Genomic DNA, 60,948 nt, shown 5'->3' on the forward strand with positions numbered 1-60,948 from the left:
ACTCATTCTCCCGACCCCAATCTCACCATATCTTTTCAGTTAACCCTCTCTGGACCAAATACAATTTTGCAGAAAGAAAAATCGGATGATACTCCAGACTTAACATTTTTGATTATAGTAAACCTGTTGCAACTTTGCAACCCCTGCGCGGAAAGGGTTAAAGGCGCTTGAGCGATGGATCAAAGCAGAGGTTCAGGATTACTTGGACAGCCATATGAGGAATGTGGGGAAGACGGCAGCTGAGACCGCCAGCCCTTGGACCGTAAGCCGGTCCGTCGTCAATCTCATAGACCTTGTAACGAGCAGCGTTCGGAGCCTGTCGCATGCGGAATCTGTGGTTCCACACATCACTCGACACATGCACATTACAGACTTTACAGATTGTTCCTTAACTGCTTCAATCCAGGTCATGTAAGGCTTGAGCATCCCAGTCCGCTGCCAATGCTGATTTAAACCAGCCCGCCCGTGTTTCAAGAGGGGTAACACGGTCTGCGCAAGTGACACCCTCACTGACGAGCAAGACCTGCAGTCCACTTATGTTACGTGCTGCGATAATCTTCCTGATGACAAAACCATAATCGTTGTAGGCTCTCAGAGAGTGGGAGGAGCTTGTGACTTGTTTTATGCTCCAGTGTCCATTATGGGTCAGTCTACTTTGACAGGAATGCTTGACTCAGGGAGCATGTCATGCACACTTAGTGTGGAGGCGGAGTCTAAGATGAGGACGGCTGGTGTCCTTTCGAACCCCCAGCCAGTTTCTGAAAATGTGGTCCTAATTATAAAATGTGGTTATCTAATTAAAGCAGGGGTGTCCAAACTTTTTGCAAAGAGGGCCAGATTTGGTAAGGTGAAAATGTGTGGGGGCCGACTATTTAGCCTGACATTCTTTGAACCATTAACATTAAATACAAATTAACTTTTTGGGATTTTTTTTAATTTAATTACAAATGGCATACTTTTACTTTTACATTTTTTTTTACATTTAGGTTTTTACCGAAATCACAAACCACAAAAAATTAAGAAAACTATAAAGGATATCTAAGTTCATGTGAAACATTACATATTATTCACTATTATATGCTCACTATAGGAAAAGTGCTGAAAACGAAACAATGATCACTGCATATTCAAACTGTGATTTTGACCATCACAAAAAAATTAATTAACTGAGATTTAAGAATTTATTCAACTCAGAGGACTTAACAAAGGTCTTGCCTGCACTAATGTGAAGGGTGATACTGGGATCTTGACTGCAGTATGTAGTCCATGTCTGGCTCAAGAGCAGTGGTTTTGATGCGCAAGACGTCACGCAGGTGAGAGTCACTCAGTCTCGTCCTCATGCGGCTCTTGTTAATGTTCATAACGGAGAATGTCTTCTCGCACATGTATGTGAAGCCAAACAAGCTCAGCATTTTCTTAGCAAATGTACGAATTGCTTGGAACCTGCCTTCATCCAGCTGGCGGTAGAAGTTGACAAGAGGGAGCTGTTGGTGCCGACTGCGATGCTCGGCGTCACACTGCAGCTCAATGAGCTCCAGTTGCAGGTGGTCTGGAGCGTCATCAGGGTCCACGGAGAAAGGAGAGGAAAAAAGCGTGATCTCCTTTTCAATAGCTACAAAGTCCCGAAAGCGCTGCTGAAACTCCTCAACCAGAGATGAGATGTCTGCTGCATACTTTGTCATTTGCGCACTGATATTGATCTGTGGGAAACTGGTCACAATTTCCTGCAGCGACGGGAAATGTGCGGTATTGGGCTGCGCCTGTGACAGGTGTCTTTGGAAAAGTAGCAGCTTGGTCCGAAAGGCTTTGATGTGTGAATACAGTTGGCTTACCACTGCATTTTGCCCTTGAAGGCTTGTGTTCAGCGCATTCAGATGTCGCGTTAAGTCAACTAAAAATCCCAAATCAGCCAGCCAAACAGGATCATTTAATTGTGGCATGGGTTGTCCCTTTTTAGTCAAGAATTGTCCAATTTCCTCCCTGAGAGAGAAGAAGCGCTGCAGCGCAGACCCCCGACTGAGCCACCTTACGTCGGTGTGATACAAAACATCTCCGTATTCAGCCTGGATGTCGAGAAGAAACTGTTGAAACTGGCGGTGGCACAGCGCTTTGGAGCGAATATAATTAATAGTCTTTATCACCGGTTTCATAACATTATCATATTTCATATATTTGGCACAGAGAACTTCTTGATGAATAATACAGTGGAGTTTAATAGCGCTGCCTCCTTCTTCGCTGACTTTGTTACAGACAAGGCTTGATAATCCACTCCGCTCGCCAGCCATGGCAGGTGCGCCGTCCTTAATAATCCCGGTGACTTTATTCCACTGTAGTTTCATGTCATCTACGGTGGAACAAACGGAAACAAATAAATCCGTTCCTCTTGTTTGGCCCTTCAGACTCTGGAGGTCCAGAAGCTCTTCACTCACGTTCATGTCATTGTCCACTCCTCTTAAAAAGATCAGTAACTGAGCGGTGTCGGACGCATCCGTGCTTTCATCGCACGCTAACGAGAAAAAGTCAAACTCAGTTCCTTTTGCCTCTAACTGTCTCTTAATATCTAATGAAACGTCTTCAATTCTCCGTACCACAGTATTACGAGCCAGGCAAATATTGGCAAACTCTTGCTTCTTCGCGGGACAAATTTTCTCAACCATTTTCATTACACAGTCTTTAATAAATTCACCCTCAGTGAAAGGTTTGCAGTGCTTTGCAATCAGCGTTGCCACTTCGTAGCTTGCCTTTGTGGCATTTTCATTTGACTCACGGACTCTTGTGAAAAAGCTTTGCTGTGCCGTTAAAACAGCTTCCAGTTGCTTCACTTTTTCACCGCGTTTGTTCCCAGTTAGCTTGTCGTAGCTAGCATGTTTCGTCTGGTAGTGCCTCTTGATGTTGAATTCCATGAAAACAGCCACAGTCTCTTGGCAAATTAGGCAGACACAGTTGTTTCGTATTTCAGTGAAAAAATACTCAAATTTCCACTTGTCCTGGAAGCGGCGGCCCTCGCGGTCAACTTTCCTTTTTTTGTTTACAGACGCCATGTTAGAAATGGGCTGGGCTGAAACGATCACGCAAGGTCAAGGGTCACGGCGGCCAGAGTGCGGCCACAGGGCTACTGCCATCTTCTGGTGAAATGAAAAATATGAAAAATAGCTTTTTGTACACATGTATTTTATACTGTGGTCAACAGTGCTGGCGGGCCGCATATTATTGATTTCATGATAGAGGCCGCGGGCCGGTAAAAATTTGTCCACGGGCCGCAATTGGCCCGGGGGCAGGACTTTGGACATGTCTGAATTAAAGGCTTAAGACGAACAGTTTCTTCAAAGCTTTTTATTTACAGAATATTGTGGACACCGATGAGTTACAGACAATGGCTGTAGGAGATCATAAGTGCAAAGGTACAGAGAGAGCACACATCTTGAATCTTGTCAGAAGCGTGGCCCATGGGCGGTATCGAACCTGTGGTACTTTCCACTAGACAGAGTTTCTGTCCAAACTGGTTCTCGCTGGTATCAACTGCTGCATTTCTATGCCCAATGTATTACTACAAAGCTTCCAATATACAGTTCAGCAAAGTTAGCCTACATGCAGAGATGCGCAGTAGAACTCAAGGACACACCTGACTACAGAACAAAGCCCCATTGAGGACATGAAGAAATTACGCAGCCATGACTTAATATGGGCAGGAGAAACACTTCATTCCCCCTTTTGGACTCTTTCAAGTCCGACACCTGGAATGAGCAAAATTAAGGAAAGTTGCCAGCGACGTTATTTTCCAGAATGTGTGGTACATCCAGCATGGGGCCTTTTCCTCTGGGATGAGTCGAGCTGGGGCGCAGTTGGCTTCCATGTCAAATGATTTCATCAACAGGTGCCAGCCGGCACTGGAGAAGACGTGGTTTTCCGGTTGTCGTCGGGTGGAGGGAGTGCTGAGCCTGAGGCAGATCACGCGGGTCGTGTAGACTCGATGTGGAAACACGTGTCCCCCTTTCCTGCAAGGCATACTGCTGTGGCCATCTGCTCCGACACCTGTGTGTGGGGGCTTGTCCTGTGAACAAGACTCTTCAAAGCAAGGATAATACTTTATCTGACTGCATTCCTGATCATTCTAACATTTCCCTCCTGTTTATTATGTATTTGCACAAATTCTTATATCATCTAGCAACTTCTTCTAACGAAATTTTTTTATGAAAACAAGTACACGCACACTCGGAGAATGTTTTTATTTTTATTTTTACTCATAATCTGGATCTGGAAAGAAGTCAGGCAAAATTAATGGAAATCCATCATCATCACTGTCATTCTTCATCATTAAAAGATACATCTTCGCCACCTGTTCGTTTGTGGGTGACACAAGAGTGTTAATAAGTTTCACAATGACAGCACACAGACAAGGAATGCAACATTCGCACAAAGTCAAAATTGCTGCAAAAACAGCAACTGATTTAAATTTGAGGACAACAGGGCTTTGCATCTACCAAACGCATTCATCCAAGTCTCACACACACGGAGGTGTCAATACCAGTATGACCAGTCCAGGTTTCAAAAGCCCCTCGGTGGCATGACTCCGTAGCTGTGTTGGCTTCACTGCGCAGCATTGTTCTCCAAACATAGCACAGATTTCTCTCAGCTAACCTGTCAACAGCGACTCCGCTTTAGATTGCCATAAATGAGAAGATAACTGTTCACGCACAGTTTCAAACGCTCTCTGTGTTCGATTGTCCAATTCTTGCACGTTGTAATGAATGGAGTTGATGCTGTCTACATTTTTGTTGATTGTACACCAACAACCTGAGGACTCAAATCTTGCTATGAATTGATCAGTCAATTTATATTCACTTGAACAGCAGTGACGTTGATGTAAGTTAAAACACTTTTGTAGATCCCGTACTGCTTCTCTTTCATCTATGCCAGTGCTCAGGTAAAACTGCATGTACAGTAGATGTTCATTCATAAACAAACGGGATGAACAGGCAAATGGTAATAATTAAGTTAATGAATGTTTTTTTCCAGAGCACAGTAACCTGTTACATTTTTTTCAAAAAGACTTCCCTCTGCACCACAACCAGATGTCTCTACGTGACAATGAATTAAATAAATTATTAATTATTAAAATTGTTTAACACATCAATGCCAACAACTTTCCCAACTAGCTTCCAGTTCCAATAAATTTGATACGCATCATTAGAAAACTCGTGTTTTTTTTTTGTTTTTTCAAAAGAAGTTAGTGTATACACAGAATCCTTTTTTTTTTTTACCTTCAAAAGTAGTTGATAACAAACAAAAGTACTCGAACCTTAATTTAGTAGAAGTGCTTAACCTCTTTTTTTTTACTAAAAGTACTTGAAAATAGTCAAAGAAAAGTACTTGAACCTTAATTTAGCAAAAACATTCTAACCTTTTTTTTCCCCAAAAGTACTTGATAACAGTCAAAGAAAAGTACTCGAAACTTAATTTATCAGAAGTGCTCGAACTTCTTATTTTTTCTCAAAAGTACTTGATACTATTCAACCAAAAGTACTCAAACCATTATTTAGCAAAAGCACTCGAACCTCTTTATTTTAACGAAAAATAAACCCTAAAATAAAATTACTTTTGCACATTTCACTGTTTATCCAGCCACAATTTATCTTTTCAGAATACCAATTAAAGGCGTAATTCCTACCTCGATCTCAGCCAACAAACAGAAGATCAATTTGGAGGATAAATGTCCTCTTACCTTACCAATTTGTTGGGTGCCAAATGTTCTATCTGTTGACCATCATTACGGTCCCAAATCACATCAGGGTCACCAATTGTTGGAAGACGCCTTTTTCCTTTGCGTGTTCGTTTAATTTTATCTTGGGACCATGGGCGGTATTGAACGTGTGGCACCTTCCACTATACAGAGTTTCTGTCTAAACTGGTTCTAGCTGGTATGAACTGGTGCATTTCTATGCCCAATGTATTCCTACAAAGTTTCCAGTATACAGTTCAGCAAGGTTAGCCTACATGCAGAGACGTGCAATATCACTCAAGGACACATCTGACTACAGAACAGAGCCCCACTGAGGACATGAGAAAATTATGCAGTCATGACTAAATATGGGCAGGAGACACACTTCAGCTCCAATGAAAATTTTAAACCCCACAAAAAGTCTCCAGGATTCCCGCTACCCTCGTGAGGATAAGAGCCGAAGAAAATGGATGGATGGATGGATCGATGGATATATAAACAGTAACTGATGGTATTGTGGTGCACATGACTTATTTTGGTGCTTGCAGCGTGGGATCGATTCCCGTTCAGTGATGGTGTTGATATCTGCCATGACTGACAAGCGATCAGTTCAGGGTGTAGTCTGCCTTGCGTCCGAAGACAGTTGGGATAGGCTCCAGCTCTTCTGTAACCCGTGACCCACTTGAGTAAAAGTAGCTATGAAAATGGATGGATGGATGGATATATATATATATATATATATATATATATATATATATATATATATGTGTGTGTGTGCGTGTGTGTCCGTGTGTGTGTGAGCCCGGTGGACTTCTGCGTCGTGTAGTACTTGTGTAGTAGTACAAAAAGTCCAGTAATACTACACTGTAATGCAGAGGTGGCAGATGTTTATCTATGTGTTGCTGTGGAGGATCTGCCCATATCTCAGGGTGTGGCCGGGACACAATTTGGTCAGACTGCTGACACTATCTCTGAGTCAGGTTCCACAACCAATCCCTTTCAACAGCTGAGAGAGTGCGGACTGGGAGCTATAAACCTTGACGTTTGTGAAGTGTCAGAGGATTGGAGTCAGAGACTAGCTAAACTTGTGCTGACTTACAAAGACATTTTCCCCATGGATAAGATGGACTGCGGGATCCAAAGGGCTTTGTTCATCCTATACACTGATGACCGTCCCTTCCGGTTGCCTTATTGACGAGTTCCCCCAGCGCATTAACACAAATTGAGGGAAGTGCTGTCTGAAATGGAGTTGAAAGGCATCATCAGTAAGTCACTCAGTGAGTATGGCTCCTCGCTGGTCTTGGCCTGGAAGAAGTCAGGTTACCCGAGGATCTGTACTGACTTCCGTTGGCTCAGTGTAAAAAAAAGATGCCCACCCACTTCAGCCCCAGGCTGAATGCCTCGCTGCCCCTAGTGGAAGTGCCTTTTTCAGTCCAATGGATATCACATCTGGGTTCTACAACATCCCACTGACAGGCGATACATAGCCTTTAAAACCCCCTTGGGGCTGTATTAGTATAATGGGCTTCCCCAGGGCCTATGAAACAGCCCCCTTCATTTATGCAGATGATGATCAGTGTCTTTAGTGACTTGAATTTCTCCAATCTCCTTTGTTATCTAGATTACCTGCTTGTCTTTTCCCCTCTGAGGAAGAGGCCCTGAGAGGGCTAGACCTGGTCTTCTCACGCCTTACAGCCAACAACCTCAACCTGGCACAGAAGAAATGCCACTTCCTACGCAGGTCTGTGAGATTTCTTGGCCATATGATGGACAGCAGTCTCAGTCAATCAGGAGAAAGTGAATGTCATCACAGCTTTAAGTAAGAGGCATCTCATGAATGATGATGACTGTACTGTTTCTCAAGCTGGACAGCGGTGGTGTCTCAGTCGATCAGGAGAAAGTGAATGTCATCACAGCTTTAAGTAAGAGGGATCTCATGGATGATGATGACTGCACTCCTTCTCAAGCAGAAGGTCAAGTCTTTCCTTGGGATGGTGCTGTATTACCAATATTTTATCCCTGGCTGTTCTTCCATTGCAAAGCCACTTTACGCTTTGACTGCTGGACAGAAGAGGAGAGCAAGAGGTTCCCCTGGGCGGTGGCGTGCTGGGACCTTCCGAGAACTGACTCCTCGGGATTCGACTCCCATCTGTGAGAAAGCGTTTGAGGATCTTAAATCTGCACTCCTCAACTGTGTGGTGTTGACGCACCCGGACTTTGACAAGCCTTTCATCCTCTCCACCGATGCTTACCTTGATGGTCCGGGTGCTGTTTTGTCTCAAGTGTCTGATGGTGGAGAGAGAGCCAGACCCGTCGCATTTGCAACCAAATCCCTGACTCGCAGCCAAGCAAAGTATCCTGCTCAACGAGTTGAGTTTCTCGCTCTCAAGTGGCGGTTTGTGAGAAGGTCAATCACTGGCTTAAAGGTCAAAAGTTCACTGTTTGGTCAGACAACAAGCCTCTTAGATGCATCCTGACCAAGCCAAAACTTGATGCTTGCAAGCAGCGTTGTGTCTCAAAACTGGCTCCATATTCATTTCATATCAAACACATCCTCGGCAGGTTCGATGTTGTTGGCTTGGCTGCAACCTTGTATGCTGATGATGCTCTGGTGACCATGCCTGCCCCTAATGAGATTGATGACCCTCTTCCGCTTGACTGTGATGGCACTGAGATGTCGGGGTCGGACTCTGCAGCTGCAACAGCTAGCCCATCCCTAGCTGGTTCCCTTTCCACTGTTGATGCCGGGGATGGTGGCCGCACTTCCTCATGGGTTCATGGTCACTCCTCCATTGATGTACCCCCATGTCCTGACATCCATTCACTTTCACCTGTGGCAGCCCCTCCATCCCCACCGTGCCAAACACCTACCCGCTCAGACCGCAGCCTGTTATCCGATGTTGAGGGCCGGCTTACCTCATGCTTTGGCAGGGTCATTCGGTTGATTGAGTCCATGGCACAACTTGACTCTGTTCTGCGGGTTGAACCCAGTTCAAATGAAATAACGCATGTGTGAGATTTGGTTCTGAGGGGTGTATCTGGCTCCTGGGCGTGAAGATTTTTTGTTGTTGTTGTTCTTCCCTCCTTAATGTGTTCACGTCTATGGCCTGAATTTGTATGGTGTGTAAGGCACCTCATTTTCTCTATAGAGTATCATGGGAGTATGCTAGGCACCAAGAAGATCTCCTAATTCTCTTGTCCTTTAAATAGGAATGTTTTATCCTGATGCACTATGGTTGCTTTTTCAGAGCCTGTGTTTGTGGGTCTGGCCTGTAACATGACAGAATTTCGTGTAATTCTAGGGGGATTAATGCAACAGAGTTAAAAGTAAATATGTTTAGTTTATGTTGATAATCACACTAAATTTGTAAATAGTTGCCTGTCATATTAACCCCCAGTGGAATGTTGCAATTAAGTACTGCCATCATACCACCAATATACTTAGAGGGGACACATCCTCCCATAATGGATAGATTTCCAATTACACCATGTTGTGTGTCATAGAGGTCAGAGAACACAGGTGATCGGTGAAGCGCGAAGTTTTTTCCTTTCGTTAATTTATCCGATTGGTCTAAGGACATCACAACGTGGTCTTTAAAACTACACAACGCAGAAGTCCATCGGGCTTACACACACACGGACACACACACGGACACACATATATATATATATCCATCCATCCATCCATCCATTTTCATAGCTACTTTTATTCAAGTGGGTCACGGGTTACAGAAGAGCTGGAGCCTATCCCAACTGTCTTCGGACGCAAGGCAGACTACACCCTGAACTGATCGCCTGTCAGTCATGGCAGATATCAACACCATCACTGAGCGGGAATCGATTCCACGCTGCAAGCACCAAAATAAGTCATGTGTACCACTATACCATCAGTGACTGTTTATATATCCATCGATCGATCCATCCATCCATCCATTTTCTTAGGCTCTTATCCTCACGAGGGTAGCGGGAATGCTGGAGCATTTCCCAGCTGTCAACAGACAGAAGGCAGGTCTGAACTAGTTGCCACCCAATCGCAGGGCACATTGAGACAGTCACACTCACAATCACACCTAGGGGCAATTTAGAGTGTCTAATTAATGTTGCATGTTTTTGGGATGTGGGACGAAACCGCAGTGCCCGGAAGAAACCCACACGGCGAGAACATGCAAACTCCACACAGGTGGGTCCGGGATTGAACCCCAGACCTCAGAACTGAGAGGCCAACGCTTTCCAGCTGCTCCGCCGTGCCACCCTGTTCATATATATATATAGAAAATACATATATATACAAAAAAAAAAACGGTTTGGCAAAATACGTATCCTTTAATTTGATGATCTGGACTTTTTTTTTACTAAATGAAATGTTAACAGAAAGTAACATTCATCAACCCATTTTCTTAGCTGGACGTGGCACGTGAAGAACATACAAACTCCAGACAGGTGGGTCCGGGACTAACCTCAGAACTGTGAGACCAACAGTTTCCAGCTGAGCCACTGTGCTGCCAGAAATTATATTGAGTGATTTTAGCTCTTTTGAATATCTATCTTTATTTATTTATTTTTGTTAAAGGTGACCCATAGCATTTTGTTCTAATAATTTATAGAACTCCAAGATGCAGTAGAAAATTTATGGATGATTTTTCAGAACTTCTGTCAGTTATTTGTACTGACTACAACTATTTTGTCATAACAGGAGATATTAACATTGATGTTGACAGTAACATGGTGGGAAGGATCAAAGGAATACCCTACTGTAGGAGACACATTTGACCTCCCTTAACATTTCAAGTTCTACCCACACTCAAGGTCACATCTTAAACCTGGTCATGTCTAGGGATGTTGAAATTGGAACAATTGACGTATAGGATGTGGCTATTTCTGACCATTTTTGTGTATTCTTTGAATTACCAATTCTTCCAAATTTTCAGATCATTTTAAAAAAAACATACATACTGTGAAGGCAAGTATCGCCACTGCGTTTATGAAGACCACTGCTGTGCAATAAGCTATGAATGCTGAGAAACGCGATGCACTGTTGCATTATCCATCCATCCAATTTCTTACCAGTTTATCGTCACAAGGTCTCGCAGGAGTGCCGAAGGCTTTCCTAGCTGTCAACGGACAGGAGGCATGGTACACTCTGAGCTGGTTGCTAGCCAATCAGAGGACTCATAGAGACAGACAACAATCTCACTCACAATCCCACCTAGGGGCGAGTGTCCAATTAATATTGCATGTTTTTTGGGATCTGGGAGGAAACCGGAGTATACGGATAAAACCCAGACAGGCACGACCTGAACATGCAAACGTCACACAGTTGGGGATGTGATTGAATCCTGGACCTCATAACTGTGAGGCCAACACTTTGACGCTCTGCCATAGTGCTGCCCCTGTTGCATTTTTTCACCTGTAAAATCTCAAATGTCATGAATCCCGTCACTCCTATTAAAAGTAAAACAACCTTGAGGTTACCAAGAACACTGTGGATGAGCACAATTGGTGTTAAAGTTCTCCAAATGAAAGTGTTGGAAAAAAAGAACATTAGTAACTCCAAAATGACTGTGACATTTAAAATGTATTTGTAATTTTAACCAAGTTTTGTGCAGGTTAGTCAACCCCACTCCACCGCCCAATCAGGTAGCTCCAGAACTCCTAACTGCTTCACATCTGATAAACGCAATGATTTTTTTTTATTTCAGTAAATAATCCAATATAACCTCAAATGAGCAAAATGTTAAAATTATGCTAAATTTGAAGCCACACAGTAAAAACTCAATTATCATGTCAGGATTTGAAACATGCAAAACATTGGATGACTGGTGAGAGAGTTTGTCTTTCAGTTATGAGGATTGGAGTTCAAATCCTGGCCCTGCCTGTGTGGAGTTTTCATGTTTTACCCGTGCCTGTGTGGGTTTTCTCAAGACACTCTGGTTTCCTCCCACATCCCCATGCATTAAATCGAGACTGTAAATTGTCCTTATGTGTGATTGTGAGTGCAAATGGTAACTTGTTTCTATCTGCCCTGTAATTGGCCGGCAACCGCCAGTTCAGTGTGTATCCCGCATCCTGTCTGAAGATAACTGGGATAGGCTCCTGCAATTCTCCGACCCTTGTAAATATAAGGAGCTCAGATAATGGATGGATAGATGAATTTGATATAGTTACTGTTGATACAAATCCTAACCCAAAAAATGCAATGAAAACAGTTCAGCAGTTGCAACCATAAACAAGCATCAAACAACTCATACCATCTGACCTTTTCAAAGGTATCGTGAAGTCTGTCCTAGCTGATTTGCAACCAACCGATTGCTCATTTCAGTCACGTGAGACCCCTTCCACCAGCTGTTCTGTATGTCGTACCAGGGCAGCACCGAGTGCTGGACAAATATTCCTTGTGTGTTCTACACATTTGGGCATTAAAGTTGATTCTGATTCTGAATTTAAGTATTTGAAGTCATCCACCCTCGCTATGTCTTCTCCTTGGAGCCTCACTCTTCCCCCTCAAACCTTCTCATTGACGCACATATGTTCTATTTTACTTTGGTTAATCTTCATTCCTCTCCTTTCCACTGCATAGCTCCACCTTGCTAATTGTTCTTCCACCTGCTCCCTGCTTTCACTGCAGATCACACTGTCATCTGTGAACATCATCGTCCACGAGGATTCCAGTTTAACCTCATCTGTCAGCCAATCCATGACCACAGCAAACAGGAAGGGGCTCAGAGCTGATCCTTGATGCAGTCCCACCTCCATCTTAAAATCTTCTGTCACACCTATGTCACACCTCACCACTGTTCTGCTGCCCTCATACATGTCCTGTACTATTCTATCATTTCTCCACCACACTAGACTTCCGCATGCAGTTCCACAGTTCCTCACTTTGTACTCTGTCATGGGCTTGCTCTAGATCCACAAAGACACAATGTAACTCCTTCTGACATTCTCTTTACTTTCCCAGTAACATCCTAAAGGCAAATAATGCATCCATAGTACTCTTTCTAGGCATGAAACCATACTGTTCCTCGCAGATACTCCCTTCTGTCCTGAGTCTAACCTCCACTACTCTTTCCCATAGCTTCATTGTGTGGGTCATCAACTTTATTCCTCTATAGTTCCCACAGCTCTGTAAATCACCTTTGTTTTTTAAAAATGGGAACTAGCACACTTTTCCTCCATTCTTTGGGCATCTTCTGACACACTAGCATTCTGTGGGTTCCATATCGCCACTGGTATGTCATGAGGCCCAACTGCCTTTCCATTTTTCATCCTATTTAGTGCCTTTCTAACTTCTCCCTTACTATTCATTGCCACTTCCTGGTCCTTCACACTTTCCTCTTCCACTTTTCATTCTGTCACATTTTCTTCATTCATCAACTTCTCAAAGTATTTTTTCCTTCTATTTAGCACATGACTGGCACCAGTCAACACATTTCCATCTCTATCCTCAATCACCCTGACCTGCTACACATCCTTCCCATTTCTTTCCCTCTGTCTGGCCAACCTGTAGATATCCCTTTCTACTCCTTTCTTGTACATGTCGTCATATGCCTGTTGTTTAGCCTTTGTCACCTCTACCTTTGCCCTACTTCGCATCTCAATGTATTCTTTTCGCCTCTCCTCAGTCCTCTCGGTGTCCCACTTCTTCTTTGCTAACCTCTTCCCTTGTATGACTTGCTGAATTTGGGGTTCCACCACCAAGTCTCCTTTTCCCCTTTTCCTACCAGAGAACACTACAGTACAGTACTCTCCTGCCTGTCTTTCTGATTACCTTGGCTGTTGTAGTCCAGTCTTCCGGGAGCTTCTGCTGTCCATTGAGAGCCTGTCTCACCTCTTTCCGAAAGGCCGAATCATCCTACTTTTGCAAAAAAAAAAAAAATCTGATGATTCCCAAGTCTTTTGGGAGAATATTCTATGGTATGAGGAGACTGTGTTTCTTATTACATCTGATAAAGGAAACATAGCATTTCAGAAAGAAAAAAAAAGTATGACACCCACAGTAAAACATGGTGGTGGTTGTTTCTGGGGTTGTTTAGTTATTTCAGGACCTGGACAGCTTGTTGTGGTTACCTCTAAACTGCGCGTGTGTGCAATTGTGCACCGCTGATGGAATCTCTTTGCAGATATTCTGCATTGTGCGCAAAAAAAACAAAAATACTCCAATGCATATTGAAAGCATAACTAACAGCTATTCAGTTTGTGGCATTTTGCAATGTGATTCAGTTAGTGAGGGGTGACTGGTTGTTACATCCAATGGCACAATTCACATACGTACTGTAAAAAATGAAAAGAAGAAGCCACTGGTTTCTCTCAGGCAGCACACTTTCTCTAACAACGACCACTGCTCCGCAACACACTCTTTTTCCTTGTTTATCTTACATCATCCCCCGCTCTTAAAGACGAACACTCACAATTACAAACATTACAGTACTTACGCAGCATCAATGTGTTTTATAATGACAGCGTCCACCACCGCTGCTTTAGTTAGCAACACAGTCTGGGCAACGTAGAGCAAAAACGAGGCAGACATGCTGCTTATGTTTACTGTCGATATTAATGGATAAAGTTGAAAAAGAAATGATGTTGTTTTAAGATGACTGTCTGAGTATGTTAATAATCAAAGAAAAAGTGGTTAAACTGGATGATTTTTTTTTCTTTTCTGAGTGGGAAAGGACTGGTCTGAAGCCAAAGCAGAAAATGCAGGATGAGATGGTGTGTAATTTTCAAATTCTACCTTGGCACAGCCTGATCCAGGATGAAAGCATAGACAATACCGTGCACAAAAAGCTTTGTATTTTAAATATAGGAGGTAATATTACATTTACCTTAAAACGGTTCATCATCAACACATCAAACCTCCCCACCCCCTGTCGTCAGTAGCTCGCGAGAGGCTGGCTGCTTCAAAAGTCGATATTGGGGTAAAAAAGTCTGGACACCTCTGCTTTAATATTACTTTAAAAACATCTTTTACAACTATTCTTCCTTCCCATCAATGATCATTATGTGAAGCATTTTGCAACATAGTATTAATACATTTGTGTATATGTTGTTAAATTTATGTTTTTATGGATCAAGGAGCCTTTCAGCAAAGCCACACATTTTGAGCTGGAGTTCTTTTTATTAACTGGCAGATTACTGATTTACACAAGGAGGCGTGCTCATTGCTCTGAGGAATGTGTTTTGCCACTCTGGGATTCTTTCCACTCAGTTTCCTTTTCTCAAACCCTCAGGAACACAGACTTCAGCGTAAGATCAATTTGCAAATTATATATCGATTCGAAGAGCCAGCTACAAGTGCAGTTTGGTACAGGGACAACTTCCATTCTTTTGGGCATTCAAGCTGGTCATTATGGTCAACACCATGGACTTGGAGCATGAAAAGAGGCAATACTACATCCGTGCCAAGCATATATTTATCATTTGTATTACAGTAGTAGTCTGCTCTTTGGTAGTTGGTCTTGTGGTGGGCCTTTCCCGGAGTGATACGACCACAACAGCCACACACTCTACACCAGCCCCCACAACGGTGCCTACGCAGCCCCCAAAACCTGGTAGGGGGCCCTGCAAGCCTTCCACTGACAGCAGTGGTGACTGGAAAAATTTCCGTCTGCCTGACTATGTGAAACCGATCCATTATGACTTGCTGCTGGAACCAGACCTTCTTGACGATACTTATACTGGCATTGTGAACATTGAAGTGGAAGTCAGCAAGCCCACCCGCCATCTGTGGGTTCATATCAGAGAGACATTCGTCAGTGACAAGCCCAGGCTAAGGTTGTTGGACCGGCATGGAGGGGAGAAGTATGTGCCAGTAAAGAGTTGCTTTGAATATAAACCACATGAGTATGTGGTGGTTCAGGCTACAGAGGTGCTGCCGATCACCGGCCCCGGTGAAGTGTATGTGCTAAGTTTGGATTTCAAAGGGTGGCTGAATGGCTCCTTGGTGGGATTTTACCGAGTAGTTTACACAGAAAACGGAGTTACCAAGTAAGTACATTAATTTCCCTGTTAAAACCTGTTTAATAATTGTTATTGTGATCATATTTATTTGTTATATTTTATATGCTATGCAAAGCTATATTCTGGCATGGTATGTGAGAGAGACCCATCCTATTGTTAATTTTTCCGTACTTATGCTTCCTTTTTTTTGGGCGGGGACTAAGATATCTTTTTTGTGACTTTTATAGAACTACAAATAGATGTTACAACTTTTTATTAACTACTCTATCAGATAGATAGATAGATAGATAGATAGATAGATAGATAGATAGATAGATAGATAGATAGATAGATAGATAGATAGATGGATAGATAGATAGATAGATAGATAGATAGATAGATAGATAGATAGATAGATAGATAGATAGATAGATAGATAGATATAGATAGATAGATAGATAGATAGATAGATAGATAGATAGATAGATAGATAGATAGATAGATAGATTTTCTTTTGCCGCTTATCCTCATGAGGGATAAGTGTTCAATCCATCCATCCATCCATCCATCCATCCATCCATCCATCAATCCATCCAATTTCTTAGCCGCTTATCCTCACAAGGGTAGCGGGAGTGCTGGAGCCAATCCTGGCTGTTAACGGGCAGGAGGCAGGGCATGTTTTTTTGGGGGAGTGGGAGGAAACTGGAGAACCCGGAGAAAACCCACACAGACACGGGGAGAACAGGGTCAGGATTGAACTGTGAGGCCAACGCATATATATATATATATATATATATATTATATATATATATATATATATATATATATATATATATATATATATAAAATGTATGTACTCAATATATTTTTATACTTTGGTGTGGTCAACACAACCTTGCATTGAACACTCTAAAGACTGTATGGTGGCTCAGCTGGTAAAGTGTTGGCCTCAAAGTTGTGAGAACCCGGGTTCAATCCCGGCCATGCCTCTGTGGAGTTTGCATGTTTTCCCCCTGCCCATTAACAGCCGGGATTGGCTCCATGTACACTCACACACACACACACACACACACACACACACGCACACAGCCGGGATTGGCTCCATATATATATATACACACACAAACGGGGCTTCCCCTGTGTGGAGTTTTTGAATGATCTCCCAATACCTGTATGGGTTTTTCTCTGACTACTCCAGCTTCCTCCCACATATAAAAAAAATTACATGGTAGGTTAATAGAAACTCTAAAATGCATGTAGGTTTCAATGTACGTGCAAATGGCTGTCCATTTCTATGTGGCCTGTGATTGGCTTATAATCAGTTCAGAGTGTAGTCCTCTTGCTTGAAGATAGTCAGTAAGTTGGGATAGGCTACAGCACACTCGTGACCCTTGTGAGGATAAGCAGTCTGGAAAATGAATGGATGGATGGATGAATTTTAGACAGTATGTTACGTATAAAATGTGGATGATGAAGGCAATAGTCATGCCCGTAGTCACCCCCAAGCTATGAAGATACCATGAACAACATCCTACATCTCTGTTCTGATAAGCGCAATACTGGGAATACCTAAAGTCCTGTACAGAACCCTCAAGCTCCCAGATCTCTGGTAGAGGACCCGAGCTTGAACGAGATATTGCCTGCATGGGCAAGAAAATCTTTTAATATATATGGGTTTGTGTGTACATATATGCGCATGTGTGTTGTGGGTCTAGTCAGCCTCGTATACCAGTTTCAAAATATTTTAGAAATTTTGGAGGGACAGCTAGTTTTCGGTAAAGTCATTGTTGTTTCTGTTCTCTCGATGATCGATTTTGTTTAATGGAGACAAGGGTCGTCAGAAAATTTTATCTTGCAAAGGAACTCATCGAGCATGAAGTATTGAGGGACGCAGGGCAGAAATTAATTTAAAAAAAATCATTTTGTACTCATGATGATGAAATTAAGGTTCAGCTGTGCATTCTGTATTTTATTTTTTTTAAAGTCACTGTTTCAGGACTACACTTTCCTTTGTTCTATCAGAAAGATTGCTGCGACTGATCATGAGCCAACAGATGCACGGAAATCATTTCCCTGCTTTGATGAACCCAACAAAAAGGCTACCTATAAAATCTCGATCATTCATGATGCATCCTATGGTGCCCTGTCCAACATGCCACTTGAGGTATGTGTTGTAGTTGCAACAACATTCGATGATAGGATCCTACAGTGATAAATAATGGCGGAACGGTGAATGACTGGCTTGCATAAGTGCCACATGGTTCTGATGAGCACGGTTAAATCCAGAGTCAGCTGGAATAGGCTCCAGCACGCCTGCAACCCTGATCGGGATATGTGGTATGGAGAATGGATGGATGAATGGATGATGTAAAAATCTGTGGGAATCAAAACTTTTAAATAACACTGTTTGCAGAACACATTTTTTTGTGAACACTGACTTTGTAAGGCAGTTAAATAGCATTAAGTTCCCACACCTCAATCCAGTCCTTACAGTGAAGGAAATAAATATTTAAACGCCCTGCTATATTGCAAGTTCTCCCACTTAGAAATCATGGAGGGGTTTGAAATTTTCATCGTAGGTGGATGCCAACTGTGAGAGAGATAATCTAAAAAGAAATATCCGTAAATCACAATGTATGTTTTTTTCGATTTATTTGTGTGATACAGCTACAAATAAGTATTTGAACACTTGAAAAAAAACAATGTTAATATTTGGTACAGTAGCCTAGGTCAAACGATTCCTGTAGTTCACCAGTTTTGCACACACAGCAGGAGGGATTTTGGCCCACTCCTCCACACAGATCTTCTCTCGATCAGACAGATCACACTGGTTAGGCCACACAAGAACCTTGATATGCTTCTTACGGAGCCACTCCTTGGTTTTCCTGGCTGTGTGGTTCGGGTCATGGTCATGTTGAAAGACCCAACCACGACCCATCTTCAATATATCTGACTAAGGGAAAGACGTTGTTCCCCAAAATCTCACAATACATGGTCGCGGTCATCCTCTCCTTAATACAGTGCAGTCGTCATGTCCCATGTGCAGAAAAAAAAAAAAACAAATCATGATGCTACCACCTCCAGGCTTCACAGTGGAGATGGTGTTCTTGGGATGGAACACATCACTCGTCTTTCTCCAAACACAGTTCGTGGAATTATGACCAAAAAGTTCCATTCTGGTCTCATCTGACCACAAAACCTTCTCCTATGACTCTTCTGTATCATCTCAATGGACATTGGCAAACTTCAGACCGGCCTTGACGTGTGCTGATATAAGCAGGGGAACCTTCCATGCCATGCATGATTTCAAACCACGACATCTTAGTGTATTACCAATAGTCACCTTGGAAACGGTGGTCCCAGCTCTTTTCAGGTCATTGACCAAGTCCTGTCGTGTAGTCCTGGGCTGATTCCTTACCTTTCTAAGGATCATTGAGACCCCATGAGGTGATATCTTAAATGGGGCTCCACTCCAATTGAGATTGACCATCATGTTTAGCTTCTTCCATTTTCTAATGATTGCTCCAACACTGGACCTTTTTTCACCAAGATGCTTAGCAATTTCTCTGCACCCCTTTCCAGCCATGTGGAGTTGTACAATTTTGTCTCTGGTGTCTTTCGGCTACTGTTTGGTCTGTAGTTTTTGTTTATTGCCTCTTTCACATTTGTGGGATTTATTAATTTTAAGTGAAATGCATCAGATATTACTCAAGATGTGTAAAAACATGACTTTTTTTGTCCAATTGGTAGAGTTTATAGTTTACATTAGTCACATCTGAACATATGAAATTTATACCTTAGGTATAAAAAAAAAAAAGAGTTTGAACACAGTAAATACCAACACAGAGGAACTAATCTTTTGCCTAATCTTTTGTGGAGCTGGTATATGTACTTAGTTTTGCAGACTGAATTACATTCACAGTAGTCTCATTACCAATTTTCACTGTCTCTTCAGAGTCCCCCCGAAGGTCTGTCAGGCAATAAAATGAGGACTTCATTCCAGAAGTCCATTCCAATGAGTACCTATTTGGTATGTTTTGCTGTGCACCAGTTCATTCATGTGGAAAGAATATCTGCCCGAGGAATTCCCGTGAGTTTACCATGACCGCTTCCTAATTTTACTATCCCTTCACCCATTAGTGATTTAATTATAACCAGGAACAAAATGTAATTTTCTTTGTCTTTCTAGTTGAGAATCTACACCCAGCCAAGTCAGTTAGCAACTGCAACATATGCAGCAAACACAACAAAAATAATTTTTGATTACTTTGAGCAATACTTCAATATGAACTACTCCATCTCAAAACTGGGTAACATTTCATTAGTCATCGTTTATCATCATATATAGTCACAAACACCTTCTTCTGAAAAGTTAAATAAATTGTGTGATAATTACAAGTGTATGTATGTGTGTTTGTGTGGATGTGTCCATGTGTGTGTTTTACTTAGACAAGATAGCTATCCCTGACTTTGGGACAGGTGCAATGGAAAACTGGGGACTCATCACCTACAGGGAGACCAACTTGCTGTATGATGAGAAACAATCATCGTCCTACAATAAGCAAAGGGTTGCGAGTGTTATTGCCCATGAGTTGGTTCACCAGGTAATGGTTCTTCATGAAACTTTCCAACAGTAAGAAATTTGAAGAATGAAAAAATATATACAATAAATAGCTAAGCAAGAAAATGTTATGTTTTAACTGTGTGTTATGTAACTATATTTGACCTTCTATTTTTAAGATGCCTCACCACAAATGAGTGTAAATGTTTAGATCCGGCTAATTTAGTATCTTTTGGCAGTGTTGTGACTCCTCATGTCATTGTCAATCAAGAATGCATTGATTTCTTGCACACAATTGGACTAAATCTCTTTTTGTCATTGGATCTTTCAATATTTGTTTCACAGAAACTGTAACACCTGCTTTCAGACGAAAGATAAGAAACATGGAAGCAGTCAGTTAAATTTTATGAACTGTCCAAAGTTACGGAAGAATGCACCAGTGGAAGATTTGTAATAAAACATACAAATGATCGTCTTTTATGACACAACACTATTAAAAGCAATAAACAATAAACCTTGACCCTGTGCAGTACTATGTTGTAAAATTGTTTGTCCAAAGGCTGATGCTTGTGAAATGTTCATGCACAAGCTTAAATTATGATTTTTGCTAATGCCACTGATTACGTACTGTGTCTTCAAGTAGAGTTTCCAAAAGTATTCCGACAGTGATTTATATATATATATATATATATATATATATATATATATATATATATATATACACATATATATATATATATATATATATATACATCCATTTTCGTCAACGGGCAAGAGGCGGAGTACATCCTGAACTGGTTGCCAGCCAATTATTGCAGGGCACATCGAGACAAACAGCTGCACTCGCAAGCACACCTCGGGGCAATTTAGAGTGTCCAAACTCCACACAGGCGGGGGCCGGGATTGAACCCTGGTCCTCAGAACTGTGAGGCCAACATTTTCCAGCTGCTCCAGCTGTTTATATATATATATATATATATATATATAGAGAGAGAGAGAGAGAGAGAGATAGAGAGATAGAGATAGATAGATAGATAGAGAGATAGAGATAGATAGATAGAGATAGATAGATAGATAGATAGATAGATAGATAGATAGATAGATAGATAGATAGATATATAGATAGATAGATAGATAGATAGATATATAGATAGATAGATAGATAGATAGATAGATAGATAGATAGATAGATAGATAGATAGAGTATAAGTGTTCAACTGTTGGGATTAAAAGCGGGAAGGCTCTCTTGCACTACTCCTAAGGACTCCAAAAGGGCAAAGTTCGGGGCAATTGCTATACCCACATCTGCTCAGATGCCCTTACCTCTCATCAAACCCTCTCAAGATGACTGGTCCCATTGCCTAAGTCATGTGTGGAGGCGAGCCTGACTATATCTAGTCGGAACATCTCGACATACACCAGCTCAAGCTCCTTCCTTGCCAGAGAGGTGGCATTCCACCTCCCTCGAGCCAGCTTCTCTAGCTGGGGATCGGTTCACCAAGGTCCCCGCTTTCTGCCACCGCCCAGCTCAGGTTGTACCTGACCCCTAGGCTTCTCCCACAGGTGTTGAGCCACGGGAAGCCAAAATATTTTTCCAGTAAAATGTTGAAATCTTTGGAGTATTTCAAAAGTGGGTATACATTACCAAACCTCAACGTTCAGTAGTTGCTTGTTCATGTTATTACTGTCTTTTTATGTTTGCCTCATAAAAAGTACTGTCAGTTAAAAGCATGTTCAATGGATCGAGATCAATCGGATGGAGACCTGACCCAAGAACAGATGGAGGCTTAGTGGTTATAATGAGTAGTTTATTGAAAAGGGGAACTGGAGATGGCACTTGAAGTGGTCTGGTAGATTGTAAAGGCAGAGAATGCATTGCAGGTGGTGACGAATGCAGGTGGCTGGCTTGACGGCATGGGCACAAGGAATACGGAGGGAACACTGAGGTCAAGGAGAGACACAGTTGTCAGAAAGGAGATGAGAAATAACGTAGGTTATGTGAATGCTTGGGAATTGTTGTACAGCTGGAGTAGCTGTAACATTCCGGCAAGAGTTTTTGGGGTCTGGCAGGTTTTTATGCAGATTGTAATGAGATGCCATCGGTGAGAGGTGGAAGACAAGGAAGGTGTGGGAGAGAGGGAAGAGAAAAGATAGATGACCAGATAGCACAAGGCCCCACCAAGGCTCCAACAATGGTACTGCAGGGTGCCTCATGACAATACCCTTTTCTCAGTGGACCCTTCCCGGTGTCTTGCCAGGGTTCCCTGGGTGAGCTGCTTGCACCATAACCCATTACCTGTACACCAAGGACTGGTAATCGCTCCCCCTGGGCCTCACATTGAGAATTTGTGAAACTGTGAAGGCCAGATGGTCACTAATAACATGAGGGGGCCTAGGGAGTATAGCCAGAGGGTTCAGAGTGCAAGTGAGTGCAGGTTTGAGTACTGACATCAGGAAGGTCAGATGATTCTTTTGAGAGACTCTGGGAGATGGAGTTTGATGGACATGGGATTGATGATCTTAGTGATGGTAAACAGAACGATTAAGCGTGGCATGGTTTTTTGGGACTATGTTTGGATGAGGAGGTTATTTGAGAAAAGTCAAACGGTCTGACCCACCTTGTGCTCAGGCACAGGGGAACAATGTTCTGCAAGCTGTTTCCGCAGATCGGACCAAGGCTGCCCTGACATTCTTCCATATGGACTGTACTCTTTGAAGTGATCCCTCACCACAGGAACCGCCACTGTTTGGTCCTGTTCTTTGAATAAAAAAGGTTGGAAACTGTAGGACGCCATGAATGCAATGAAGCAAAGCACTGATTCCCACTAGTATTAGCACACGCTGTATGAAAGTTGGTCTGTCCATGGTACCTAGAAGAAAAGCTGCCGGCTGTGCTTAGTGCCAAACATAATTCCTTTGAAACCAGGGAAGAGAAGTGAGGATCCTAGTCTGAGATGATGTCAATGGGGATACTATGGAGTTTGAAGACATGGAGGAGAACAGTAGGTTAGCAGTTTCAAACACAAAGAGAAACTTGAAGAGGGGTAATACGTAATTGATGTATTTAGAAAATCAATTAAAAATAGTGAAAATGATTGCGTTACCTTCCAAAGGGGGCAGGCCAGTAATGAAGTCTAGAGTGATGTGGGTCCAACGTCAGCTCAGGACGAGTAAGAAGTGCAGCAGACAAGCCGGAGGCAGGTGAGAAGCCTTCATCTGGCTAAGACAGAGGAGGCTTGGACAAATTCCCAGGTATCCTTTTAGCACCCTTGGGCACCAGAAATGGGTGAAGTGAATAGTGAGAGTGATGCTAGGATGACATGTGATCTTGGAGTTGTGGGGCTCCTACAGGACATCAGAGCCTGTGGGTTCAGGTAGACCATAGGTCTTGGGGTCAGCGTCTTTTGGGTGAGTTTAACTATCCAATCTTTCTTCCATGTGGCAGCATGAATGAAGCAGGAGGGAAGGAAGATAGGTTTGTGTTTGGCAGGGCTTGGGAGGAATGGGTATATGTGGGATAGGACATCGGGTTTGCTATTGCGGGACCCAGGTCAGAAGGAGAGGCTGAAATTAAATCAGGTCAGAAAGAGGGAGATCTTGGCATGAATGAAGGAGTTTGGCAGAATGGAGGTAGGGAAGGTTCTTTAATTGTCCAGATGACAAAGGGTAAATCAGTCCACTCCAGCCAGTGCCTCTATTTTTTTAATAGTTAAATAATCGCGGGCAGATCTTGGTTGCCAACATCGTTATATATTTACATTATTATATATCATTAGAAAAAGGCCAAGGGTTTAAGTTTTTGGGACAAGGTTTCCCAGTGTGAGAGGACATCCCTGCTCAAGAGTCTGAGGCATCAGCCTCCACAACAAACTTGAGGGAGGGGTCACAGGTGAAAAGGGTCTTAAGCTGGCTGAAAGCTTGAGATGCTGCTGGGGTTCAATGAAACGTGAAGCTGGTGGTTGTAAGGCCAGTGTAGGGAATAGCGATCTTGCTGTATTTGATGAAACCGCAGTGGAATTTGGATTCCCACCGAGTGGTGGGAATGGGCCAGTCAATGATAGCTTAAATTTTGGCAGAGTCTGATTGCAATAGACCGCTGGGAAGTGTGATGTAGCCGTGAAAATATACAGAGAGATGGAAATCGCATTTTTCTGGTTTGACGTAGATAGGGTTTTCGAGGAGACATTGGCGGACCTGGCACACATGAGTATGCTCTTCTTTGGGGAAGCGTGAGAAAATGAGCATGTTGTCCAGATAAACAAAAACAAACCATTTGAACATGACAGACAGTCATTGATAAATGATTGAAAGACTGCGGAGGCGTTAGTTAATCCGAATGCCATGACTAAATATTCAAAGTGTCAAAGAGGGGTATTGAATGCAGTCTTCCATTCATCCCGCTGTGGATAGGAATGAAGTGAGAGATGTTTCATAGGTCCAATTTCGTGATAATTTGGGATCACAGAGGGATTCAAATTACAGTTCAATGACGGGTAGTGGGGATTTATTTCTAATGGAGATGTCATTGAGTCCACAGGAGTGAAAACAGAGGCAGAAAATGGTCTACTTCTATGCAAAATAAAAAGAAGCCACCTGCTCTTGGAGGCAGAGAAGGATGAATGAGTCTGGAAGCCAGTGAGTCATGAATATAGTCCTCCATTGCCTTTTTCTCACGTTAGGAAATGTTAGAGACAGATAGAGGGAAACGGGGCCCCCAGCAGCAGATTAATTGGACAGTCATATGGGCAGTGTGGGGTGGAGAAATGGTCAGGTCTAAAAAAAAATCGGGGATATTGTATTCTTTTTCTGGGACATGGGAGAGGTCAACCGGCGTGGTGAATGGTGGTCGTTTATTACAGGGCGGTATAGCGGAAAGCAGCCAGTGTGAGTAGCAGTGAGGGCTCCAACTGGTGATAGCTAAGAGTGCCCAGTCAACGGTGTGGTTGTGTATTTTGAGCCAAGGAATACCGAGAACAAATGGAGCTTCAGGGGTAAGGATGACAAAAAGCTATGTTTTTACAGTAATTTACAGAAAAACGAGGTGAATGGCAATGTTTGGTGGGTGACAGATGATATGACTCATCAAGGGTTGTGACTTTCGTGGGAGAGAGAAGTGGTTGGAGAGGGAGTTTGAGCTGAATACATCATCGTGAATAAAGTTATCATCTGGACCAGAGTATATATGGGCTACAATAGATGTGTTGTGAGTGGAGTCTTGAATAAAAACAAGAGTGTTCAGAAGCATGGGAGAGCTAGAGGAAATGGTGGTTTGGCTCACCTGATTGACCACAATAAATGCAATCACTGAATAACGAGACACTGACATTCCAGGAGATCTAGTCGTATATTACCAATTTGCAAGGTCTCATCTGGTACAGGGGTGGGAAGGAAAGGGCAATAAGAGGTGCAGAAGGCGACTGAGGTGTTCACAATACAGTGCTCACAGGGGAAGTGATCTGACATGCCCGAGCCCGCCTCTCTGAGCTTTCTCCGCAAAAAGATCCTTGAAAGAAGAGGGCTCATCCCAGGAGCAAGCTTGTCTTTTAGCTGCTCCAACAGAATTATAAAAAAAAAAAATCTCCTTGGAGCACCGTCATCCCCCCTGCAGTCAACCGTAAGGATCATCAACTCGATGGCATGAGCTTCTGTGCAACGAGCACCTTTCTCTGCCCTGAATGGGGTGATCAAAGACTTTTTCAAGTTTGGTGGAAAAGGACCTGAACGACTGGAGTACCGGAGAGGAGTGAAATAGTGTGATGGACATTTTGGCTGCATTGCGACGGAGAAAGTGAGTGACAAATGTGACCTTGAATTGTTCAATGGGATAACTGTACTGTTGGAGGTTGAAGACTGCTGAGAAATTGAATATAAAGTGGTTACATGCTCATAGGTCCCGGAGTAGGGCTCAGGCGGACGGGCGGCTTGGAGGCTGTTTGTTCAGAACGGGTAATTGAAGGTGGGTTTTACATCTTTGAAGAAGAGGGAGATTTGTTGCATGAGGGATTGTAGGGATCCCATTATTTCCTGAAGTTTTTTGATTTGTTTTGTTTTTTACTATAACTGCTTCAAATCTGTGTGGCGCGGAGTCAACCAATTTGTAGAACATTTCAGCTGTTATCCACTCCAAGATTCCTTAACGACATTCCACAATTCATTTACGTTTCTTGGTTTTGCTTCAGCAACTGCATTTGTGATGTCACACTACAAGTTCTTGATTGAATTAAGGTCCGTGGATTGGGGTGGCCACTAAATGACATTAACTTTTTTAGTTTGGAACCATGTCCCTAGAGCTAGTTTCTGTAGCCGTGGATAGGATCACCAAGGTCCCCTCTGGCCACCGCCCAGCTCACATTGCACCCGACCCCTCTGACCCTTTCACAGGTGGTGAGCCCATGGAAAGGGGGACCCATGTTATCCTTTTGGGTTGTGCCCGGCCGAGCCCAATGGGTGCAGGCCCAGCCACCAGGTGCTCGTCTTTGAGCCCCACCTCCAGGCCTGGCTCCAGAGGGGGCCCCGGTGACCCGCATCTGGGCAAGGGAAACCAAGATCAAATTTTTGTACTCATCATGGGGGCTTTGGAGTCATACTTTGTCTGGTCCCTAACCTAGGACCCGTCTGTCATGGGTGACCCTACCAGGGGCATGAAGCCCCAGACAACTTAGCTGCGATGATCATCAGGACACACAAACCCCTCCACCATAATAAGAAGACGAAGAAGGTCAGAAGAAATTTCAACTCTCGCCTCCGAAAGAACTTTGCTCACGTCCCCGAGGAGGCAGGGGACATTGAGTCCAAGTGGCAATGTTCTGTGCCTCCATTGCTGAGGCAGCCAACTGGAGCTGTACCCATAAGCTGGTCGCTGCCTGTCGTGGCGGCAACCCACAAACACGTTGGTGGATACCAACCGTGAGGGATGCTGTTAAGCTGAAGAAGGAGTCCTATAAGGCATTTTTGGCCTCTGGGACTCCCGAGGCAGCTGATAGGTATCGGCTGGGCAAGCGGAAAGCAGCTACGGTGGTCGCTGAGGCAAAAACCCGGGCGTGGGAGGAGTTTGGTGAGGCCATGGAGAATGATATCAGGATGGCTTCGAGGAAATTCTGGTCCATCGTCCGGCATCTTAGGAGGGGGAAGCAGTGCACCGTTAACAATGTGTATAGTGGGGATGGGGTTCTGCTGACCTCAACTCGGGATGTTGTGAGTCGGTGGGGAGAATGCTTCCATGACCTCCTCAATTCCACCAACACGCCTTCCCATGAGGAAGATGAGTATGGTTGCTCTGAAGCGGGCTCTTCTATCTCTGGGGTTGAGGCACCAAGGTGGTTAAAATGCTCCTTGGTGGCAGGGCCCTGGGGGCTGGATGAGATCCGCCCGAAGTTCCTAAAGACTATGGATGTTGTGGGGCTGTCTTAGTTGACACGCCTCTGCAACATCGCATGGACATCGGGGACAGTGCCTCTTGATTGGCAGACTGTGGTGGTGGTCCCCCGTTTCAAGAAGGGTGACCATAGGGTGTGTTCCAACTATAGAGGAATCAAACTCCTTACCCTCCCTGGTAAGGTCTATTCAGGTGTATTGGAGAGAAGGGTCCGTCGGGAAGAATTTCGGATTCAGAAGGAGCAATGCGGTTTTCGTCCTGGCCGTGGAACAGTGGACCAGCTCTACACCCTCGGCAGGATCCTCGAGGGTGCATGAGAGTTTGCCCAACCAGTCTACATGTGTTTTGTGGACTTGGAGAAGGCGTTTGACCGTGTCCCCCGGGGAGTCGTGTTGGAGGTTCTTCGGGAGTATGAGGTACTGAAGCCCCTGATACAAGCTCTTCGGTCCCTGTACGACTGCTGTCAGAGTTTGGTCCACATTGCCGACAATAAGTCGGACTCGTTTCCGGTGAGAGATGAACTCTTTGTCTCCGATTTTGTTCATACCTTTTATGGACAGAATCTCTAGGTGCACCCGAGGTGTATAGGGTGTCCGGTTTGGTGGCCTCAGAATCGAATCTCTGGTCTTTGCAGATGATGGGGTTCTGTTGGCTTCAACAAGCCGTGATCTCCAGCTCTCACTGGAGTGGTTCACAACTGAGTGTGAAGTGCTGAGTTGAGAATCAGCACCTCCAAATCTGAGACCATGGTCCTCGGTTGGAAAATTGTGGCGTGGCCTCTCTGGGTCAGGGATGAGATCCTGCCCCTGGTGGAGGCGTTCAAGTATCTGGGGGTCTTGTTCACGAGTGAGGGAAGAATGGAGTGGGAGATCGACAGGTGGATTGGTGAAGTGTCTGCAGTGATGCGGACTTTGATTCAGTCCGTTGTGGTTAAGAGGGAACTCGGTCGAAAGGCGAAGTTCTCAATTTACCAGTCGATCTGCGTTCCTACCCTCACCTATGGGCACGAGGTGTGGGTTGTGACCGAAAGAATAAGATCCCAGATACAAGTGGCCGAAATGAGTTTCCTCTGCAGGGTGTCCGGGCTCTCCCTTAGAGATAGGGTGGGGAAGCTCGGTCATCTGGGAGAGGCTCAGTGTTGAGGCGCTGCTCCTTATTGAGAGGAGCCAGATGAGGTGGCTGGGGCATCTGATTCGGATGCCTCCCGGACGCCTCCCTGGTGAGGTGTTCCGAGCATGTTCCACTGGAAAGAGACCAAGGGGATAACCCAAGACATGCTTGAGAGACTATGTCCCTCGGCTGGCTTGGGAACACCTCGGGAAAGAGCTGGAAGAAGTGGCTGGGGAAAGGGAAGTCTGAGTATCCCTGCTGAAGCTACTTTCCCCGCAACCCGACCCCCAAAAAGTGGTAGAAAATGGATGGATGGATGGATGGATGGATGGATGGATGGATGGATGGACGGGTTTGGAACCAAGACTTTGCATGTTTACGAGTCATTGTCTTGTTTAAACAACTATTTCAAGGGCATGTCTTCTTCAGCATAAGGAAACTTGACCTCTTCAAGTATTTTGACTCATGCAAACCGATCCATGATCCCTGGTTTGGCCCAACAGCATTGTAGGAGAAACATGGCCATATCATGATGTTGCACCAACATGCTTGACCATTTTCTGCCACGTCTGATTTTGCTCTCCATTTTAAGACAATAGAGATCATTTAATCAAAGCAGCCTATATTTTTTTGCACCTCTTTATCAGGTTTCCCCTCTCCAATCAAACTTTTAGACAAAGTAAAATATTCTTCTGAACAATGTGCTGAACGACCTATTTTTCTCAGGCTTCTAAAGAGAAACGCATCTTCAATAGCTGCTGGCTTCATCATTAAATAGGGGCCACCTAATTCATCTGTTTTTCACAAAATTGATGACTTCACTGATTGAATGCCACACTGCTATTTTTTTTAACACACTGCTTTCAACAAATTGCCCAATTACACAGCCTTAATAGTGTGTATATCATGAATCCTGGGTCTTGCTAGCTTTCTGAAAATATACTGCACCTCCTGGTAAATTGCAGTCACCTTTAGTACTGCTTGTCTGATGGCTGCAGTGAAGTCCAAGCAGAGTGTCTACAGAGGAAATTTATAATATAATATAATATAATATAATATAATGTAATTCTTGGGTTAGAGAACTCTCAGACTCCCTTTAAGACTAAAGGCATGTTTTGACCAAATGTATTTTTCTCCTGTGAAAATGAAGGTACTATGCATAAAATGGATGAAATACTTAAAAGATAATGTAATAAATTTGTGAAACCTTATATTGTATTAGATTTTGATTGTTCTACTTCATCTTTATTTTGGTGATGTGCAGTGGCTACATCATGACAAACCTCACTCTCCAAGTGCTTGAGGATAAACTATAATATTTAAGTCAAATATGTGCCTACTTGATGATAAAATAATTATATTTGACTAAAGCTAGTGTGATTTTTTTTTTTTGCAGTGGTTTGGAAATATCGTGACTATGGATTGGTGGGATGACCTCTGGCTCAATGAAGGCTTTGCAAGCTTCTTTGAGTACATCGGTGTGGAGAAAGCAGAGCCCAGCTGGGGCATGGTAGTTTTGCACAGAAAAATAGTCTACTTCAAGTATCACAATACACTGATTCCAGTCTCTTTCATTTGGTTTGCAGCGGGACATAATGATCATCAGTGATGTACTCCCTGTTATGGTTGATGACGCCCTACTCTCATCCCACCCAATTATTGTGAATGTGTCATCCCCAGCAGAGATCACCTCTGTGTTCGATGCAATATCATACAGCAAGGTTTGGCCATGGCAAAATGTTTCCTTGTATCACTGGAATTTAATTAAAAGATTTATATATCCACTTTTGATTATTATTTTTTTTTTAATGCAGGGAGCATCAGTTCTCAGAATGCTTGAGGACTGGATGGGTAAAGATGTGTTCAGAGCTGGCTGTCAGGTAAGTAGCCTGTGGAAGGCTATGGAAGGCTTGAAAAAAATTAATCCTGAATTAAATTTGAGCAAATTTGTATGTTCTCCAGTGTTTAATCTGATTTATTAAAGACTTCTTCTTTGTTTTTGCAGAAATATTTAAAAGACTATTACTTCAAGAATGCTAAAACTGACAACTTTTGGGCATCTCTAGCAAATGTGCGTTTGGATTATGTCCGTTTCTTGATTAAATTATATTGCCTGTCTGTTCCAATGACTGAACAATACACATTTTTCTCTGGATAGGTTAGTGGGTTGCCAATTGGAGAGGTAATGGACACATGGACCAAGCAGATGGGTTATCCAGTGGTTGACTTGACTGTCACAGATGTGACAAAGCTCAGATTGACCCAAAATCGTTTCCTCTTGGATCCTAATCCTGATGTCAACCAACCTCCTTCACCATTCGGGTAATAAATACAGGAAAACGAAAATGTCTAAAAAATAAAGACAATGTGAGAGAACAAGAGAAAGAGTTGAAATCCATGACCATGCACGCAAGACCAGATTTGCCTGGGAATGCCCACATTTTAGTCAAACAGGCTATGAGTATTTGTAAATGATAGATTTGAGTGGACAAGGAATGCACACACCTGCATGCCTTTTTTGACTTAAGCACAGGGGAGATATGACCCATCTTGTAAAAACTGCTCATTAAGTCTTTAGTGCTCACGTTTTGTTTTTTTTAAACCTGTGACTGCTGACACATATAACAATTCTAACTCCAAGATTTATTGTGATGCGCTCTTCCCATGCCCTCTGCCTATGACTCAGCCAAATACTACAGAACTTGAAACAGACTAATGAAGCAACTGAAAAACATTTGAAGGCAAATGGTTACTGAAGACCTTAAAAGCAATAGCAAGGGAAAAATGTATGTTTTTTATGGCCTGAAGCCTACAAGCACTTGTAACAACAAAGTTTTTTCATGCAAGGATTAAACATCTTTCCATCGATTATCTGAGCTGCCTATCCCCACAAGTGTCGCGGGAGTGCTGGTGCATATCCCCGTTATCTTTGGGCAGGAGGCAGAGTACACTTTGAACTATTTGTCAGGCAATCACAGAGGATTAAACAATAGTTTAGTTTAATTTACTTAAAGGAGAAGTCCAGTCATTTGGATTAACAATGTATTCAATAGGTCATGTCATATGTACTGTACCTTGATAATTTGAGGTTAATCATCTATAATTTAATGGTCTTTGAGGAGATTTTTATCGATAAGTATAAATTTCATGGGCGCCGACATTTTGGCGAGTCATATGACCTACGTGTCCAGATGTGACGTATTAAGTGTGGAATTTGTGAAGTTTTGTGTTTGCATGTGTGTGCGTGTGTGTGTGTGTGTGTGGTGTGTGTGTGTGTGTGTGTGTGTTGTGTGTGTGTGTGTGTGTGTGGTGTGTGTGTGTGTGTGGAGAATTGTGGAGTTTGCAGGTTCTCTCCGGGCACTCCAGTTTCCGGTCCTTAAATGATTCTTTTTATTGCTGCCACTGAACGTTCCGGAGGTTATTTCTATCCGAATTATGGCAAAATTTTGCGATAAAGTAAGGTATTTTACCGTGTCCGATCATGGTGTTATCGCATTTGAAAACAATACAAAATGGCAATTTTTTCTTTGTTGCCACATGTATTACATCACATCCACGCACGTAGGTCATGCAACTCGCCAAAATGGCGGCGCCCTTGAACATTCATAATTGCCAATAAAAAATCTCAAAACACCATTAAATTAGAGATGATTAACCTCAAATTGGAGTAACTGATGGTGTGGCGGTACACACACCTGCCTTTGGTGCGGGCAGCGTGGGATCGATTCCCGCTCAGTGATGGTGTCAATATCTGCTCTGCGACTGACTGGCAATCAGTTCAGGGTGTAGTCTGCCTTTTGCCTGAAGCTAGCTGGGATAGGCTCCAGCTTTCCCGCAACCCTTGTGAGGATAAGCATCTTGGAAAATGATATGATAACCTCAAATTATCAAGGTACAGTACAGATGACATGACCTATTGGATACATTGTTAATTCAAACGACCGGACATCTCCTTTAATTTAAAATACCTCTTAGCCCCCCGAGAAATAATTATTCTGCATAAAATGTTACTAAATCTGAATGGTAACTCTATTTGAAGATTGAGGAATAATCAGTGGTACTGGAATTAGTTTTACATGAGTTCATGTTGTGTATTTTTGCCACAGTTACAAGTGGACTATCCCAATCAAGTCACACTCCGTGAAGAGCAATAAGAACATGTCAGTCATGTTTGACAAGAGCAGCACAGGTAGGATAGTCTGGTTCATTCATCATATCATACCTATGTGTGTGAACAAGGATTGTAGTTTACAATCTGGGTTTAGTGTACGAGCAATTGAAGGACTGATCCAGAAAGATGGAGACAGATATCCACCTGGAATTTCAATAGTCTTGTGATAACCACCCTCTCATTGTGCTGTTCTGCCTCTTTGGCATTGTTTGGGGATACAATGCCAAAGAGCATGAAAATAAGTTTCCAGTGAATTTTTAGTCCTATATGTGCATAATTTTAAATAGCCTATTTTATGTATGTACTAAGTAGTGTATCTTGATCGATTGAGTACTTTGAGTTGGATTAGCTGTAACTTTTTTTTGTCATTGATAATGTATTTGTAGATATTTGTCCTGAGTTTTCAATGTCAGTAAATACTCAGAGGTCTTTTTCGCATTTTGTGATTATGTGTATTGAATTACAACATATGAAGTTGTGATAGGTGTTATGTATTGAAGTATTGAATTTTCACTGATGGTGTAGTGGTATACCTGACTTTGGTGCAGCCAGTGTGGTATCGATTCTCGCTCAGTGATGGTGTTGATACGTGTCCGGCAACTGACTGGCAACAGTAGTCCACCTTTCACCTGAAATCAGATGGGATAGGCTCCAGCACTCCTGCAACCCTTGTGAGGATAAGTGGCTTGGAGAATGGATGGATTTATGATATTGAACTTGTATATGAATTCAGCATAGCCAAAACAAGGGTACAGAAGACAAGGGACCATATCACATGAGTCATACATACAAGTACAACTACCATGGAAATACATATGTGTATGGTGGGAGTGGTAAGTGAGGAGAATGTGGAAGGGGTGCATCAAGAAGGGAAACCAAAGTCCCATAGAGTAAGTAAAAAGAAAGCAATGACCACTTTTCATGAGTTGGGTTGCAATGGGGGTTGCAATGGGAGTTGCAATGGGACAGGCAAAAAGAGCACATGGGTGGAGTTTCTGGGTCACAGGTTCCCTGTTCTAGAGTCATGGGCCTCCACCACGAACTGGAAGGATGGGACAGTATGAGAGCATTGGTGAAAATGGATTTGAGTTTTCCAAATGCTTGGGAGGGTGCGGGGGGTTCACTGAAAGGGGAAACTGGTGGATATGAAGCTGGTGAGGGGGATTGTGACCTTGCCTTAGTTATGGATGAATTGACTGTAGAATTTGAAAAATCCAAGGAAGTGTTGCAGTGCTTTCTGGTGAGTGGCAATGGGGCCGTCAGAGATGGGTTTGTGGCATTGAGTCCTCTGGAGTTGATACACGGGTGGTGACTGGTGTCTTTTTTCTATCCAAAGAAAAACCTGTCCCTGAGATGAAAAGTGTCATATGAGTCCTGCAGCCAGGGAGTCTTGGATGAAATCCTCCATAGCTTTTTATTCTCCAGACTGCTAACCACGACGTTCACAGATCGCGGTGAGCCTGGTCTTTGTATCAGAGGGGGCAAGAGGAAATGAAATTACCTGATAGACCACAATACATGCACAGCTGCTGAAAGAGATGACTCTGACATTCCTGTGGGTGCAACGGTGAGTAACGAAAGTACAGTGGACCGAACAGGAGGCGGGTGAGCAACTGAGGTCATGGTGTTCCAAGTGGGAGGGTTAGACAGATAGAAAGTGCAATGATATTAAATTCTAGAAGGAACCAGATGAAGTAGTTCTGAGCATCCTGCAGAGAGAGAGAGTTGTGATTGGTGAAGATTGGAATGTACTGTACATGCTAGCGAAGGAAAAAGGGGCAACGACGAAGTGATGGGTAAGTACGGCATCCAGGAAAGGAACTTTTTGGGTCAGATGGTGGTGGACTTTGCAAAAAGGATGGAAATGGCAGTTGTGAACACATTTTCCTAGAAGAGGCAGGAACATAGGGTGACCTAAAAGAGCCGAGGCAGAAGCACGCAGCTGGATTGCATTTTGTGCAGACGATGTAATTTGAAGGAGGTTACTGACTGTCAGGTAGTGGTAGGGGTCAGTGTAGTTCGACATCATAGGATGGTGGTGTGTAGCATGACTCTAGGGAGGAAGATTAAGAAGACAAAGGTTGAGCAGAGAACCACGTGGTGGAAGCTGAGAAAGGAAGAATTTTGTGCAGCCTTTTGGAAAGAGGCGAGACAGGCTCTCAATGGATAGGAGGAGCTCACAAAAGACTGGACCACTACAACCAAGGTGATCAGAGAGACAGGCAGGTAAGTACTTGGTGTGTCTTCTGGTAGGAAAGGAGAGAAGGAGACTTGGTGGTGGAATCCAAAAATACAGGTAGGCATACAAAGAAAGAGGTTAGCGAAGACGTGGGACACTGAAAGGACTGAAGAGAGGTGAAAGGAATACATTGTGATGTGACATGGGGCAAAGGTAGAGGTGGCGACGGCTAAAAGTGAGGCATATGACAACATATACACCAGGTTGAACACAAAAGAAGAAGAAAAGGCTCTTGACAGGTTGGCCGGACAGAGGGAAAGAGATGGGAAAGATGTGCACTAGGTAAGGCTGATTAAGGATCGTGATGGAAATGTGGTGACTGGTGCTAGTAGTGTGCTAAATAGATGGAACGAATACTTTGAGAAGTTGATGAATGAAGAATATGAGAGAAGGAAGAGTAGAAGAGGCAAGTGTGAAGGACAAGGAAGTGGCAATGATTAGGAAGGGGGAAGTTAGAAAGGCACTAAAGAGGATGAAAAATGGAAAGGCAGTTTGTCCTGATGACATACTGGTGGAGGCATCGAAGCAATTTGGAGAGCTGGGTGTGGAGTTGTTGACCGACTTATTCAATAGAATACTAGCGGGCAAGAAGATCCCTGAAGAATGGAGGAAAAGTGTGGTGGATCCCATTTTTAAGAACAAAGGTGATTTGCAGAGCTCTGAAAACTATAGAGGAATAAAGTTGATAAGTCACACAATGAAGTTATGGGAAAGATTAGTGGGCGCTAGACTCAGGACAGAAGTATGTGCGAGCAACAGTATGATTTCATGGCAAGTAAGAGTACCACAGATGCATTATTTGCCTTGAGGATACTAGTGGATAAATGAAAAAGGTCAGAAGGAGCTACATTGTGTCTTTGTGGATGTAGAGAAAGCCTATGACAGAGTACCAACAGAGGAAGTGAGGTAATGCATGCCTAGGTCTGCTGTGGCAGGGAAATATGTGAGAATGGTACAGGACATGTATGAGGGCAGCAGAATAGTGGTGAGGTGTGCCGTAGGTGTGGCAGAGTAATTTAAGGTGGAGGTGGGAATGCATCAGGGATCAGCTATGAGCCCTAAAGGAATATAAGAGTTTGAGCTTAAAGTAGTTCATTAGATGTTGCTGCATCCTGTGTATGAAAGTGTGAGACTGTAAAGTGCTGAGCGTGTGACTGGTGGAACGAAACAGGGTATGTGGTGCAAGAATGGAATGTTTTAGAACAGACGGTGCTAACTGCAAGGAGGATGCGGAGACGAGAGGACTCAGAGGCAGTTGGTGGAAAAACTACTGTCAGGAAACCACCACCAGGAGGAGCCAGCACGCGAGTCTGCAGGGGAGGAGTTGGGCCAACATCCGGCGGACCAAAGGAGACCAATGAGAGAGCGCCAAGGATAACTGCAGGAGACACAGAACCAATAGTGAATTAGTAGATTGTACTTTAAAAATTGTTCTGGGAAACTCGGATGTAGAGTACGTCGGCTGCAGGGAACAGAGACGTACAGGGTTGTAATGAGAGGGACCCAAGACCCAGGTGTTTGTTGAAGGAATAAATCCACTCATGTGTGAAAATGCCGGCTTCCTGATACCTTTCTATTGCAGAACGAGCGCGCATATTGTTGGATGAGTGGCAGTTGGGTAAGGTCACAAATTGGAGTCAGATTACTAACTTAAGTTTATGATGATTTAGAAATAAATTTCCAACAGCCCCTTCCTGTTTGATGTGGTAAATGGATAGGCTGACAAAAAAGGTTAGAGTGGAATCCTCTTGGACCACGATGTTTGCAGATGATATTGTGATTTGCAGTGAAAGCAGGGAGCAGGTGGAGGAACAATTAGAAAGATGGAGGCATGCACTGGAAAGGAGAAGAATGAAGATTAGTCAAAGTAAAACAGAATATATGTACGTGAATGAGAACTGTGGAGGGGCAAGTGTGAGGCTACAGGGAGAAGAGATAGCTAGGGTGGGTTCAACAATCCATAGCAATGCTGGGTGTGGTAAGGAAGTGACAAAACGGATCCAAGCAGAGTGGAACAGTTGGCGGAAGGTGTCTGGTGTGTTTATGTGACAGAAGAGTGTCTGTTAGGATGAAGGGCAAAGTTCATTAAACTGTGATGGGGTCAGTTATGATCTACTGATTAGAGACGGTGCTATTGAAGAAACAACGGGAAGTAGATCTGGAGGTGGCAGAAATTAAGATGTTGAGGTTCTCTCTTGGAGTGAGCAGGTTGGAAAGGATTATAAATGATCTTATTGAAGGGAGAGCCAAAGGTTGGTGTTTTGGAGACAAGATTCAAGAGATCAGACGTCAATGGTTTGGAGATGTCCAGAGGCGAGAGAGGGAGTATATTGGTAAAAGGGTGCTGAGGATGGAGTTGCCAGACAGAAGAGTGAGAGGAAGACCAAAGAGAAGGTTGATTGATGTTGTGAGGGAATACTTGAGGACAGTTGGTGTTAGAGAGGAAAATGCAGGAATTAGGCTTAGATGGAAAAGAGAACATGCTGTGGCAACCCCGAATGGGACAAGCCGAAAGGAAAAGAAGAAGGTGAGTGTGAGGAAGCAATAGGTGTTTTTTTTTTTTTTTTCCCCTGAGATGTCCATAGTTTGACGTAAAAAGAATTGAATTAATGGAGTACCGGGGAGGAGGTGTGGTATAAGGAACTGGGCCATTTAGCTGCTTTGCAGTTGAGGAGATTAGTGACATCCTACTTTGGATTGTTTGGTAGGATAACTGTATGTTTGAAGATTGAAATCTAGTGTGCAGTTGAGAAGAAATTAAATTAGCACCTGCAGTTCTTTGTGAGGGAAGCCAAGTGGCTCAGAGACTGCGGATTCAGAATGGGTACTTACTGGGAATTGAAAGGATTGCATTTTTTGGAGAGAGGAGGGAAACCTGTTGCAAAAGGGAGTGCAGCCTTTCAGTGATTTCTTCCAATGTCATGTCCTGATGTGCCCAACTTACAGGGTGAGTGGCAGGCAGGAATGACGTGGATCAAGAAAACATGGTAAAACACTGAACGAAGAGAGACACGGGAGTCATAAATGAAACCAGAAATAGAGTGGTTTACGTGAGGCATGTGTGCTATGTAACTACTTGACGAAGCTGCAATACTTTGTAAAGGATTTCCAGGAACAGGCAGGGTTGTATACACATGGCAATGAGGGCTAATTAGTAACAGATATGTGGCTTGAGGAAGATGCTGAATGACAGGGGAGAGGAGAGAGAGTGGATGAGAGGCCGCAGGCTCCAATATAAGATACTGCAGCCAAAGACATGACATTGTGAAGTGATAGCTTCTTGTCAATTGAGGGGAGGACTTGAATTTGGGCATCGGGTGGGCTGAGTTGCAAATTTTCTGTGGTACTCAACAAGTTAGCTTTCAGACTTTTTAAAGGATTGCTGCGGTCATCATGTTGGAAACTGCTCCCTTGTATGTAAAAATGATCAAAAGATCCATTGATTAAATCTTCAAGTGCCTACATGATGATAGCTTCGCATCAGCAGGCACTGGAAAAATGTAATTAATAATAATCCAACCCGGAATAGAAGAAAAAAAATAGATGAGCAAGAAATTGAATCTCGGGGTTGTTAATCTGATTTAGCAGCAAACTGCAAACATTTTGACGGGTAAATCTCGCTGTCTCCTGCAGTGCCAATCTGACATTCCAATTCTTTTTGCAAATGAGTGGTTTGCATCTTATGGTATGGCCTGCGGACGGCACGGTCGAAAAGCTGCAGAGTATTGGCCTCACAGTTCTGAGGACCAGGGTTCAAATCTCAGCCCCGCATATGTGGAGTTTGAACGTACTTCCTGTGCCTGCGTGGGTTTTCTCCGGGTACTCTGGTTTCCTGCCACATCCCAAAAACATGCATTAATTGTTCACTCTAAATTTCCCCTAAGTGTGATTGTGACCAAAACTGCTGTCTGTCTTCATATGCCCTGTGATTGGCTAGCAATCAGTTCAGGGTATACCCTGCCTCCTGCCCGATGACAGCTGGGATTGGCTCCAGCAATCCCACGACCCTTGTGGGGCTAACCATTTCAGAAAATGGATGAATGGATAAAATGGTATGGCTTCTGTATTATTACTCTCAAAGTTTCCTGGAACATTGAAGGTTAGCAGTGATGTCACTGACTTTTGCCTTTGCGTGTTTCTTCACAGTTCTCAAGTTTCTATCGCCAACAACTGTTGATGTCCTCGGATGAATTGTTTATCTGTTGCTCACTACACCAGTAGTTTCTTTCTTTTTCAGGATACTCCAAATTGTTTTATTGGCTATGTCTACTATTTGTGCAAATGCTTTGATCGATTTTCACATTTCTCTCAGATTCAACATTGTGTTCTTTTCTCTCATAGACAGCTCTTTGTCTTCGTTTGCTTAAAGGAAGACTCTCCCCCAAATTATTATTATTATAAAGAATGGGAGCACACATTAAAAGTTAGATGAGGTTTCAGTGTTTCTTTTATTTTACCCACAGATTTCCAATTATCCAGCTCCGAATGGATAATTTTGGCGCGAGTTTCGTAAATCTGAAAAAAATGCCTATGTCTCGTTTTGAAAACAAACTCTTCGTATGTAAATACAATGAAATAAAAGCTGGATTCTGAACTTATTTCTCATATTAATCTTTTGATCTGAAACCTCTTCAGTTTACAACAAAAAAAAGGAATTGATCTCGCTGTTCCAATACTTTTGGATATACGCATTCAAATGAATGTATTCATTTATTTATATTAAATTAACAATACATTTTAGGGAGCAAATTTCAAAATTAATCCTTCCTGGCCAATCTAAAGTTGAGCTTTTGTTTCACTGTTTTTCAGAGCATGTTCTAAGTGACTACTCACTTTCAGTGGACGGTCTGCTGAAGATCAACAATGATCACATTGGATTCTACCGAGTCAACCATGATGACCAAATATGGAATGCGATTTGCCAACAGCTTCAAAAAGACTACTTGGTAGATTCAAATCATTCATTTGAATATGCATCTTCTGATATTTCTGTATCGTATGTATATTTCTATATATATGTATATATAGGGTGGCACGGTGGTTCAGTTAGTAAAGCGTAGGTCTCACAGTTCTGAGGTCCCGGGTTCAATCCCGGACCCACCTCTGTGTTTCCTTCGGGCACTCCGGTTTCCTCCCACATTCCAGAAACATACAACATTAATTGGACATGCGAAATTGCCCTGAGGTATGATTGTGAGTCCGTCTGTTTGTCTCAATGTGTCCTGCAATTGGCTGGCAACCAGTTCAGGGTCTCCCCCGCCTCCTGCCAGTTGATAGCTGGGATAGGCTCCAGCACTCCCCGCGACCCTTGTGATGATAAGCGGTGAAGAAAATGGATGAATGGATGTATAATCCACAACGGCTCACTCACAAACACATTTGGTGGTGAGCTGATGGTGTAGCAGTATGTTTCTCTGATGAAGGTACTGGCACTGTGGGTTCAGCTCCCTCTCAGTGTGTGAATGCGAGTGTGAATGGTTGTCTGTGTCAAAAAAATGCCCTGCAACCGACAGGTGACCAGTCCAGGGTGGAGTCACCTTTTAACCCAAAGTCAGCTGCAATAGGCTCCAGCAACTCGTGACCCTCAACAGTATAAACGGTATTGTAAATGGATGGATTTGATAGTTGTTGGTGGGGCAACAACTCACATAATTTGCTTAGAGTATAGGTAATCCAGAAATAAATGTTCCATAATGTCCCTTTTTAAATTATACATAAAATAATATCCATCCATTTTCTTAGCCGCTTATCCTCACAGGGGTCGCAATAGTGCTGGAGCCAATCCCAGCTGTCAACTGGCAGGAGGTGGGGTAGACCCTGAACTGCTTTCCAGCCAATCACAGGGCACATAGAGACAAAGAGTCGCACTCACAATCACACCTAGGGGGAATTTAGAGTGTCCAATTAATGTTGCATGTTTTTAGAATGTGGGAGGAAACAGTAGAGCCCAGAGAAACCCCATGCAGCACAGGGAGAACATGCAAACTCCACACAGGCGGGTCCGGGATTGAACCCGGGTCCTCAGAACTGTGAGGCCAACGCTTTCCAGCTGTGTCACCATGCCGCCACATACAATAATAGTTACATTCATATATGTAGATGGACACAGATTCTGTAGCACGACTTAAAATCTCAAGGACAGATTTACAAAAGTTTCCTCTTGTTAAAATTGACTGCAATCATTCTGTGGTGCGGGGATTCTTATATTTTGGTTGCCTCCTTTTTCTGCATTATATGATCAAATATTAGAAACGTGTCTAAATATCATGTTCTGTTTTAGTCGACGGCAACTTACAATCACAATAATACACACATTGTTAAATGAATACCTCTCTAACAGTTATCAGTCAAAACATAGCATTATTTTGATAATATTAACCTTTCTACTGAGCATTTATGTTGGCATTCTACATCAGTAAATAGTGGGAAAGAAAACTGATAAATGCAGTCATTTGAAAATGAAAACCCTTCAAGCAATTTGTCAACATTGATAGTTAAATGCTCAGTCTTGTCTCAGTGCTGTGACTGCAGAATTCTTTGTAACTTTTCTTCATTTTCTTTCTTATGCAGGAGTTTGATGCAGCTGACCGCACAAGCTATATTGACGATGTATTTGCGCTAGCAAGGTAAAGTGCAGGACAAAATTAAACACTACAAATGAAATCTTAATGACCAGTGTATAGTAAAATTTTTATTTTCATTGTTCAGGGCAGACATCATTGACTATGGCCATGCCTTAAACCTTACCATGTATCTTAAAAATGAGCCTGACTACATTGTATGGGAGCGTGTCGCCTCCTCTATTGCTTATGTTGGGGACATGCTGTCAGGCAATACTGCTCTCTACCCAAAGTTTCAGGTGACTCAACAGATTAAAAGTATTTAAAATGCAGTATCAGTTTAACTGTCATCAGGAAAGCCTATATTAATAGCATTCCCTGCTAAAAAAAAATTTCTATAGACATTTCTAAAGAATTTCTAAAGAAATATAGAACTTTAGGACCTAAGTCCTATAGAATTTCAATAGAAATTCTATTGTTCTGTAGAAATTCTATAGAAAGTCACAGCCAAAGTTCAATAGAACAAGTTTTTCTGTACAAATTATATAGAATTCTATAGATTTCTATAGAATTTCTGTAGAAATTTTTTAGCAGGATCAACAAATCTAATGTTGATTTGGCACTGGACATAGCGGTCATAGGCAAATCTAGTACCATCCTGAACTGCTTGTCTGTTTTTGTCCCCCCTAGAAACTGTTCCGTGATCATGTGAAAGTAATTTCATCTGAACTTGGATGGGATGATGTTGGAACACAGACACAGAGGTTTGGCAAGCCTAGCCTGATGAAATGTTTATTTTGCATTTTGCATTGTATTCCTTAGTAACATGATGAGTAACGAAAGTTATCACTCGGATGTTACCAAGAGTGGCACTTTATGATTCTGTCCAGTTATTGGAGGCTTTTTCTATCAGGTTACTACGTGAGACTGTGCTCAGCATTGCTTGTCAAATGGGAGATCAAACTACATTGAATGAAGCATCACACATTTTTGATCAATGGATTAACGGAACTATCAGGTTTGTAAAAACCAACTACAAAGTAACAAGGCTAACTCGCACTTTTTGATGTAATGATAATTCTTTTAAGCTTGATTCTCTGCCAGTGGATCAATAAAAAGCGATAGTTACAACAATTAATTTTCTTTTCCAGCAATATCGCAGTTAACCTGAGGTTGTTAGTTTATCGTTATGGCATGAAAAACTCGGGCACTGAAGCAAAGTGGAACATCATGTTAAAGAGGTACAAGAACACCTTCTTGGCTCAGGAGAAAGACAAGTTGCTGTATGGCTTGGCATCTGTCCAGGATGTAAATCTTCTTTGGAGGTAATTGAAAAAAAAATCATCATTAAAATTTTTGACTCATCGATCAAATTTAGAAAATTTCTCAACCGACTCTTGTATCTACATCATTGCATTATAACTAAGTACTGTGAAGAAAATAAGTATTTGAACAACCTGCTATATTGCAAGTTCTCCCACTTAGAAATCATGGAGGGGTCTGAAATTTTCATCGTAGGTGCATGTCCACTGTGAGAGAGATAATCTAAAAAGAAAAATCCGGAAATCACAATGTATGATTTTTATTAATGATTTATTTCTGTGAGTTGCAAATAAGTATTTAAACACCTGTCCATCAGCTAGAATTCTGACCCTCAAAGACCTGTTAGTCCACATTTAAAAGTCCACCTCCACTCCATGTATTATCCTGAATAAATGCACCTGTGTGAGGTCGTTCGCTGCATAAAGACACCTGTCCACCCCACACAGTCAGTAAGACTCAAACTTGAAACACGGCCAAGACCAAAGAGCTGTCCAAAGACACCAGAGACAAAATTGTACAAGTCCACATGGCTGGAAAGGGCTACGGAGAAATTGCTAAGCAGCTTGGTGAAAAAAGGTCCACTGTTGGAGCAATCATTAGAAAATGGAAGAAGCTAAACATGACGGTCAATCTCAATCGGGGTGGAGCCACATGCATGACATCACCTCATGGGGTCTCAATGATGCATCCAAATTTCAGACCCCTCCATGATTTCTAAGTGGGATAACTTGCAATATAGCAGGGTGTTCAAATACTTCACTGTAACAACTTCTGTATGAAAATTATGATTCACATTTACCTTCACGATAAGCTTCCCTGACAATTTACCAGCTAGTCAACTAAATATACAAAGATTAGTTGCACAGACATGCAACTATGATATAGATTCATTGAAAATTAATTATGATTATCATTATTTTTTAACTTTGACAAGAAATACCTGTATGTACTTTTCCAACCAAGTGGTTTTCTGTTGTCTGTAGTTACAGAACTTTCGAGCACATTGGCTTGCCTTCCAACCTCTATACTCTGTCTTATTACTGTCATTATAAGTTTTAACTAAGATTAGCCAAAATAAAACACAATACATGTGCGTGAATAAGAGGGGTGGCGAGGGAAGAGTGAGGCTCCATGGAGAAGAGATAGAGAGGGTGGATGACTTCAAATACTTGGGATCAACAATCCAGAGCAATGGTGAGTGTGTAAGGAAGTGAAGAAATGGGTCCATGTAGGTAGGAACAGCTGGCGGAAGGTGTCTGGTGTGTTATGTGACAGAAAATTCTAGGATGAAGGGCATCCATCCATCCATCCATTCATTTTCTACCGCTTCTCCGGGTCAGGTCGCGGGGGATTTAGCTTCAGCAGGATACCCAGTCTTCCCTTTCCCCGGCCACTTCTTCCAGCTCTTCTGGAGGAATCCCAAGGTGTTCCCAGGGAAGCCGAGCGATAAAGTCTCTCCAGCGTGTCCTGGGTCTTCCCTGGGGTCTCTTTCCGGTGGGACATGCCCGGAACACTTCAACAGGGAGCTGTCCGGGAGGCATCCGGTACAAATACCCCAGCCACCTCATCTGGCTCCTCTCAATGCAGAAGAGCAGTGGCTCAACACTGAGAGCCTCCCGGATGACCGAGCTTCTCTCCCTATGTCTAAGGAAGAGCCCGGACACCCTGCGGAGGAAACTCATTTTGGCCGCTTGTATCCGGGATGTTGTTCCTTCGGTCTTGACCCACACCTCATGCCCATAGGTGAGGGTAGGAAAGTAGATCAACTGGTAAATTGAGAGCTTCGGCTTTCGGCTTAACTCTCTCTTCACCACAACAGACCCATACAAAGTCCACATCATTCCAGACGCTGCCCCAATCCGTCTGTCGATCTCCCGCTCCATTCTTCACTAACTTGTGAACAAGACCCCAAGGTACTTGAACGCTTCCACGAGGGGCAGGATCTAATCCCTGACCCAGAGAGGGCACGACACCCTTTTCCAACTGAGGACCATGGTCTCTGATTTGGAGGTTCTGATTCTCATCCCGGCCACTTCACACTCGGTTGCAAACCTCTCCATTGAGAGTTGGCGACCACGGCTTGTTGAAACCAACAGAACCACATCATCTGCAAAGAGCAGAGATGCGATGGTGAGGCCACCAAATCGGACACCCTCTACGCCTTGGCTGCGCCTAGAAATTCTGTCCATAAAAGTTGTGAACAAAAGCAGTGACAACGGGCAGCCTTGGCGAAGTCCAACTATCACTGGAAACGAGTCTGACTTATTGTCGGCAATGTGGGCCAAACTCTGATGGCGGTCGTACAGGGACCGAACAGTCCATATCAGGGAGCTCGATACTCCATACTCCCAAAGATCCCCCCACAGGATTTCCCAAGGGACACGGTCCAAAGCCTTCTCCAAGTCCACAAAACAACAGGAGATGTGTTGGGCGAACTCCTGTGCACCCTCGAGGATCCTGACGAGGGTGTAGAGCTGGTCCACTGTTCCACGGCCAGGACAAAAACCACATTGCTCCTACTGAATCTGAGATTTGACTTCCCCGACGGATCCTTCTCTCCAGCTGGCTGAAAAGGCTGAGAAGTGTGATCCCCTATAGTTGGAACACACCCTCCGGTCCACCTTCTTGAAAAGGGGGACCACCACCCCAGTCTGCCAATCCAGAGGCACTGTCCCCGATGTCCACTCGATGTTGCAGAGGCGTGTCAACCAGGACAGCCCCACAACATCCAGAACCTTGAGGAACTCTGGGCGAATCTCATCCACCCCCAGGGCCCTGCCACCAAGGAGCTTTTTGACCACCTCAGTGACCTCAACCTCAGAGATAGAAGATCCCGCCTCAGAGAACCCAGACTCAGCTTCCTCGTGGAAGGAGTGTTGGTGGAATTGAGGAGGTCATCCTCACTATACATAGTGTTGACGGTGCACTGCTTGCCCCTCCTGAGACGCCGGACGGTGGACCAGAATTTCCTCGAAACCATCCTGAAGTTGTTCTCCATGGCCTCACCGAACTCATCCCACGCCCGGGTTTTTGCCTCAGTGACCAACAAAGCTGCATTCCACTTGGCCGGCCAGTGCCTATCAGCTGCCTCAGGAGTCCCGCAGGCTAAAAATGCCCGATAGAACTCCTTCTTCAGCTTGACAACATGCCTCACTGTTGGTGTCCACCAACGTGTTCTGGGGTTGCCGCTACACAGGTACTGACCACCTTACAACTACAGCAATAGGCCGCTTCAGCAATAGAGGTGCGTAACATTGTCCACTCGGATTCAATGTCTCCCACCTCCCCTCGAACATGAGCAAAGTTCTTTCGGAGGTGGGAGTTGAAATTCCTTCTGACAGAGGAATCTGACAGCTGTTCCAAGGAGACCCTCACAATACATTTGGGCCTGTCACGTCGGATCTGCATCTTCCCCCACCATCGGAGCCAACTCACCTCCAGGTGGTCATCAGTTGAGAGCTCCGCCCCTCTCTTCACTCGAGTGTCCAAGACATGCAGTCGCAGGTCTGATGACATGACTACAAAGTCGATCATTGAACTGCGGCCTAGCATGTCCTGGTCCCAGGTGCACACATGTGGACACCCCCATCCCTAAACATGGTGTTCGTTGGACAATCCGTGATGAGCACAGAAGTCCAATAACAGGACACCACTCGGGTTCTGATCGTGGGGGTTGTTCCTCCCAATCACGCCCTTCCAGGTCTCACTGTCATTGCTCACGTGACCATTGAAGTCCCACAGCAGAATGATGGAGTCCACAGAGGGAGTCCTCTCCAGTACTCCCTCTAAGGACTCCAAAAAGGGTGGGTACTGCTCTTGGTGCATAGGCACAAATGACAGTCAGGACCCATCCCCCTCTGAAGGCAGAGGGAGGCTACCCTCTCATCAACTGGGGAAACCCCAACATACAGGCCCAGAGCCGGGGGGCAAAGAGTTTACCCACACCTGCTCGGCGTCTCTCACCATGGGACACTCGAGAATGGAACAGAATCCAACCCCTCTCAAGAGGAGTGGTACCAGAGCACAAGCAGTGCGTAGAGACAAGTCTGACTATATCCAGTCAGAACTTCTCGACCTCACACACCAACTCGGGCTCCTTCCCTGCCAAAGAGATGACATTCCACGTCCCTAGAGCTAGTTTCTGAAGCGGGGGATCGGATCGCCAAGGTAATTTGGCTACCACCCAGCTCACATTTCACCCAAACCCTTTTGGCCCCTATCACAGTTTGAGGGGGGAACAGTGTCACCCTTTCGGGCTGTGCCCGGCTGAGCTTCCATGAGTGCAGGCCCAGCCACTAGCCACTCGCCTTCGAGCCCTACCTCCAGGCCTGGCTCCAGAAGGGGATCCCGGTGACCCGTGGCCGGTCAAGATCCAATTTTTGTATTTGTCATCGGGATTTTAGAGTCGTATTTTGTCTGGTCACTCAGCTAGGACCTTATTGACATGGGTGACCCTACCAGGGGCATGAAACCCCAGACAACTTAACTCCTAGGATCATCAGGACACACAAACCCCTTCAGAACTGAAAAACAAATTTGGTAATTGAATGTATATAATTAAGATCAAATGCTAAAGAAATTTACTTTGACAAACAGGCTCCTCGATGCAGCTAAAGATATGAATGTGGTGAGAAGCCAGGATCTGTTCACTTTGGTGAGATATGTGTCCTTTAACCCGATGGGTCAAACCATGGCCTGGGACTGGACCACACTCAACTGGGAATACCTGGTTAACAGGTCAGTGGTACAAAACTGCCATCCATTCATCCAAGTGGAACCTTGGAGTTCACATATAATTCATTCTTGTGAAGTGTGTTTAAAGTCCAGTGTGTTCAACCTACAAAAAAATTTCAAAAGTTCTCCCACTTAGAAATCATGGTGGGGTCTGAAATTTTCATTGTAGTTGCATGTCCGCTGTAAGAGAGAGAATTTAAAAAGGGAAATCTAGAAATCACAATGTATTATTTGTGTGATACAGCTCCAAATAAGTATTTGAACAGCTGTCTATCAGCTAGAATTCTGACCCTCAAAAACCTGTTTGTCCACCTTTATAAGTCCACCTCCACTCCATGTGTTATTCTGAATCAGATGCACCTGTGTGAGGTCGTTAACTGCATAAAGACATCTGTCCACCCCATACAATCAGTAAGACTCAAACTTGAAACACGGCCAAGACGAAAGAGCTGTCCAAAGACACCAGAGACAAAATTGTACAACTCTACACAGCTGGAAAGGACTATAGGGAAATTGCCAAGCAGCTTGGTGAAAAAACGTCCACTGTTGGAGCAATCATTGGAAAATGGAAGAAGCGAAACATGATGGTCAATCTCAATCGGAGTGGATATCACTTCATGGGGTCTCAATGATCCTTAGAAAGGTGAGGAATCAACCCAGGACTACACGAGAGCACTTGGTCAATGACCTGTAAAGAGCTCGGACCACCGTTTCCAAGGTGACTGTTGGTAATACACTAAGACGTCATGGTTTGAAATCATGCTTTACACGGAGGTTCCCCTTCCTAAACCAGCAAATGTCAAGGCCCATCTTAAGTTCGCTAATGACCATTTGGATGATACAGAGGAGTCACGGGAGAAAGTTTTGTGGTTAGATGAGACTAAAATGGAACTTTTTGGTCATAATTCCACTCACCGTGTTTGGAGGAGGATGAATGATGAGTTCCATCCCAAGAACACCATCCATACTGCGAAGCATGGGGGTGGAAGCATCATGCATTGGGGGTGATTTTCTGCACGTGGGACAGGACGACTGCACTGTATTAAGGAGAAGACGACCGTGGTCATATATTGTAAGATTTTGGGGAACAACCTCTTTCCCTCAGTCAGAGCACTGAAGACGGGTCGTGGCTGCATCTTTCAACATGACAATGACCCAAAGCACACAGCCAGAAAAACCAAGGAGTGGCTGCGTAAGAAGTATATCGAAGTTCCGGCATGGCCTAGCCAGGCTCCAGACCTAAACCCAATCGAAAATCTTTGGAGTGAGCTGAAACCCCTTGTTTCTCAGCGACAGCCAAGAAACCTGCCTGATCTAGAGAAGATCTGTGTGGAGAAGTGATCAAAAATCTCTTCTGCAGTGTGTGCAAACCTGGTGAACAAATACAGGAAATGTTTGACCTCTGTAATTACAAACAAAGGTGACTGTACCAAATGTTAACATTGGTTTTCTCAGGTGTTCAAATACTTATATGCAGCTGTATCACACAAATGAATCGTTAAAAAAAATCATATATTGCGATTTCTGGATATTTCTTTTTAGATTGTCTCTCTTACCATGGACATGCACCTACGATGAAAATTTCAGACCCCTCCATGATTTCGATTTTGAGGTGGGAGAACTTGCAATATAGCAGGGTGTTCAGATACTTATTTTCTTCACTGTAATTTAGCAAAAAAAGGATGTGTAGGAAAGCAGAAGGCAAGTGGCGAAAAACAAAACTCCAAATTGACTATGACCTCTACAGACAGTGTCTTTGTAATTTTAACCAAGAGTTAGTCAGAAAACATCTGTAGAGAAAACTGTTCAGCAGTTGAAACCATCAACAAGCTCTCTCGACTCAATACCATCTCAAAACTATTGTGAAGTCAGTGCTAGCTTATTTGCAGCAAATAATCAATTGCTAACTTCAGCCTGCCGAGTTTTCCAAAGCTCTTAAAGTAGCTGCTGTTAAGCCACTTCTATAAAAAACAGAGCAATGGACGATTCCATGTTCGCAAGCTATAGACCCATCTCAAATCTACTGTTCATCGCCAAGATTCTTGAGAACGTTAACTTAAATCAACTCAGCAATTTCTTGAATTTAAATGGACTTTTTGACAAATTTTAATCAAGCTTCCGAACTCAAAGTACAGAATCTGCTCTTATCAAAGTGCTAAATGATATTAGGTTGAATACTGACTCAGGAAAGGTGTCAGTTTTGGTCTTGTTGGATCTCAGTGCGGCTTTTGATACGGTAGATCACAATATACTGCCGAACAGTTTAGAAATGTGGGTAGGACTAAATGGAACGGTCCTTAAATGGTTGGGGACAAACCTGAAGGAAAGGAGCTACTTTGTCACCATTGGAAGTGCTCAATCTCAACAAATGGCAATGATTTATGGGGTCCCTCAAAGGCCTGTTCTTGGACCACTCCTGTTCAGCCTGTATATATTACCCTCATGTCAAATTCTTCAAAATTGAGGTATTGTGCAACAGTCTAAAGCAGATTAACTGGAAGAGCCAACATTTTCTTCAACTAAATCACAACAAAACTGGGACAATTGTTTTTGGCAGTAAAGAAAATCGAAACACCTGGACTCTCTATCTTTAAAAACCAAAGACCAAGTCTGAAACCTTGTTGTTCTGATTTATTCTAACCTGATTTTCAACAATCATATCAAATCAATCAAAAAAACTGCCTTCTACCATCTGAAGAACATATCTTGAGTGAAGGTTTGTATATGTCAAGCAGACCAGGAAAAGTTCACCCATGCTTTTATCTCAAGTAGACTTGACTACTGTAAAGGTCTTCTCACTGGACTCCCCAAAAGAGCATTACACAGCTGCAGCTCATTCAGAATGTTTCAGCTCACGTTCTGACCAAGACAAAGCAGTCAGAGCATACAACGCCAATCCTAAAGTTCTTGCACTGGATTTTAGTCACCTTTAGAATAGATTTTAAAGTTCTGTTACTGGTCTATAAATCACTAGCCTAAATACATGAAAGAAATGCTTACGGAATACAAACCCAGTAGAGCTCTGAGAACGACTGACTCAGGTCAAATAGTGGAAAACAGAGTCCAAAGCAAATTTGATGAAGTAGTATTTAGCTATTATGCTGCACACAAATGGAATAAATTGCCAAAAGAGGTAAGGTCACCCCCAAGTATGAATTTTTTAAATCCAGGTTGAAAACTTTTCTTTTTTTCATGCTTTTTAGAGTATATCCACTTTTTAATCATATTAGTTACACTGTAAGTGTTTTTGTCTATTTTTTAATTTATATTTTGTCATTTTTATTGTTTTTATCTAAATGTTAGATTAAATGTTTCATCTCTTACCAAAATTGCATGTCTACTGGATCATGGATCGAGATGGAAATAATTGTGTTGTTCACCAGAACCTGCTTCTTTTCGACTTCCAAAAAAAAAAAATTATATATATATATTCTTCTTTTCATTTCGGCTTGTCCCGTTAGGGGTCGCCACAGTGTCATCTTTTTCCATCTAATCTCGTGCATTTTCCTCTCTAACACCCACTGTCCTCATGTCCTCCTTCACAACATCCATCAACCTTTCCTTTCATCTTCCTTTCGCTCTTTTGCCTGGCAAATCCATCCTCAGCACCCTTCTACCAATATACTCACTCTCTCGCCTCTGAACATGTCCAAACCATCTGCAAGTCTGCTCTCTCCAACCTTGTCTCCAAAACATCCAACTTTGGCTGTCCCTCTAATGAGCTCGTTTCTAATCCTATCCAACCTGTTCACTCCAAGCAAGAACCTTGGCATCTTCATCTCTGCCACCTCGAGTTCTGCTTTCTGTTGTTTCTTCAGTGCCCCCATCTCTAATTCGTACATCATGGCCAGGCTCACCACTGTTTTATAAACTTTGGCCTTCATCCTTGTGGAGACTCTGTTACATAGAACACCAGCATCTGCCAGCTGTTCCACCCCGCTTGAATAGGTTTCTTCACTTCCTTACTACACTCTCCATTGCTCTGTATTGTTTACCCAAAGCATTTGAAGTCGTCTACCCTCGCTAACTCTTCTCCCTGGAGCTTCACTCTCCTCCGCCTCTCACATTCATGCACATATATTCTGTTTTACTTCGGCTAATATTCATTCCTCTCCTTTACTCTTTTTAGGCATGAAACCATACTGTTGCTCGCAGATACTTACTCCTGTCCTGAGTCTCGCCTCCACTATTCTTTTCCATAACTTCCTTGAATGGCTCATCATCTTTATTCCTCTATATTTTCCACAGCTCTGAACACCGCCTTTTGTTCTTAAAATGGGGACGATCACACTTTTCCTCAATTCTTCTGGCATCTTCTCTTCCGCTATTATTCTATTGAATTAGATGGTCAAAAACTCCACAGCCACCTCACCAAACTGCTTCCAAATGTCCAACTGCCAGAGTAAAATTCCTTGTGTATTTTTACACACTTGGCCAATAAAGCTGATTCTGATTTTCAAATGCTTTTAATCATTGAAAGCACATTGAGTTACCTCTCATATGAAATGCGCTATACAAATGAATTTCCTTTGCTTTGCACCAAAACACAATGTCCCTTGTCGAGATCAGAAGCATGCCATTCATAGTATTCAGAGTGTTAATGGTGCTCTGCTTCCCCCTCCTAAGATGCTGAATGGTGAACCAGAATTTCTTCTAACCCATCCAAAAGTCATCCTCCATGGCCTCAAAGAACTCCTCCCACAGCCGGGTTTTAGCGTCGGTAACCACCAAAGCTTTCCCAGCTGGTACCCATCAGCTGCCTCTGGAGTCCCACAGGCCAAAAAGGCGTGATGGGACTTTTTCTTCGGCTTGACAGCATCTCTCCACCAACGGGTTCGGGGATTTCCGCCATGGCAGGCACCATCTAAGTTCCAGACGCCGCTCTGCTCAGATGCCACTGCAATAGAGCATGGTCCACTCAATGTACCCTATCTCCCCTGAGATTTGAGTGAAGGGCTGCTGGAGGTGGGAGTTGAAACTCATTCTGACAGGGGATTCTGCCAGACTTTCCCAGCAGATTCTCAAAACACATTTGAGGTGACCGGTTAGAATAGCATCTTGCCCTCCCATCACAGCCAACACACCACCAGGTGGTGATCAGTGGACAGCTCTGTCCCTCACTTCACCCAGGTGTCCAAGACATACGGCCGCATGTCCAATGACAGGACCACAAATTGAATTATCAAGGGGTGACCTAGGATATTCTTGTGCTAAATGCACGTATGGACATCCTTATGCTTTAACATGGTGTTTGTTATGGACAATCCATGTTGAGCACAGAAGGCCAGTAACAGAACATTTCGGGTTCTGATTGGCAGGGGGGATTTCTCCCAATTACACCTTTCCAGATCTCACTGTCATTATCATCCCAGCAGAATGATAGAGTTCCAAGGGGGTTACACCCTCCAAGGACACCAAAAAGCATGGGTACTCTAAAGTGTTGCTTGGTGCATAGGCACAAACAGTCAGGACACATTCCCCACCTAAAGGTGGAAGGAATCTTCCCTCTCGTACACCGGGGAGAAACCTAGCGTACAGGCGCTGAGCCAGGGGCAATAAGTAGTATAACCAGAGCTCCCCAGTGCCTCTCAACATGGGCAACTCAGAGTGGAAAAAAAGTCCAACCTCTCTCAAGAGGACTGGTAGCAGAGCCCAAGCCATGTGAGGATGAGCTCGACTATATCTGATCATAAATTTCTCAACCTCACACATCAGCTTGGGCTCCTTCCTTGTCAGAGAGGTGGCATTCCATGTCCTTAGTGCCAGTTTCTGTAACCAGGAATCAGATAGCCAGGGTCCCCACCTTTGGTCACCAACCATCTCACACAACACCTGATGCTTATGGCCTCTGCTATAGGTGGTGAGCCGATGGGAAAGTAGACCCACACTACCCTTTTGGGCTGTGCCCAGGCGGGCCCATGGGTGGGGTTCCTGGCCACCAAGTGCTCTCTTTAGAGCGCCATCTCCAGGCCTGGCTCCAAAGGAGGGCCCTCGTGACCCACTATTTTTCACTTTTCTCAGGTGGTTCTGGTCCCAATTAACTGCAAAAAAGAGGGATTACTGTATATTTTACAGTATATCTTTCACACTATCATCATGGCGAATCCGAGAAGAAAAGTGTATGAGCAGCCTTCAAGTTGAAAGCCATTGATCAGTATATCCAAGAGGGAAATCAGGCTGCTGAACAGAAGCTTGGCGTTAATCAATCGATGATGAAGCATTTTAGACTGCACCGTGAGGCACTGATGCAGTGCCAAAAGAGCACAAAGGCATTCAGAGGTCATAAGAGCAGATGGCTCGAACTTGATGCCATGCAGATCCGACTGAAAGCTAAAATAATCACCAGTAAAATGTATCTTGAAGGTTTTCAAGGTGGAACGTTCTGGTGTTTTTGTTTCATGAGCTGAAAGGTTTTGTGCATCAGGGGGTTTACGAATGTTTGCCAACAACTCCTGCCCGACAATGAAGAAAAAGTTGCAAATTTCCAGAAATTCATTGCAGCAAAGCCAGTCTAGGATCCCATTGGACGAGACATCATAAATACCATATGGATGAAGTGCCTTTAACTTTTGACTTGCCTCTAACTTGAAATGTTAACAAGACTGGCGTGTCATCCATTATGGTGAAAACAACTGGACATGAGAGAACGCAGTTTAAGTGTTTTGAGCTCCACGACTTTCGGATAAAAGCTTCCACCAATGGGGATTTTTACGCAGCTCACTATGCCCAAACATAAACTCCGAAAAGGCATGGTCATTAACCTGAACAAAAAAGGGTGGATGATGGAAAGATTAATGAGTGAATGGCCGATGGAGTGTTCCAGTGAGCAGCCAGAAGGATTTTTTTCACTGCAAAAAAAGTACTGCTTGTTTTGGACAGTATGAGGGCCCAGGTTCTGCAAAAATGCCCATCAAGAAATCAAACTACATTGCAGCTGTGATTCTCTGAGGTACATCAAAGTCCTTGCAGCCACTAGACATCAGCGTGATTCATGCTTTTAAAGCGGCATTCCGAGGCGAGTGTGAGGCTTGGAGGAATTGTTGCGAGAAATCTTTTACAAAAACTGGTTGCATGCAAAGATAATCCTTCTCTGAGTTCTGCCAGTAGGTTTTCGTATATATCTTTGGGCTATGATCCAGTGTGACTCATGTATGGAGGAAAAAAAAAACTCAGCAGAGTGGGTGCGGCTTATTAACCAGTGGACGTTGTGGTCCGGAAAATATGGCAAATAACTGGCATGCAGCATGTATTAAATCTTTAATGGCTAATGATCAAAGAGTATGAAACAACAACAAACCACACGACCACTGCAATTTCTCTGAACTCACAGAGTAAGACTTCCCTATGCAGCCAAGAAAGTGTTGATAACGATGACATTCACTGCACCATAAAAAGAGTTTCGGCAATATACTCATTTGCAGTCATCCTTTTCCATTGAAAGGTGCTGTTCCAAGCAAGAAGTCAATGATTATGTGATGACGCCTTACATTTTATACCACAGCACAGAATACACTGCAATACAGTAAACCCTTTTAATCAGACAATGACCTGTGTCCACATGAGTGGTGCTTTGATCTTCCTGTATTCTGTTGATTATTGATCAATTATTTTTCTTTTACAGATACACCATCAATGATCGTAACCTTGGTCGTCTTTTGACTCAAATCTCATCCACCTACAATACAGAGCTACAACTGTGGAAGGTTTGTCTGTCCAACCTAATGCACAATGTTCCTCAGTGTTGTTTCTGTAAGTGTAGCAAAGAAATATCGCAACTGTGCTTTTAGTCAGACAGTTGATCGTTGCTTTTTCTTTTTTTTAAAAAAAACTTTGGGCTTTATCAAACTCACCACCTGTGAAAGGGGGCCACAATGGTAGGGTGCAATGTGAGCTGGGTGGTGGCCAAAATGACCTTGGCGATCCATTCCCCGGCTACGAAAACGAGCTCTAGGGACATGGAATGTCAGCTCTGGCAGGGAAGGAGCCCGAGTTGGTGCATGAGTTCGAGAAGTTCCGACTGGATATTGTCAGACTCGCCTTTATGCACCGCTTGGGCTCTGATACCAGTCCTCTTGAGTGGGTTTAGACTCTTTTCCACTATCGAGTTGCCCAAGGTGAGAGGCGCCAAGCAGGTGTGGCTATACTTATTGCCCCCTGGCTTGCAGCCAGTACGTTAGAGTTTACCCCAGTGGATGAGAGAGTAGCCTCCATTCGCTTTCAAGTAAGGGGATGGGTCCTGACTGTTGTTTGTGCCTATGCACCAAAAACAGTTCAGGGTACCCACCCTTTTTGGAGTCCTTAGAGGGAGTGCTGGAAAGTGCTCCCTCTGGGGACTCCATCATTCTGCTGAGGGACATCAATGTCTATGTGGGCAATGACAGTCAGACCTGGAAGGGCATGATTGGGAGGAACGACACCCCCGATCTGAACCCGAGTTGTGTTCTGTTACTGGACTTCTGTGCTCTTGACAGATTGTCCAGAACAAACACTATGTTCAGGTATAAGGGTTTCCACATGTGCATTTGGCACCGGACACCCTATGTCTCAGTTCGATGATCGACTTTGTGGTCATGTCATCGGATTTGCAACAGCATGTCTTGGACACTCGGGCGAAGAGAGGGGTGGAACTGTCAACTGATCACCACATGGTAATGAGTTGGCTATGATTGTGGGGGAAGATGCCGGTCCGATGTGGCAGGCCCAAACGTATTGTGAGGGTCTGCTTGGAACTGCTGGCAGATTCCCCCATCAGAAAGTATTTCAACTCCAATCTCCGAAAGACTGGCTGGGGACATTGAGTCAGAGTGGATGATGTTCTCCGCCTTCATTCCTGAAGCGGCTAAATGGAGCTGTTGGCCGTAAGATGGTCGGTGCTTGTCATGGCGGCAATCCTCGAACACGTTGGTGCACACCAACACTGAGGTATGCTGTCAAGCTGAAGGAGTCATATCGGGGATTTTTGGCCTGTAGGACTCCCGAGGCAGCTGATCGGTACAGGCTGTTGTGCTCCAGGCATCCTGCCAAGGCTGGGCATGGCCAGCCAATAAGGCGGCACACACCCGCACCTTGTTTCGGCTGATTACGCCCGGTACTTATAGGACCCGGTGACGACTGGTCCTCCACCAGATTGTTGAGGTTCATGCCCCGTTCGAGCACCCCCGTATCTCTGATCGTATTCCTGTGTGTACCGACATCTGCCTGTTCTCCAACCGACCCCGTAAACCTGACTCCCTTGATACTCCTCCCTGCTTTGATCGTTCTCCCGTGCACCGACTCCTGTCTGCCCGCTGACCTGCTCTCTATGCCCGATGTCCCAACAACCGCCGCTGCACCTGACTGCATGCCCGATCCCTGACCATTGAGTAATAAACTTTTTCCCGAATTACCTCTGCGTCTCCGTGTACTCCTACATTTGAGTCCTACCTCCGTTCCGATAGGTCAAAACACCGGCTGGCCAAGCAGAATGCAGCTTTGGTGGTTACGGAGCCAAAACCCACGCGTGGGAGGAGTTCGGTGAGGCCATGGAGAATGACTTCAAGATGGCTTTGAGGAAATTCTGGTCTGCTGTCCGGTGTCTTAAAAAGGGGAAAGACTGCACCGTCAAACCTATGTATAGTGAAGATGGGGCACTGCTGATCTCAATTCGGGAAGTTGTGAGTCAAAGGGGAAGATACTTCGAAGACCTCCTCATTTCTACTGACAAGCCTTCCCTTGAGGAAGCAGAGTATGGGTTCTCTGAGGCGGGCTCTTCTATCTCTGGGGTTGAGGTCTTCGACATGGTTAAAAAGCTCCTTGATGGCCGAGCCCCAGGGGTGAATGAGATTTGCTCGGAGTTCCTAAAGAGTCTGGATGTTGTAGGGCTGTCCTGGTTGACACACCTCTGCAACATCGCAAAGCAAACTTATGCAACCAAACGCTGTTGAAACACACCCCACTTTATCTCTGAAGCCCCCAACCACCTTACTACCCGGACGGCTCACAAGGGACGCATTCCAAAGCCACATTTCCTCCCAGTGGAAGCACTGCGCAGCCACCAGTACATATTGTGAGAAAACGCTCACCACCAGCGAAGAGCTTTGTGAATCCTGTTGGTGACGCCAAGTGCATTTTCCCCTTGAGTCCGGATAGCAAATGGAGGAAGCACTCTTAGAGACTGACGTTTGGGCTAATAGTTCTTTTGAGAAGTGTCAGAGCTGTGAGCAACCTGTCCAGTCATCTTGTTATCTTCGTCAAACCCAGCAAAGAAGTCCTTTCCTTGTTCGTTTGTCCACTTCTTAAAATATTCACCCTGCTCCCATGAGCATGAACAGGAGACTCCATTCTCCCCTTTCCTGCCAGGGACTTTCCTCCTCCTGCCTTCCTGGCCCCGGGACATCTTGGGGCCTTGCATACTTGGGTGCAATAAAGGAATGGGTCCAGATTTGGAACCAGAATCCCTTGTGATAACCCCAGGTGGTCACCCGTGAGGTAATTCCTTTGAAGTAGATTTACTCAGGGAGTTTGTTCATCTTACTTTCTAAGCTCAGCCTTCATTCTCCTCATTAAAGTTTTTATCGTATATAATGCCAAAATACACTACAATACGTGGAATGCAGTTCCATGCACTGAACAAACCCATGTGTACTGTGCATCCGCAAAGTTGGAATCAGTACCTGTACCATTCTTTGTGCCTGCCTCCCATACTGAAATCCCTGCACTCCCCAAAATGTGTGCTAAGTTATTAAATCTGTTAGACCCAATTCCACTTTCAAGATCATTGTGTTATAACTGACATCCCGTGGGCAAACCGGGCATACTTACAGTATATTGAAACAATCACCTGTACAGTCCAGCCCCAGTCTCTCCAACAGAACAAGTCCAGTAACCTTTTTTAACCATGAAATACTCCTCTTTTGTCGATTGTCCGTGCAATACATGTATCCAGTGCTGTACATCAGGCTTTTCAGGAAATTACACTCATGATATATCTGAACAGGACTCAAAAATAACGTCATCAAATACTGTATAATATGTTTGGATTTGTAAGATGGATATCTGACAGCGTAGCAGTTATCTTCTAAAACACCTATTCAAAGTCTCATTTTGACACAGAAACATTGGCGGATTTTTTACCAAAATATGCATTGTCTGGTGGTTAACAAGGGGATGATGTTTCATGTGATGCTGTGTGCTGCTTTTACAGATGGAGCACTTCTTCAGACTGACTCCGATTGCTGGTGCTGGTGAGATGCCAAGGCAGCAGGCACTGGAGAGAGTCAGAAATAACATCAAATGGATCCAGAAAAATGAGAACGAGATCAGAGTGTGGCTCCAGAGCAATATTGCCTAACACAGTAACATATTTCTGAGAAGTCTGAATATTTTCTGTATGAAAATTAACATACCCAGAAAAATCCAGAAGACTTCAACTCATTTAGAATATAAACGATTGAATTCAGATGATTTTTGTTTAGATTTGACCCTTGTTACAACAGTTTTAACAGATATCAGAAAAGACACACTTTCTTGATTCTCAGACTTTCTATCCAGTAATGCTTAAAGGTCTGAGGACCGAGATTTTTTGTTTTCTTGATTACTCCTTTTGCCAACCACATCTGCCATTCTGAAGTGATTATAGTGCAGATATACAGCAGTTTAATCAATAAATATGATGCAGAATGGGCCTTCTGCTTTTTGCATCCAGCGCCTTTGTTTCTTTCTGACTTGGTCACACCAGCCAAACATCCTGTTCATTTGGCGTTATGTGCTTTCCCATCCTTGTATACTGTTGTATGAATTTGCGATGCCACAATGGTTTATTGTGTGGTATTTGTTTGTAAAAATGGTTCAAACTGTGGCAAGAATTATTTTTTGGGGGAGGGCTTTCCAAGTGAAAAAGAAATCCGTGAACAGGGGATGGGGAAAGTCAATCGACAGGGGAAGACGTGGTCAGCTATGGGTGCCGAGTAAGCATTCCCTTTGCTGATCACTTTTTATCAGTGTGTTTTGACAAAGCCATAGAAGAAAACATTGGATATGGAGTATTCCCAACCATGTGGCAATCCCATGTATTTTTTTACTCCACCATATTGGAGAACAAACACTGCCAAGGCATCAACATGGCATGTTCTAAAACTACATCTGTGTCCCGCCATAGTTAGGCAAATAGGTTTTCTCTTGATGATAAGACCCTGTATAATGCAAAACTTGCAGTTATTAGTTGTATAATTCCTTGTGAGATTGACAAAAAATCATTTGTAAAAAAATCCTGAGGTTTTTCCTGACGTGTGATATGCACACATAGTAAACTACTACCTCGTATTTTCACCCAACCCAGGTTTTACACCAGAGCAGATGAAAGCTTTCAACGGTATAGATGCACCCAACCAATTTAAAAGTGGACGGGCCTGGAATGTGATAGTTATGTATCCACCAAATACCACAAATACTACATTACATTACAGCAAAGTTGTGTTTCATCAAGTACTGGATGTGTACAATTTGTACACAGTGATCTAAGCTCTGAAGATCTACATAATGTATGCAGATATCAGGACTATTATAGCCGATTAATATTCTAAGTTGGCACTAAATTTGTTTACATGTTAGAATCAAGCGGCACAGTGGCACAGCTGTAAAGCTTTGGCCTCACAGTTCTGAGGTCCAGGCTTCAATCCCAGACACGCCTGTCTGGAATTAGCATATCTTTCCTTGCCTGCGGTTTGTTTTCTCCAGGCACTCCGGTTTCCTCCCACATCCCAAAATCATGCAACATTAACTGGAGATTCTAAATTGTCCCTCGATGTGATTGTAAGTGCGACTGTTGTCTGTCTCTGTGTGCCCTCCGACTGGCGGACAACCAGTTCAGGGTGTACCCTGCATCCTGCCCATTGACAGTTGGGATGGGCTCCAGCACTCCCGTGACCCTTGTCAGGATAAACGGCTAAGAAAATGGATGGATGTCATCACTGGCTCTTGAGTAAATACTACAGACTTACTAGAGCTCGTGCACCTACATCATCAAATCACGTCAATGACCGCAAGTGTCAGTCAAATGAACCATTCTTCAATGCTCAGACGATTGGAGACGATGCGAAAATACGTCTTACAGCAGTTTTGTCCGATGCAGTTAAACATTTAGAAGGTGATAATAAACGAAGGTACATGGAAAAATGAGAAACACTTGGCATTGAGGACCCATATTTAATGCCGAAGTCGATGTTTTCGCCGATAAGAAATTG

At 43.6% G+C, this 60,948-nt stretch overlaps 1 protein-coding gene across 1 annotated transcript; it reads left to right on the plus strand.

Annotated features, from left to right (window-relative positions):
- The first annotated feature begins 14,935 nt into the window (after positions 1-14,935).
- Positions 14,936-59,384, plus strand: enpep (glutamyl aminopeptidase). The gene is made up of 20 exons (XM_061843735.1): positions 14,936-15,703; positions 17,678-17,819; positions 19,611-19,745; positions 19,845-19,965; positions 20,105-20,259; positions 30,098-30,211; positions 30,288-30,422; positions 30,516-30,581; positions 30,707-30,772; positions 30,860-31,023; positions 32,808-32,890; positions 39,921-40,057; positions 41,682-41,737; positions 41,820-41,970; positions 42,362-42,435; positions 42,585-42,689; positions 42,823-42,996; positions 47,591-47,731; positions 55,350-55,431; positions 58,911-59,384. The coding sequence occupies exons 1-20, from the start codon at positions 15,066-15,068 to the stop codon at positions 59,055-59,057; spliced, it is 2,886 nt and encodes a 961-aa protein (XP_061699719.1). The 5' UTR covers positions 14,936-15,065; the 3' UTR covers positions 59,058-59,384.
- The last annotated feature ends 1,564 nt before the right edge of the window (positions 59,385-60,948 follow it).

The sequence above is a fragment of the Syngnathoides biaculeatus genome, chromosome 15 (assembly GCF_019802595.1).
Source record: "Syngnathoides biaculeatus isolate LvHL_M chromosome 15, ASM1980259v1, whole genome shotgun sequence".
Lineage (NCBI taxonomy): Eukaryota > Metazoa > Chordata > Actinopteri > Syngnathiformes > Syngnathidae > Syngnathoides > Syngnathoides biaculeatus.

Bases quoted from the DNA above. Each gene is read 5' to 3' on its own strand.
- enpep (XM_061843735.1), top strand. From the start codon at position 15,066: ATGGTCAACACCATGGACTTGGAGCATGAAAAGAGGCAATACTACATC. The intron at 42,690-42,822 runs GTTTGTAAAAAC...TTTCTTTTCCAG, and splicing joins TGGATTAACGGAACTATCAG to CAATATCGCAGTTAACCTGA. The intron at 47,732-55,349 runs GTCAGTGGTACA...TTTCTTTTACAG, and splicing joins TGGGAATACCTGGTTAACAG to ATACACCATCAATGATCGTA.